Consider the following 71,751-nt stretch of genomic DNA (forward strand, 5'->3'; position numbering starts at 1 on the left):
AACGATAAACGCTAAATAAGAATGGATTCTGATGATAATCCATCTGAGAGATTTTTATCTAGTTACTTTCCTACCTAAACACATGTCTTTTACAAAAGACTGGGGATATTCATGAAATAGAAAACCATGACATTTCTGTAAATTTACAGATAAAGGAGACTAGTGTCCTTGTCTATAATCCAGGGATGAAGGAGAATGTGACTGAAAAACAACATTTTAGAAAAAATATTCTTGGTCTCTTTTTTTTCGGAGGAGGAGCTAGACTAAATGAGTACACAAAAGTTGGCTTTCAGTTTGTAGGATTTCAAGTTAATGAGAATGGAGACGTGTTTTTGAAAGACAGGGCCTTAATGGAAGTGCAGGGTTTCAGAAGAGGAAAAATCATGAAGATATCTGTCAACAAAAACAGTCTGTCACACCATACTTAAGGGAAAAGCAGGAGGAGGGTACAGTTGATTATAATGACAAATGCAGAAGTTCCAGAGGAATTATTAGTCATTCTTTGGCTAAACCAAAATGGAGGATGGATGGTATTTTTTTAGTGGGGGGAGAAGTGTTCAGAATGATAAAGAGGTAAGGGACCATGGAAGACGCTGTATGATAGAGGGGGCTAAGATTAAAATGACAGAAAAGGCATGAGCTGACGAGGAGTTTGACAGCCTCAAGGCGTATGATATACGAGTTTCAAAAACAAATTGTTGAAAATGTAGTTATATTGAAGACTTAATAGGACATAAAGGGAAATGAGGAAAATCTATTATAAAAAAATATAAAAGAGAAAAAGGGGAAAATATGACCACAAGACTTGGAGAAAGGGGTTGTTTTAGACGCAAGGTAATGCAAAGAAAAATGTTTAAAGCAGGTGGATCATAGGATCAAAGTTATTTTTAAGAATTTCAAACACCCCTGGTTTATGTTCTGTCTTGGCTCCTTCCAGGTAAAAATGAATCATTCCCAGAAGTCCATTCACCTTCTCCTTTTCCTAACCTCTTTGTTTCAGCATTTTGGATGTGAAGAGCTTATATCCATCCCTAGGGTCGTTTCAACACAACACAATCCTTTCCTCAAATAGCAAAGGTTCTTCATGATTATTCGGCTTCTAATTTAACCGATGGAATAGGCCCCAATTAAGCATACAGCAAAGGAAATAAAGATCACATAATTACTAGGGAAAAGTTTAGCTAATTACAGCTAGATTAGAGACAATCTTTACATAACTCCCGCCCAGTTCCTCGTCGATTGCGAAGAGTCCAATGATTATCGACAGGGGCATATAAAAAAAAAATTTTAAGGCTTCATTCGTTGCCCTAAAGATTCAATGAACGAGGCTAAATACATCATGCAAATGCAGTGATTTGAGAAAAGTTACCGTTCATAATTACACATTTCGCAGGGTCTGCCAAGATATAAAGGAATATCTCTTGGAAGCAGATGATAGAAGTGCATTCAGTCTACAATATCCGCCGTCTGAAGCCTTTCAGAACGGGCTTGAATTTCAAAACATAGGTACGAGAAATTTAGAAAACCTCTTAATCTGATATCAGTGAGCCAGAACATCTCTCTCTCTCTCTCTCTCTCTCTCTTTCCAAAGTTACTACGGTATACGCCACGATTGAAAAGTGAGATGAAAAATAAAATAATTTAGTACTAGAGGATGATTCCAATTGTACTTGCCATGGACAGATGCACAAAATCATGAAGAAATTAACTAAACTAATACAACCAATAATCCTATGTCCTTTGGAAATTAGGTTTAATATCATGACGCCCAAATTCCTTTCCATGGACACTCCTTCTGAGAACCACGTCCATGAATATTGACACTCAAGACGTGACACAACAATCCTTCCCTGGATCTGTTGTAAAAGAGAACTCTTGGTGTAAATAACTTATAATTTGGAAGTGTGTATTTATGTGAGTTTTTATTAAAATCCTTCTTTTTTCACAGGTAAGATTGTCCCTTACGTTGAAATGAGCGTGGTTCACGCATCGTCGCTATCACTGGTTGTGATTAGTTTGGAGAGATATCACGTGATCTGCCGCCCTCTACAAGCAGGCTACCGTTGCACGAAAGCCAAAGCGATAACAGCTATATTCATTATATGGATCCTAGCCTTCATTTCGGCTGGGTAAGTTGTTTAGTAGTGGCTAATATCAACAAATTGATGAACTAAAGCAGAATAAGACTGGGACTCTAACTTCACAATGCTCTCTGTTAATGAACCTTAAATACTAGTCTCAGATGTATACTGACTTGAATATTTTTTCCAAACCACTTGCACTTTTTAGCTTTCATGCTTTCCTACTTCCTGGTATCAAATCTTTAACAGATTCCAGAGTATTTTTTGTTTCATTTCCATGCACGCCAGTGCCAAATGCTAAGAGTTTAACCATGGTCATTAATACTAATTTCTAAACATTGCTATCATGAAACATCAGTCATTAAGGTACTGTAGCCTCAAGAGTGGCGTTATTTAAAACAGCTTATGAAACGATAGTGGTTATATTTGCTACTGGAATCTTGGTTGTAGTTGTTTTTTCTTACTATAGTAGTAGTGGTAGCGATTATTGTTTTTTTTTCAAGAGGCTCCTGTTCCTTGTGCTTTGCTAAATCCTTAGGCCTTTTTCCACACACACCTACACTCATTAGTTATTATATATATATATATATATATATATATATATATATATATATATATATATATATATATATATATATATATATATATATACATACATCATAATATATATAATCCATTAATCTAAATTTTCTTTTCAGACCAACGGTCTTGCAGGTTGAGTTCCGGTACACAACGTTCCACGATGGAACAGTGAATCCAAGCTGCATCAACACCATAGAGACCCTCTGGAGCAAGTGCTACATCGTTGCCACCAGCATACTCTTCTTCTTCGTCCCGTTGCTGGTTCTTGTTGGGATCTACACGGTCATCGCGAGACAGTTGCTAGTCGACACCTACGACCTGACCCACAACGAGGAGAACCCACAAATGCGAGCGAGACGCCAAGTGGTCATCATGCTGGCCACTGTCGTCCTGTTTTTCTTCCTCTGCCTGATGCCCATGAGAGTGTTCCTGCTGTGGATCCTGGCCGTCTCGACGGAGACCGTCGGCTCGTTAGGCCTGGAGGGCTTCTACAACCTGCTCTACTTCTGCCGAGTGATGCATTACATCAACTCTTCGATCAATCCCATCCTCTACAACATGACTTCAACGAAGTTCCGCACGGCCTTCCTCCGGGTGTTCAGCAAGAGACAAGGACGGCTGTACAGACAAGACACATGCAGCAATACTTCCTACAACAACCACACCATTACAAACAATCTGCGGCTGCACTATGGCACCAACTGCTCTATGGTGTACAAGACAGTTTATTCCAAGAGCGTTGTCAGCCATCAGTACAGTTACACTTCAACAGGGTCAGCGTCATCGCAGTTCACTAGGCAGAGTCTAGTGACCAGCTGCGGACGCAATTCAACCAAAGATTCGTATGTTTAAGTGGCGTTATCAAGAACATATACTGGAAAATGGAAATCTATATGTCAAGTTGTGTTTACGTGTTCATGTAACTAATAAATGTTATTCAAGGAAATATATCTTTCTCGGACTGTATGTGAATACAATGTATTTTCTTCAATATTAATCAGAGATTTCAAAATCTAATTGTGGTATGTAAGCCTCAGAATGAAAAACTGAGATGAAAATGGCACTGTGTATATACATGTATGTATGAAAATGGCACTGTGTATATACATATATGTATAAGTGCGTTTTTGTTATGGTCCTTTGGTAAAGATTACCCTTTTGCGGAGTGATCAGTCTGTTAAAAAACATCACCAAATTTCGTTCTTGTTCTTCTCAAGAACTCAAAAACCAAGGTCGTTTTGCAAAACGAGCAAAACGAGTCTTTGGTTATGACTAACTAGCCTATTTGCAAAATAAGAAATATAGATGCTAATTTACTGTTAACATCTGGCCATTTTTGTAAAAGACCAGTATGATTACCTTTATATTGAATATTCGAGTCTAATGCCTTTTAATGGAAAGGTAATGAAAATAAAAACATTGCTGTCAAGGACATGGAAGAAACAATAGATGAAAAGTAGCTGGATTATTTGCAACATCTAAACACAAGTCTTATTCACACTTTGAAATATGAGAATGTTAATAGCACAAACTGTGTTACAAATCTTTCCATCTAAGCCTTGTCAAAAGTTTTTGATCTAAGGTGCTACTTCTAGAGCTGCTGTTTGCTGTTACTTATCGCGTTTTTTTCAAAAAGACCAAGGTTTCAGTTTTTCCTCCGTCATTGCTTACTGAACATATCTGGAATCCTTAGGGTCCACTTCTACAAGTAACAGAAATATTTTTTATATGTGATTTGAACTGTTTGAGCGACACTGACCAACGCTACCATGGCAATTGCCACGCATCACTACATTGCTCTCTTGTAGCTGATGAAGTGGAATGTTGTCAGTTTCTATAAAAGGTGACGATCTGCCTCCATGCCCACGTGCACTGAAAGGAAAACTTTTCGCATCAAATTTTTTTCAGCAAATACCATTCTAAACTTGGTATTCTTCTGTAATTTACCCCGTAGGAGGTTAGTGCAGTCAGTGCATTTCACGTGTTGCAGTGTGGGCATTACTGAAGGGTGCTTGCTGCGTCCCTTCGGCTCCTATCTGCACCCACTTCAATCTCTCTTTTCATCCTCTAAAACTATTACTTCTTAGTGCAACTGTGGGAAGTTTATAAAAGTTCCACCTTTAGAAACTTCTCCTTTACTTTGTGGATCTCTATCTTGCTGTCCAGCCACTCCAATTTCCTATTTTCTCTGCCTTAAGTGCTGAATGGTCGGAAGCGCCCCAGTGCTTGACTTGATAGCCTAAATTTCATAAAACCAATTCTTCTGTAATTTCTGCACTGAGGTGAAATCACCTGTTGTTCTCGTGATTTTGTTGATCTTCAACCAACTTTATTCTTGTCTTCTCACACATGTTTCATTGCACTCTAGTTATTCTGATCACTTTTCTTATTTTTTTCTTTAGAATAAAACATGAAAGCTTGAAATTTTGACATGTAATTTGTACAAAGAACCTCTTTCACTTTGCTCTCTGAGTTCCTTCCATGTCTTGAGCAGTAATTCATTCTGGTTTTATTTTCATTTTGATTTCCTTTTTGGGGGAAATAGGCCAGTGGACTCAAGTATTTTCTGAAAAGGCCAATGTACTGACTGCTGTAAAATGACTTGATGATTAACATTACGTGTAAGTGTCAATGTTTTTCTTTTATTTTGCAAAGATGCTAGTATTTTACGAAAAGACTGCAGTTCCGTGCATTGTACAGGGAGACTGATCAATTTACAAAACGATAATTCTTATAGAAAAGACCATAACACATTCGCACACATATAGAGAAATAATCTGTTCATATACAATAACTGTTACATATATGTGTATTAACCCTTACATACCAGACAGGTTACAACGGAGACATATTTCCAGACGGGTGAAAGTGATTTTATCTATTTATATTATTATTTCCTTATGTAAGAAAAGGTAAGAACAAGAGAATGAAATCCTATAATTAAAAAGATATTTATTTTATGGCGCTGTTTTCTATCTCCAAAAATTTCCTGGAAACTTCTTTCACGTTTTTATCAGCAACATCGACCAAATAGTTAAAATATACATGCTGCTAATATCAACACATTTCTTTAGCTGGAAGCACTGTGAAAAGACGTAGTATGTCCATTACTTTCAGAACAAGGAATATTACTCTGTTGTCTAAAGAGCTACTGATATCTTCACTATATTATCTGGTGAGACAGAAAGTAACAATTGTATCAAGGACCCCTACAAACACTATAAAAAACATGTCAAACTAAATATGGAATGTGAATCTTAACTGTAAGTGGCAATAAGAGAAAAGATTCGTCTATTCTATATGAATTTCATATTTTTATCAAGCTCTTTTCTTATTATATGCTACGGCTTCAACCTCACAGCTTTAGTAACATCACTACATCAGTACAGCATGGAACTGTACCTCCTATTGGTGATATCTACAGTAGATGTGAGGAAAGTCCTCTCGATCTAAAGTTGGAGTTATTTCATTGAATTTCTAGTGACTAGAGATATTCATTTTTTCGCACCTAAGTTATCTATATATATATATATATATATATATATATATATATATATATATATATATATATATATATATATATATATATATATATATATATATATATATATATATATAACAGCAATTTGTATCCACGCATTTTTAAGCGTAACTTGGTGTACAATATCGATAAAACCACTGGCCTCTGTACAGTTATGAAAAATGGAGCTTAGGACGATGCCTGGGACTTGCTCTTTCGAATGTGTAAGCAGTAATGCTAAAACGATCAAATAACAGTGTTAGATAATTAGAGAATGATAAAACTGAATTGTCTGAAAACGATGTAGCGGCAAAACACAAGAAATGATCACGTAGAGGAATACAAACGAATAAATAAGAAATCTAGGACAAAGCGAAAACAAAAAAAAAATGGGGTAAAATGAAAATTCAGGGATACGCCTGGGAAAATCCTTCAGGAAGAAAAGGAAGTTGTACTTCATGAAAGCAACTGCAGAGAAAAAGGTGAATAAGCAAATGGATCTTGTTTTTCTCTGAAGCCACCTCTGTCAGGGGATATGTGGCTCATTATTTGAAAATAAATAAATGCACACAAATACAATTATACTTCATCCAGAATCAATTATGTATCATTTTTAATATGCAGAAGTTTCAGTGCAATGAGCATACATTCAAAAGGAAATTTCCATAATTGCTGGCATTAGCAAAATCTAAAGTTGCTCCTGGCTCTAAAAGCAATTTTGAACATGTTTAGAATAAATTACCATTTCGTAAAAATCGTTTGCTTGCTTAGGAAGTCTAATTAAACTTGGGAATCTTTTTCCTCTCTCGTCGTTGAAGTATCTATCTGTTTTTATACGTACACAACACACACATACATATATATATATACCATATACATACATACGTGCATATATATATACATATACTGTATATATACATATATACACAAATATATATGTGTGTGTGCCTTCATTACATACGGAATCAAATGTCTGCGTATAGGATCAACGTTCACGACAGTGCCCCAGTTGATCTATTTATTTTCCATTTGGGACTGCGAAAAGAAACAAATCTACGACTGCTATAACCTAACATTCCGAATTTTCTGTTCAGGACTGAGCGTATATTCATAATGCAATTATCGGCAAACTGGTACAATTAATTTCATTCTTTTACACTGACGTCTCGTAATTAAATAAATGAAAGAGCACAGAGGCACCGCTACAGGAGAGGTCAGTGACACGAGCCGGGACTCCCAGGTCCCTGCGAGGGATAGAAGGAGGCTGTTATAATTGGAAATCCGAGATGCATAATCGTCGTGTAGGAAAGCTGGTTAAGAAGCCCTCTGTATATGTATGTGTACAGGGGTCAGGTACAGTTTTTCGTCATGTGGGTGGCATTTTAATTGCCACGGGGTGTGATAGGTCTGTTTTTCACAACCCGACTTCAATTGTTTTTTTTTTTTTCTTTTTAGAAAAATCATTTGGGGATTGTTCTCATTGTCCAAAGCAGCCAACTTTTTCCTTTTTCAAATTTCTACCTCCCAGTTTTATATGTTGCGAATCATTTATCCATGACACGTTTCCTTCAGTGCTTTCATTCTGTCTTAATTTGTCTTCATCTCCAGCTTTCAGAGGGTTCACTGATATTCGACTCAGCAAGAAGGGTAACATTTAACACCTGTCTGAGTAAAGAATTCTTTCCTTTTTTGCCTTTCGTCTTTTGTACCGTAAAATTAATTCAGACTGGCGGATTTGAGCGATGCGACGAAAAACAGACCCTCATAGCATTTCATTTCCACTGAAAGAGTACAGTCTTACCTCTGTTCCTTAGTAAAGGAAATTAATTTTTCTTTTTTGGAATCAGATGTTAATCAACACTGAGAAAATGTAGATAGGTCCATATAGTCTGACCACCGGTTATGCACCCACGCCTATGAACACTTGAAAGAGAGTCAAAAAAAGTATATTTTAGTTTAACCAGACCACTGAGCTGATTAACAGCTCTCCTAGGGCTGGCCCGAAGGATTAGATTTATTTTACGTGGCTAAGAACCAACTAGTTACCTAGCAACGGGACCTACAGCTTATTGTGGAATCCGAACCACATTATGACGAGAATTGAATAATCTATACCAGAAATAAATTCCTCTAATTCTTCATTGGCCAGTCGGAGAGTCGAACACTGGGCCAACAGCGTGCTAGCCGAGAGCTCTACCCACCCCTCCAATGAAGAACTACACTGACCTAGGGGGTAGCATCTTACTTAACCGAAGAAGGGGGTCAATTTTCCCTGCAAACACCCTACATGCCAGTAGTCACTTTTTTTATACATTACCAGGCAGACATATTGCTGGGATTTTGGATATTACCGTGAAAATGAGGGACTACAGTAATGGCTTTATACTTAGTAGATACTGAAATAACAGTTTAACAAAGTTCTTTCATATGAAACAAAGTGATGACCAGTGCTCTTAGTTAAGGATAAAAAAGTTTGCTGAGAAAAGAAGGCCACTGGTTCGATACTAATGCTTAACCAGATGGAAAAATGAGACGAAGAACTCTAAACAATATGAATGATTTGGACAGTGAAGATTTGGTCATGCGTCTCTGTCATTAAACTTCGCTACCCTATCAAGCTTTCTGACTGTAGAAATAAAAATTCTAACTTCCATATCTTAATAACAAAATAAAATGCCAAAATTTTCCCGTAAACTTATGTCTTTTGAAATATCAAACTCTACAAGTTTGTATCTAACGTACGCGAAGACAAGAGAATCGCAGGGCAAAAAACCTTGGAAAATATGAGAGCTGTGTATGGCAGCAGCCGAAGTTGAAATGTACGGAGCGACTGCTGAGTCAACTGTTATGCCAGGTAAGTGTGTAGACGAGCGTGAATGAAAGAAAATGGAACCAAACTGGTGAAACGGATTATTTGTTAGGTATATAGAAAGTAAAGTTAAACTGAAAGGGTGAGAAATGTAGAACTAGGAAAAAGTTGTAATATATAGTTATATATATGTATATATATATATATGTATATGTGTGTATACCTATATATGTTAAAAAAATTGATGGATGGACGGAACGTTGATCAATCTTATCGCAGTAAACTTATCTGGAGTTCCCGGAAAAGGAATCTCAGCTTTAGACAACCCCTGTGACAATGAAGGATGATATTTTATATCCAAAGTTTTTAGGCACATTTTTCGCGTGAAATGGAGCATAAAATTGCCTTTATACCTCCCAAGAATAAGATTTTCTATTCTCCAGCCCACTGACATTGTCTTCATTGGCGCTGTCAGTCTTTTTCAAAGGCCATTTTTTTTTTATTTACACTAATTTAGTCATTTTACTATTTGTCTATTGTTTCTTGGAGAAATGACAAATAACACATCCCCTGAGCACGCACTGAATTCATTTATTTTGCAACCGACTCGAAAGTCCCCTCGCGGAAGCAAAGTCATTTCGCCTACCTTGCAGAGCTGAGGAAGAATTGCAATCAGGAAGTTCTCAAAAATCCCACCCAAAATAGAACCCGTGGGACAGGTAAATATTGGAGACCCTCAAATAGAGAAGCGTGGCAGATGGAAGCAATCACTGACTGGCGAGACGAAAAGCAAACATTTTTATTCTTCTTCTTCTTCTTCCAAGAGAAGTTACAAAATGAGGCCTTGCTCGAAGCGGGATCGCTAATCAGTGCAGTGATTAGAAACATCGTTTTTGAAAATAGGAAATTGTTTAAATTATCATTATAAAGTATTTTAACGAGTTCACGAAGTCAAATATCTGACTAGGATGGGACTCATCCGTGTGATTAATGGCTCTTAGATGAGAAGTGACAATTGGAGGAAGGTAAAGTTGCTGGACACTTAATTGTAAGAATACCAGAGGGAATTGGTGAGAAGTAAAATCAAGAAAGCATCGCAGCAGCTAGGAGAAAAAAGGAAGCCGCAAAAATCCTTTAGTATTTTCTAGGGGAGATCGTTTAAATACATAAGTGGAAATGAAATTATAAATCAGCACAAGCATATATGCATATTTATGCTATTATCTATATATTTATAGATCTATGTCTACTTTTTCTTATTTTCTTTGTTGCATCCTCAGTCCTAACACTTCTGAATTATACACTATTTTCACCACCCATCCAATCTCCCACCATTTTCTCCACATGACCAAACCATTTGTCATTCTTTTACTATAGTAACCCTTTCATCTTATGCTTTGTTCTACGTAGCTCCATCATCTTATAATCAGTACACGATGTAGTATACGGACGATAAGAATTTAAAGGAAATTTAGATCATTATTAACACAAGGCGGCCGAAGAGACAGAAAATCGCGTTTTCCTTAACTAATTCAACGGTTAGGTCAGTTCTCGGAAGGGTGTCCGCCAATGCATTTCGTATGCAACATATTCGCTACAATACCGCCCTCTAAACAGAGTTTGGTCAGTACTAGGATGGTGACCACGAAAGACAGCCCAACCATCTGCATAGTGAGTGAACGCACTAAATTATATCGTAGTGAATTATGATGAAATTGTGATCGTCATTGTTCCCATCATCATATGAACGCAACTCTGCTTATTACAATATAATGGTAAGTATCCAAAGTCGTTATCACTGAAAACTAATCGTGATTGGCGGAAGCGTATGATGATTATAAACGGTAACGGTTATACTGAACTATAATGTTTCCATCTGAACCTGGTTTTTGCCACCTTTTAGTACGACTTTCACATTACAGTTGAACCTGGATTAATCACCTATGTGATTAATCCAGGATGAGGGTAGGGAAAAAGGGGGCTGGGGTAGGAAGGCTAATAATCGAGATGGGAGGTTAATAAAAATGACTCTAGGCTCTGCGGTCAATGAACTCAATGGCTGTCACCGTAAGTACAAGGTATCGACGTATCGTATAGGCTATTATAGATATGAAATGTAATTTTAATAAAGTGAACAAATATGCATGAAGAGCAAAATAAAAAATCGGTAAATGTTTGGATTTATATAATTAAATAGACTACACCAAGAGTGTCAACACTGGCGCCTAAAAAAAGGTTTAGAAGCCCAAGGCTAATATCGTTTATACACGCAGCCTATGACATTAATATTCTCGCAGAATTTGCAAGGGTAGCCTATGATATAAATATTCCTGCAAAATTCATGAAAGGAATTTCATAAAAAGTATGACAAAGTCGATAAGAATTAACATCAACTTTTGCTACGGAGACTGAACCTGGAAAACGGCCACGTTCATCCAAGATTTCCTATAATCTTGTCTATTATCGGAATCATTATCTATATCCTGTGACCTGTCTTAAGGAATTATTGCTGGCTTTACTTGTGACAACTACGAAACGATCAAATGGTATAACTCAATAACAAATGTCAATAAGAGAGAATGGCGTTTGCAGCCTGGAGTCCTGGGCCTATGTCAGGAAGTTGCGAGTACAGTTATGGTGATATAATAATAAACACTTTTAAAAAAGCATGCTGCAAACGTAGTAAAAAAAAGCACTCCACTGTTCAGTTACATTATTTCCTCAACTACTCACCGAGATAATCGGAATGACAGTAGATAAGATAGATAAGTCAGCTGCACCACCACTAAACACTGTTGAAAGGAACACGTTATCCCGCCAACTGCGCTTCTGAGACTCGTCCGAAAGTAATTCCATACGTTGGCTTTCAAATTAATTTTCATATTTGGTGTATTTAAAGCTTTTGATTTAATAATTTAGTTTTAAAACTGTATTATTAAAGCTGCATAACCTGATATTCACCTATTCTGAGTAATTTTAAGTATTTTTTAAAACACGGTTGTGTGACTCATGGAATCGAACACCAGTATCTCCAGATTTCACTGGCTATAATAAGAAAGGCGACTTCAATTGAGCCATGAATACATGACTGCAGCCTTTTTAATTTGTCATTTTTTATTCACTGGAATGTGCTGGTGAACCGAACATCCTAAACTATACTGCACTGCGCATAATAATATAAAACTTAATGTTAATTATTATATTAATTAAATTGACTTACATGACTATTTAGAACATTTAGATAAAAAAAAAAAAATATCTCACGCTATATTAAAGTATATAACAGACATTTTAGGCGTTCAGACAGTTAAATAAATCAAATTATCTACAGAAAAAAAAGTTAATTGTTCTGCCGTCTCTGAATTTTACTCAAAACGAAAATTTTAGTAATTGTGTAGGATGCCAGTCATGCCCACATACATACAATAGAGAATTGGTGTATAAAACTACCGGTAGTTGGCAGCACAAGTCAGTACCAGTTAGGTCGACTAAACTTTTAAGAGAACTTTCGGAAATGAATTGCATGAATGTGTAGACAGACGATGAGCAACAGCTGATGATTGTTGTTGTTTTTCCGTACACTGGTTCTTCCGTTTTTGAGCCGGAAATTTTGTTCTAAAGACATTGGTAGATGAAGGGTTAATGGGAAATGAGATGATTTCATATAATATACTCTCTCTCTCTCTCTCTCTCTCTCTCTCTCTCTCTCTCTCTAAATATAATATATATATATATATATATATATATATATATATATATATATATATATATATATATATATATATATATATATATATATATATATATATATATATATAATCAAGCATAATAAGCGGTTTCCTTTAAGAAGTATAGGTTCAAAAATTAAAAGCTGAATCGCTGTTGAATCTGTTGTTGAACCTGTTGAGAATATATATATATATAATATATATATATATATATATATATATATATATATATATATATATATATATATATATATATATATATATATATATATATATATATATATCAAAATTCTAGTCTTCTCGTTCACATTCGATAAGAACTAGATTCCCCCACGTTATCAAGTGCACATTAACTTAGCAACGACCTACTATTGACAAACAAACAAAAACACTTACAACACTTACACCCAAGTGCAGAATGACGTCGCAGATTTCATGGAAAGAATTGATGATCAAAAACATCCGGTCTGCTGCCATCACGATATACTCGTACCGGACTGCCAATGGCATATGACTGTTAGTCATAGGAGAACAACTCATTCAGTGGAGAAAGTCACGTTGATGAGGGTAAGTTGTTGCTGCCATTACTAATGTTAAGGTTATTTCATTGTGTATGGGCCTATTTAATGTGATTTTTTTTAATTGTAGACCTATTTGATATTGTGAATTTTCTTTGTGTATAGGCGTATGTATTATTGTGACGTTTCATTGTATATGTCAATAATTGTGATTGTAGGGTTTTTCATTGTATATAGGCATTTTTAATGTGATTTTTCTACAATAAATAGGCTTATTTCGAGCCCAGTGTGACGCCAGCCGGGCTTTCATCATCTCAACTAGGCCTATAAGTTTCCAATAGGCCTAATTGTAGTCTGAGGAAGTTCAAAGTTCGGCAATTTGGGAATCATATGGTTAGAATTACGTAACTGACTAACCGTGTTATAAGCTATGTTACATAGGGTTACCTATCAGGGTTAGCCAAAGGTAACCGAGGCAATATAATCACATTTTTCCTTAGTTAAGCAACCTAGCCTAAATCAGGACTACCTACTTAACCCTTTGGAATGGTTTTAGGGCCTAGCTTGGCAACCAACCTATTTAGGATATTGTTAGTAGCCTAAGAGTTTTGGCAATGTATTCCTAATGATGTTATTTTGTTTTAGACGATATATTAGTCAGTAATGTAATACAGTTGGCTACTATGCAGAATACATAAACCATATGTCCAGATTGTTGTCTTATTTTATGCATTTCCGATCATTTTTGTAGTTGAAAGCAGCTAGGCCTAGTGTAAGTGTATTGTTAGGTATGGGCCAGGGCCACATTGGGGAAACTGGGGTTTTTAGGATGAGGAACCTAAATTTGAGTGAATTACCTCAGCAGAAATGGTCTAAAAAGCATATACTATGAAATAAACAGTTTGAAAATTATTTGATTCATGTCTTTAATCAGTATCAATAGCAAAATACAGAGAACAAATATATCCAAAGGCTATTTACAGGGGATGCATCCTAACCTCTCCTTTCCCAGTCGATCCTAACCTAGGGTACTAGGTTCTACCATGTAGGGGGACTCTTCCCCCCATCCTTGCCTTTCCTAGAGCACCGCAAATCATCAAAGTGAAATGCAAAGTGGTATTTGTAAAGGAGACGGCTGCACAGAGATATTTTTATTAATATTTTTAGGCTAAACAATATAGAAAATGGTGTATACTGTATAATGCAGTACAGGTGAGATAATTTGAGAAATCTGTTGAAGTAATGTTTTTACATTCATCTCCAAGGGCCTGTTACAAAACATGGCGGAAGTTCCACAGGGCACTGTTTATAGACAGAAGATAGTAAATTTCTCATTATCTCAGTAAATTTCTCATTATCTCAGTAAATTTCACAAAATATCGGGCCCGTACTGCCTTATATATACCCTTTTCTATAGTCTTCAGTCAAAAAATTGTATTACAGTACTGTAATAAACAGTGTCCACGTGTGGTCGTCCCCTTTACATATACCTGCAGAACTTCATCCCAAACTAACATTGCACATCAAGTCCTAACAATTCCTGCCAACATCTGGTTTCTTGAACCCGGAACTTATTTTACTTGTCAACTAGCTTAATGTATCATGCACATTATCCTTCTAACTGTAAACACTACAGATAAGGTAGTTGTTATTGTTTCAATTTCCCATTATATTTTCTTGCAGTACCTTTTACCATGTCGTGTATCCCTGTTGCTGCATCCTCAGCCACTTAATTAATTAACAATGCCATTACTGTAGAGGTAGACCTTGTATCAGCATTTGGAATATTCTTAGGTTTATTGTTGATGTTACATGTCTTCTTAGTGATTTTCCGTGAAGCGTATGTTGATTTTATTACCAATAATTTTCCTTAATCTTGAATACGTACATTTCTTTTTTATACATTATATATTAGGAGTATCATTTCCTCATGGCATCTTACAGTAATCCAATATTATCATGTAGATCAAATTTCAGCTAACCCTTACAATCACCTCTGTCATCTTTAACCTTATAAATGGAAAGTATCATCCCTCTCATCCTTTGTAACATTAATCTAGATAGACATACAGTATTTTAAAAACCATGGCCGGCCACTCAGTCACACATATTACTGTACCACACCGTCTCTTGTAATTATATCAACTCCTAACACCTTTCAGTCTCCCTCGTAATTGTTTGGCTTGCATCCTCGGTATTCTTAAATTTACACATACCCTTTTCATTCAGTTTCATTCTTCTATATCTCACTTCAGTCCTCCATGGGTAACAAATCTTCAGAATACTTATTCCATTGACAGACTAGTGGATTATCTTCAGATGGCATATCTCCATTTGCATATTTTATTCTAAGATCCATTTACCAATTGCATTTGCTTTCCTGATGAACAATTTTATCATCCTAAATTATTGTACGTTTAGATTTACCCTGAACATTTAGTGTAACCCATCCGTTTCTCTCTTTCACTTTTTCCTTGATTACTTCATGCTCTTTTATACCATTACTTGATCTCCTCAATGTCACTTCAAACAATATTTCTGTTTCTTGTGATTGATTTTCACATATTTTTGCAGGGATTGTGAGCATGGATTGGTTCCTACCTTTATTTGCACTTATAGTGGCAGGTGTGTCAGCTGCCCCCGCAGAAGATGAAATTACTGCCTTACCAGGACTGAATCACAACATATCCTTCCGTCATTTCAGTGGTTATTTAACGGGAACTGAGGGAAAGCATCTACATTATTGGTAGGTTATGCATTTTAAAACTGTGAAGGTAAAAAGTATGGTATATATAAGTCTGCTTTTTTTTTTTACAGAATTATACCCTTTCTTAGGCTAAGTCCTTGCTTACTGTGTAAATTACAGTATAGTATATACTTCATACCAAGCTGTAAATTTCGTGTAGTATTCCCACAGTAGTATGATGAAGGATATGTCCAAGCCACCTCCCTTTGATCATTATCCTACTTATATGCATATAGATTTTCTGTAATTTCCTTACTTTATCATATCCCAGTCCTTTCTGCCATCTGACCCTTAATATTCTTTTGAAAACTAGACTCAAATTGACAAAACCTTTTAGATATAGTTTTCATTGTCATCCTATGATCCATGATATTGCCATACAGTATAGATCATAGTAGACTTAAGTATAATATACTATTGTTTGCAGTCCCAGTCTGTATGATTTCAAAATCTTATTTAGCCTACTAAATGTTTTATCTGCCATTTTTGGTCTTTTACTAAATTCCAGCCCAAAGAACCTGTACTGGATGTCATTGTTCCTAGATATTTGAAAAATTCAGACTTATTAATCTTTTCTCCATTCAGTGCTGTTTCGTTCCATTGTACATACTCAGTCCTCATTACTTCTGTTTTTCCTGGATTTTTGTTGAATCCCATCTCTCTAGATCCAGATGTATTGAACTAAGCAAGCCTTTTAAGTCTTGTGATGATTTGCTGATCAAACCAACATCTAAACGTCCTCGTCTGTCTGCAGCAGAGTTGAAATAACTTTCTCTTGAAACACCACACTATTTACTGCAAATTCACTTGACAAGACCCATCAACATTAATTTTTTATCTATTTTGCAAGTTATCATGTTTTATAATTGTGATTCATGCTTCCTTTAGTTTATCATCTGAACATTATAAAGGAAATGGAAAGATGTTTTTTAGTGATATTACAGCGTGTTATGCACAGTGAGCATTTGTTGTATGTACATTACCTACACCCTATAGAAGGCACCATGTATAGTGTGCCTGACATGGCACATTGTAGACACTACTAGAGGTATTTTTAAGTAATTTTTTTGACCCCTATGTCTGTTGCTTTTTGCCATTACTGTACTTATCGTCTGTTCTTTTTGTCTTTCTCAAGCAGCAGTTCAGTTTCCACAAGTTGACCTTATTCCAGTTTCAGCTTACACAAAAGAACAGTCCCCCAAAAGAACTTTATGAGACTCAGTGTGACTCATTGGCTTCATTAAACTACTGTGCAATAGAAAGAAGTATTTACATTACCAAATTTGTTAAATGATAAGGACAACATTTGCAACACTTGTCAGAGAAACATCATCAGAGACCCCCTGAACGACATTCTTGATGTGGAAATCTTGGCCGTAGGAAGATGTAGTATCTCACTTTAATATTTTGTGAGATTGGCTTACTTAGTGAGTTTATCTTCATTAACAGTTAACCTTTCAGTTGCTGTTACCATTGTCTTCACAGGTTTGTTGAGTCTTCTAATAACCCTGCAAATGATCCAGTTGTCTTGTGGATGAATGGAGGACCTGGTTGTTCATCAATGGAGGGTCTCCTTGCTGAACTTGGACCTTACCTTGTCAATCCAGATGGGAAGACTCTAAGGGAAAATATTTATGCATGGAATACAGTAAGTTTTATTCAAGTAAAATAGATTAGCTTTTTCATTTGTCCATTCTTTGTTGATATGATTATTGTACTAATGTTTTGTTATTTAGCTATTGAGATGTATAATTCATGTTGCATTTGCTGAATATTTTGTGACGAGTCTTGGTTATGATTAGGCTAGAAAAAGATTCTAGTGTTTAGGGTATTCCAAGACCATTAATGTGGCCAAATATATGAATGGTAGGTATCTTTGAAAAATTATAACCAAATAATTTTTCAAAGAGAAGCTGGTTGGGTGTAAAAATTTTTAGAATGTCTCCACTTTTATTATATGTATGCAAGTTCAGGATCACTCGAGAGTGAGTGGCTTGATAGGAATGGTGGGTAAAAATGTATTCATTTACGACTGCTGTTATTTGTTTGATGGACTGAAGAGTTTGGACTTTTTAAGGATACTGTATTTTGTTGTTTCTGTAGGTTGCAAATGTACTCTTCCTTGAAGCTCCAGCGTGTGTTGGTTATTCCTACAGTGACGATGGGGACTGTTCTACTGGTGATGATGAAACATCTCTGTCAAATTACAATGCCTTAAAGGATTTCTTCGCAAACAAAGTAAGTATTACTTACATAGTACAGTACTTGCTTTACCATTAGAAAGTTGTACTCCATATAACCTGTGCATATTCTTTTGGGATGAGTTACCGAATATGACAAAAGCAGAACTCACTCAACTTGGTTTGGAGATTCCTGTATCCTATGCTTCCATAGCAATAAAGAAAGGCCTTGATAGCCAGCCCACACATTTCATGAAAGCTAAGCTACACATGGTGTTTTTACTTCTCATTTTCAAAATGCCCAGGGGAAAACCCTTTTATTATCCTAGCCACTTACAACACAGTATAACTTTTGATTTTAGTCTGTTCACATGACCTGGTCAGTTTGCTTTTATGTTTTCCATTATCAAAAGTTCTTAAATGGTGATTATCCATTTAGCACATAATCTTTTTAGTATTTTTTATTTTTGTAGTGAATTTTTATGTGCTGTTTAGGAACATGACAGACTTTTCTGTAAGAGGGAGTGGAATTACAGCACCAAAAGTGTTAGGGGGCTTAGCAGACAAATGATTCAGTAATCAGAGTTAGCAGAAAATACTGGTTTATTTAAGAGTCTCTAGCCAGTCTGATGATGGGTTAGAGTAGGCACAGGAGGAACTAGTATGGGCAAACAGTGGGCAGATGCCCGACAAGAGAAGACTGTCACTCCTTCACTTTGACCAAGTAAAAAGTAAGATACAGAGACCAACCTGTCACAAAAACGAGACACGGAAGTAGAAACACTTGCTGCAGATCTCCTATCCTTTGACTTGTAAGACCTCCTCTCTCCTCATTGGATTGCTACTTGCCATGCGAATCATCTAGTCACATTACGCACAGGTGAATGCATGTGATCAATGCTTGCTGCAACAGATGCTCTGTAATGGGTGCAGGTGTGCCTTCAGCAAGGATGTGGAGGTGCAGTAGGCCACCCTTTGAATACCTAAGCAAGTTTGCTTAGGGTATATAGTAGACATGACTAAACATATGTAAATGCACAGAACAAATTAGCACAATGTTACCAATAAACACACAGTTTAATGATTAGATTGATTACTTGCTCTTTTAATATGTTTATAGATGCCAATCATGGACAGCAATACAAATGTATATCATGGAAAATATACTGTTAATGATACTGTTTATGCAACCAACACTGGAAAATAAGTAAAATAAAAAACCCAGAAACAGTATCTCACACACACAACAAATTAGAGATAGCCTAACAGACCTACCTCTACACCTACTACAGAATGAATGGCTTGGTAGTTAGCTTACCAGAATTTCTCTGTACAAAATTACTAAAGAAGTTATACAAGAAACATTTGTATTACCTGAAATACTCACAGGTATTAGACAAGGGTGAAACTCACAGTAGCAGTGATACAGGAAGTCGGCAGACGATAGCCTTAGATAAAGTTGCACTTACACTATTTAGGAAAAAACATAGAAATCAAAGTTGAAAAGGTGGGGATTACCTGCAGTCATGAGAAGCCAAATAAGAGAGAGTATTTATGATCAGTGATTATTGCCAAGCGAAAAAACCTAAGGAAATTCTGATAGAGCTGTTATTGACAATGCTCCAGACACATAAACTAGGAGGGAGAGTAGTTTGAAACAAATGTTGCTGTCACTTTCATTATATGTTATACATAATATGTACATTTTTTCTTTTCAGTTCCCAGAATATCGTAAGAATGAATTTTATGTAACTGGAGAATCATACGCTGGAGTTTATGTTCCTACACTGTCGGTCAGAATCCTTCAGGGTCAAGATGACTTTGAAATAAATTTCAAAGGATATGCCATTGGAAATGGACTCTCTAGCTATGAACTTAATGATGATTCCATTATTTTCTTTGGGTATTACCATGGACTGTATGGAGAAGAGTAAGTATATAATTGGAGTAAGTAAATTCTCTGTTTAGATGGTAAAGTATTTTGGGATAAGCTAGTTCATTTGGATTGTAATTTAAGTACTGTAAGCATAAAAATGTGAAAAGAGTTGTGAAAGTTCTCAATATTGAGAACATATCCATTTTTGGATATGTTTTTGTACGGACAATCTGGCATGCTTTTAAAAAATCTCAGCAACTGATAGTTCATTAGTAATTTCCCCAACTGCTGAACATTTTGAAAATTATTGATAATGTAATTAATAACTTATTCAGGTCCTTTAAATAAGATTTCTGTCACCTTTTATATTGCTAGCCAACACTTTATCGTAAGGCATAATTTGGCAACCTCTGAAGCCAGTAGAAGTCTTCCCTTTCTTAGGGGTACTCTATTGTGAGGATAGAAGGTTTAGGTTTTGAGTATTTAATAATACCTTCTTAGTCCAGATGAAGGTTGAAAGTGCTGTGACAAACACTATGGTTAATGGCAATTATTACCTTTATATAAATATGAATTAATCAATCGCCCATGCAACTTTAATCATACTCTCATTGTGAGATTGAAATTTTTGAGTGTTTAGAATTACAGGTTTCCCTTATTTGCAGCCAAAATCAGAAATAACTTAAAATTTTTTTGCAGTTGGTGACATTTCATAAAAATGCAAAAAATGGCCAAGGTTTCATTGTGGATATACGCCACCAAAACCATTTTTCATGAACTTCAGTTTAGAAAGCCTCACGGTTTTGGAAAGCAGTCAACATTGTACTAAATTGTATTAGTTTTAACTGAAAGTAAAATTAATAAAACTTAAATATGTTTGCTAATTGTCTTGTAATGCACATGCTAACTCTGAAGTCAAAATAAAATTGGTATTTAGGGGAAATTATAAGAGAACTTATCAAGTGCACTGGAAATGTGTCTTCTAATGGTTAAAAAGATAGCAACATGACTCAATAGAGGACAGATAATTTCTGAGGAGCTGTTAATAATTATGGTTTGTTTGTCATTGGAAACCTTTAACCGTTTCTTTTCTTTTTTTAACTACTTTTAAGCCTGTGGAATAGATTGGTTGCCCATTGCTGTAAGAGTGGACATGCTGCCAGGGACACTTGCAACTTTTACAATTCTTACTGGCCTCTGTGTACTAAAGCTGTAAGCATTTGTATCATATGTTAGTGAAGTAATGGTAGTTTTGAAAATATTTTCTGATTTGTTAGAATTATAAAAGTATTTTAATTTTTTTATGTGTTTTGACTACAATTTGAGATTCAAATTTTAAAATATGGTATATTTCAAAACTTGATATTAAAGTTTGAGATCTTTTTTCTATAGGTCGGTCAGGCATCAGACATCATTTACAATGAAGGTCTGAACATGTATAACTTGTATGATAACTGCCCAACGGGCACAGGAGGAAACTTCTCACGTTACGAAGCAGACTTGTCGAACGTCTTCAGAGAACATGAATCTCATTCAGCTATGTTAGGAAAGGTCAGGAACAGGTAAATATTAGCCTTCTTATTTGAAGTAAATTTTGTAAGCCTCGGTGAGTTTTAACAATTTATGATGTACATCGAAAGTTTTCTGTATATCCAGCATAAAGTTTTCTTAGCCTAGCATTTTGTGCCCAGTTACTGATTTTCTACTCCATTGGTAGTTTCCTCTTTCTCCTCGTGATAGATACTGAGCACATCTTTGAAACATCTCCTGCCTAACCATCTTTTATAGGCCTTATTTTTAAAGGAAAAAAGGAAAATTCTGCTTTCATCTTTAGTTATTGTGCCCCTTTAGTAAACCACAGAAATCTAGTTTTTACAATGGCTTCATTCCGTTTCTGTTATGGGACTGCATTTTTACACTACCCAGTCATCAGGAAGTTAATTGATGACCAACACTGAACATATTTGAAACTTAATCATTTTCCTAGTTCTATTCAGCTTATATAAAATGTGAAGTTGAATTTTTTACAAAATTGTGAACTTTGATATTCATGAATTTTTTCTCATTTGTGTGATTACTGGTTGCATATACTTACATGCTGTTTGATGCCTGATATAGGGAGCAATCATCATAGTATAAAGAAGCTAATTTCAACTTACTGTATATATCAGGAGTTTGGATTATGTAAAAGTTTCATTTACTGTAAGGTAAAAGGTGTTTTACAGCATTTATTTTATCATATGTTAAAACTTAGGAGTTGGTATTATGTATTTTCAGTGTTGCTGTAAAAAGCTGAGAAAAATATTCTCATTTAAATATAAAACTTTTGTTAATTACTATATATGACTATATTAACTCTCTCTTGGAGTGTGACAGTTGAATATAGGACTTCATTCCATTTTTTTTTAAACTTTGCTGGCATAACATAGAGAAATAATTTGAATGATTCATTTTGGGTGGGCTAAAAAAACATTGCTCTTGTGTACCTAACTGCCATGTGTAATAGAGCAAGATTTCCAGAACAAGGCCACTTAACCAAGAGCATACCTCACCCTATTAGTGGGACTATGTAGTTTCATTATCAACTAATTAAATCTTACCTGTTTCTTCAATATGTTGATCATTTGAAGGAGGTCATCTGACAGATGAAATCTGATCTATTCTTGAGATGTTTTAACACATTAACACTTTTTCAAATAATAGTGAAGTAGTCCATAGACAATTTGTAATTTTATTTTAGGTTGTACCATAGTTTGAATATTAGAGAAAATCAGACTTGCTCTCTCTCTACTGTATATTTATGAAACAAAATCTACATATCCATAAGCGAGCCGGTGATGTTTATGCACAGTAACCAAGAACTTTTACGAAAAAGGACTAATCCGTCAACTCATTTTCAGGATTAAGAATTTGAAAGGAAACCCACCTTGCACAAATGGAACAGATCTTCTGGATTACATGAACAGTCCTGAAGTGCGAACTGCTGTCCATATTCCCGAAGAACTTCCTAAATTTGAACTTTGCAAGTAAGTTATGAAATTTTCCTATTTTTCTCCTATTTCTAAAATTACTTCAGAATGAATTCATGGTGTATACTTTAAAATTTTCCACCAGAGGGTTCACTGTTTGGACCAGTTTTGAAACTGTGTAGTGTATACCAGATGCCCTAGTGTGCATTTGAGAATATGCAGTATGATAAATGTGCTTAAGATCTAAAAGGACAGCCAGAACTTTAATCAGGAGTTCTCAAATAAGAGCTCAGTGAGGCCCTTGGAAAATTAAATGAATGACAGGGTGCATACCCCATGAACTACAGTTCTACTCTTCAACGTAGCCTCAATTAATGATAATGTTGGTACTGTAATGATTCAGGGTGGTATTTGTACTCCCATAGAAGCTGCTTAATTTTGCCCTCTGCTTACTGTCTTTAAAGCAGGGTTTAGAGCCTTAAAAAGTATAGTTTCCCCTTTATGCCTGTATGAAGATAAGAGTTTAATGTACTGTAGATCCTCTTTGTTGTTATAATTCAAAGCTCTGATGTTTAGCTTATTTTCTTCTGTCATTCTGTAGTGCTTTTGTTCCTTTTAATGCTTTTACTTCATCTTGTAATGAGTTCTCTAAATTCAAGCAATGCAAAACTATCGAGCAAGTGAAAAACAGGAAATCGCTAAAATAGATTGTCACGAAAACTTTACAGTACAGTAGTGGCAAATGCCGTTACCTCCCAATTCCAAGGAGTTAATGTGGCATATGTTTGATTGGCATTGTAGTTTTGAAAGGCTGTTATTTCCTAAAATTATTGTTTGCATGCATACAATACCTTTGTGTGAGATGTGAAGAATTTTCAACTAATGGTCTTCAAAATTATTACCTTAAGCCATTACCTATGACTTAGTTATAATCGTAGCTAACAGCTTGAAATGTAGCCTTTTTGGAATAGGGATATTTGTTTGTATGTTGAAGGTTTTTAGATTTTTGTTTTGCACATTCCAGTGACGAAGTGAACTACAACTACAAGCGAGAGTACAAGACAATGAAGAAGCAGTATGAGTATCTTATCCCAAGAGTAAGAGGCTTGGTGTATAATGGTGACATTGACATGGCATGCAACTTTCTGGGTGATGAATGGTTTGTCGAGGGCCTTGGACTGAAGGTTAGTATTGTGTGTGCATGCGTACAGTAGTTATTGTTACAGTAAAGTTTATGTTGCAGTCTCTTGGAATTTTCCTTTTGTTATGTCAGTACAGTATTTGTGTAGTTTATTTCTAGATTTATTTTTGTAACATGTCTTGTATCATAATCATAATCGATTTTACCTTGGCTTTTCTCTCTTGTGGGCTGAATAAAGATTTTCCTGGTTTTCTGTAGTTGTGTGATAATTTTAGTATGTAGATAGTGCAAAGTATCTCCAATTTTAGATTTTCAAGTTGCGGCAGTTACATTTAATTTTGGAGTGACATAGTGTATATATGGTAATATAAAATTGATAGTAATAGCAAATAGTATTTTTAAGTTCAGAGGTGTAAAACTGCTACCATCCTTTTCTCTTGTTAAATACCCAAAAAGTTCAGTAAAAGCCAAGTAATATTTATTTGCTTGATACATGGTATAACTTTGCATAATTGTTTTGTTAAATATAGTGAGATAAGAGGAACATCAGTGTCTCTGTTTCGTAGAATTACCTTATAGGTTGGTTAGAAGCTTATCACCTCGTGAACTGATGAACTTTAAAATGTAAAATAAGAAATTTCATTGTGAGTAATACAATATTTTTCCTAATCTGTATTTTTAGGTTTTGGAGGGTCGTAGGATGTGGCACGAAGGTGGCCAGGTGGCAGGATTTTTGAAACGTTTCCAGAACATTGACTTAGTAACTATTCGTGGTGCTGGACACATGGTTCCTGAGGATAAACCAGGTCCCGCTTTGAAAATGATTGCTTCTTTCCTTTACAAAAAACCTTATTAGCCTGTAGTACAGTATTTACTGGTACATGGTATGATAACCAATGTTCTGGATAACTGACTTTTATTGTGAATTTGGTTTGTATAGATTCTGTCATACATGTGGTTGTTCACATTTGTAGATATTGGTGATGTAGTAAAATCTGATAGTTTTCAGCAATTAATTTTTCTGATATTTTATGCATATTTAGTTTGTATTAACTTACATACTTCATTTTTATCACCTTTTATGCACACTTAATTTTATAGAGCATGTAACTAGAGCATCCATTGGTGTTTTAATGGTAGTTGTAATTATCCTTTTAAAGCTTGATACTACGGATATTGTTATATTTTAGACATTGCTGAATCTCTCAAATTTAAATTCTTGAGTTTAGAGGCTGGCCCTTTGGATATCATTTTAACTTCATAGGCCAGGTTTTGGTTATTCACAGTGTTCAAGAACAGTAGTTTTTGTTTTTAAATGTTTGTTATTTGTTAGTATATTAAGTGAGTAATGTAGATAACTTTCATAAGTGTTCAGTTAATGAACAAAAGTCCCAGATCTGAAGATGAGATTTTGTAGGTTTTAGTGTGTCCAAAACATAGATACTTAATACTTATTATTGCATTCGTATGTCGGTTGATTTGCAAGAACACAATGTTTGATACTTGATTTTTAACACTTCCTGATAAATAGTGTAAGATTTAGGTGATGTATTGTCTTTCCTGTTTACTTATCTCAGTATTGTTAATGAAACCGGTGAAAACTACATATTTTAAAGCACTTAATTTTTTGTGGTGTTTATTTTCTTCACCTATTAACCCATGTTTTGTGTCAATTTTTTCGCTGTTGTATGTCTCCCATAAAATTTCATATTCGCTGGACACTTGCAACAGAACTAATTCCTTACACCACTGGTTGTCTTTTATGTGAAAGTATTTGTATATTGTCTTCAAATACTGAAAGTATTTGTGAATTGTCTTCAGATACCCCAAACTGGATAGATTCAGATTTTGAGTACATATTTGTATTCTGTTTTTCATGATAATGGGAGGACACTAAAACAAATTACAGTATTGAATAAATCATGCAATAGTTGCGTCATATTCGCTAGATAGGGAACAGTAGTAAACTAAAAAAAGAGAGAGAAATAAACTCAGAGTTTGTAATATTTATGCTTTTATTTTCCAATTAAGGTTTAAAGAACACTGAGTGAAACTATATAGGATTTATGAAAAATCATTTCAAGTGAAATGCGTAAACTTATAACTTGAAAGTCAATAGAAAGTAGAGCTATTGTTGGCAAACCTAATCCAGTTCCTCAGGGAGCAGGTGGGGCAGGAGGTTAGAGTATTGAAAACAGTTGTCATAGAAGTTAAGACGTAAAGTCTTTTTAGAGGATTCAATCTCCAGCTCTTCAAGAAGAGGATCCTCTTAAGATTTAAACAAAGAGAAAACCCCATTGAAGTTACAGAAACAACACCCAGGCAATACCAGGGTGTGTTTCATGCTGGTCAGGTCTTCTGAGACTAACAGAACCTGTTTCATATGTCTTGTTCAGGAGTTGCTACAATTCTCCATGGCTCAAGAAGTGATTGAGAAGGTTCCTTCATATTTGAGAAGTGTCTGAGATCAGAACCTAACACCATGATACTCTGCCCTCAGAGAAATGAGAGAGAGAAGGAAGACTTCCCTCCAGAATGTTTCCTAATGCAAATTTGAAGGTAAGAGCATTTATTCCTCAAGTACGAGGGTCCTTGCTTGGAAGACTGGGTCTGGGTCCTTGCTTGGGAGACTGGGTCCAAGCCCAACAGCAGGACAGAATGGTGAGGGGCTACATTGAAAGCCACACCTTCACTAGTAAATTGTGTCTCCCAGACGATGTTGCCGGATTGGACAGCAGCACCTTCAGCCATGAAAGGCTATTTGACGCTGGGCACCTTTGCATCAGACACCTGCTACATCAGGCACCAACTAAAGCTGGTACCTGCAGCATCCAGTAAAAACTGAGTGTGACATCATCACAATCAGTATGTTACAGGTGCTGGCATATACAGCACCTGTCCCTTATTCAGAAGGATTGCTGATATGTGTACAGTCCAAAAAATTGTTCATTTGAAAATCACCCATGAAATCTATAGCATGACAAAAGCTTTTGCTGGCCAGACGAACAGAGTAGAACACTGATCCATTCCAGACAAGCAGATCCCTGTTGGAAATGATACTAGCTCAGGGGAGTGATGAGCAAAAAGAGTTGTACATACAATGTACCAATTGTGTTGAGAGCATCTCTTGCAGGACCAGATATGAGTGGCCTGCAGATTTTACAGATATATTTGCATATACATAGTATGTCCAAGACCACGATTCCTCTGGTTTGCATACTTATGGCCAATAAACATCTGAGGACACAGGAACGTACCCAAGATGACCTTACTCTGGAATGAGACCATTCATTGCACTAGCATGTCCTAAGATAAACAGAGCTGCTGCTGCTTACATGCTTGCATGCGATCGGAAATTGACCGTAGGCTGGTTCTGTGACCGAGGATCGTAAGAGGACGACCTGTTATGAGAGATGATAGTTAATCATCCAACTTGCTTTCATAGATTAAAACAGTAAGTGATCCCTAGGTCCCAACTGACACCTACACAAGAAGATCCTCCTCTGTGGAAAGGAAGCTGACACACCCCATGGACTGCTGTCGTGAACAGGAACTCTACTACTTGAATGTACAGTATTGGTGTCAAGCATAGGGCCAGAAACCAAGACATTGGAGCAAATTATAATATGCATATAGCAGTGACCAGGCTGGTAATCCAGTCCCATTGCTCTATGACTGGGGTTACCGAATAGACATGAACACATACCATAAAAACACACAGGTAGTTCAGAGGCAGGGAAAGGCAACTGAGGTTATGATAAGAATGGTGACCATTCTTTACTATATACTTGACCCATGACTGACCATAACCAACATGATTTTAAAGAATCCTAAGGCATGGTCATGAGGACTGACCCACTCATTCCTGTAATACCTGGGATATGATAGGGAAAAAAAGCAACAACTGATAGCATGTGATCATTGTAGGAATGGGGTCTAGCCCTGTGGTCTCAAGTATGGCCATCCCATCAGAAGTGAAGAGTGAAACGACAGGAGGAAGGGAGAAAGCAAAAACCATGTTTCCTTCTCCTACTATACTGCCTTCCAACTAGCCTCTAAAGCACACTGTATTGGAATTCTTAGACAAAACCCATCATGGGAAGAATTTCCTGAAGGGAGTGGGTGAACATGCATGAGGGATTATGACTAGGCTTATCATTCCTCCAGGAGCTTAGTCCCAGAGGGGAGCAAGACCTGCGTTCCTTATACAGAGGGAACATTCCAGGGGGTCCTTGATGATCATCCAGTGGAGAAACTACCAGACACCATTGTCGTAGCAGTTGTAGGTCGAGCCAGGAGATGATGGAAAGAACACAGAGGAAGGGGTCAGGAGGGATCAAGTATACATTCACGAATAGTCATCACGGTGTTGTAAGAATAGTGACACCCACCCCTGTATTCCAAACATCTGCTCAGTGACAGCTGGTACACCGAAGAGTTGGGATTAGAGGGGACATGACCGTAAGCACACTTGTGTCTTGAAGGAAGAAAACGAGATGGAAGGGTAGAGTAGCACATGAGCACGCTTGACCCTTCATCAAGATCCATACCTAACTTCTCAAATGCCTCTGAGAAGAATAGGATACACAAGCACGCATAGCATTAAGACAGGTGACGACACACAAAGGAAACGCCTCTGTAGAGACTGGCCAACAAGGAGGGAATAGATCTGCATTTTACTAGGAAGTCTTGCTCAAAGTCAGTCGTCAACTTCATAGCTAACCAGTAGCTCCTCCCAGTAATCTGTTCCAGTGAGGGGAATGAAGACCTGCATCTCTCCTACAGAAGAAGAGTTTGTTCACAGAAATGAAAGAGCAGAAAGGGCACAAATGGAACATCACCCACTCGTCTAGAGAACAGCCACCATTACTACTTTCTCTTTCTACTATCAAACCCAAGTCTTACCATAAAGGCAGTGTTAATGAACTGTATGAACACTTTATAACATGATGAACCTGAAGTTTGCTGATAATGGTTGCTACTGTAGAAACAAAAACATCTTTTCTCCATGTCGCTATATATCATCCATTTCCATCTATTTTCCTACTTTTATCTTTCATTTCTGTCCTTCCTCCCTCCCCCACACCATAGTCAATCCTCATCCTTGACTCTAGGCACCAGGTGCCTCATTAGTAGTAGTTAATTCATGGCTTGGCAAATCGTGGAGATAGAATAATGAGTCATATTAGTGACAAAGAACATATGTATATGACTCAAAGGTGATTGAGTGCAATGTTAATTCAGTTCAAATGTGTTGAACTGGCTTGAGGGCAATAGAGAACTTTGCAACACGTTTCAGCCAATCAGGAGGCAACAGAGAACTTTGCAATATGTTTCAGCCAATCAGGTGGGACTAGAGAACTTTGCAACATATTTTAGCCTATCAGGTGGCAATAGAGAACTTGGCAACATGTTTCAGCCAATCAGGTGGCAATAAAAAAAAACTCGGCAACATGATTTAGCCAATCAGGTGGTAAGTGGTAACAAAGAACTTGGCAAAATGTCAGTCAGGTGGCAATAGTGAACTTGGCAACACGTTTCTGCCAATCAGGTGTCAATAGAGAACTTTGCAACACTTCCAGCCAATCAGGTGGCAATAGAGAACTTGCAACACATTTCAGCCAATCAGGTGGCGATAGAGAACTTTGCCATGCATTTCAGCCAATCAGGTGGCAATAGAGAACTTTGCAACACATTTCAGCCAATCAGGTGACGATAGAGAACTTTGCAACACGTTTCTGCCAGTCAGGTTTCAATAGAGAACTTTGCAATGCATTCAGCCAATCAGGTGGTGATAGAGAACTCTGCAACACATTTCAACCAATCAGGTGGCAATAGAGAACTTTGCAACACATTTCAGCCAATCAGGTGGCAATAGAGAACTTTGCAACTCATTTCAGCCAATCAGGCGGCGATAGAGAACTTGGCAACAAATTTCAGCCTACCAGAAATCATGAACTGAAGGGAAATGAAAGAAAAACACTGAGTCAATCATAATGTGAAATATTATGTCCCAAAAACTGCCACACAGGGATCTCAGTCACAAACCAGTGGAAGGTGAAACACTTCCAAAGACTGGCGAAGGATGATATGCTAGGATTGAGAGCAATCCTTTGATGTATAGCCCAGCGATGCTTAGTTTTCAGAATACCAGATGGAAAGCTAAACCAATGAGATGTGACTACAAAATACAACAAACTATTACCAAACATATTTTGACCAACCACATTACTTTCCTTCATATGCAACCCAAGGGGGGCTAATGCTATCAGTGTACTCCACGTGGGGCACTGTAGGCATTTACTAAAGGGTGTTTGCAGCGTCTTTACGGCCCCTAGCTCCTCCGCTCTTGGTCAGACAACCTAAATTTCATAAAATCAAATCATAAATAATCGATTTTTAATAATCAGGATTAATTTTTTCCGTGACACCTGAAACTGTTAGTCAGTCATATGGATATTGTTGTATTTCTCATTCACCTCTTTCCAGACGATGTTTTCATATTTTCCAACCGTAAGGACTTCAGTGAAAATGCTTTTAATGAAAAGTGTGATAAATTAGTTATGTAATGTCATTTAAAAATCAATTATGCACAAGCATGCAGAATAAAGATTATAAATTGAGTAGCGGCATTTAGGAAATGATGATATTAATGTTATTTAATGAAAGGTAAGGACGCTGGAAACTCAACGGGAAGGAAAAAATAAATCTTGAAAGTTTCTTTCCCTCACAATCTTCCCGTTTGGTTTGTAAATTTCTCTCGAAATTACGTAAGCAGTAGTACAGTATGTGAATCAACGTTCAACAGGTATAAAAAATAGTTTTTTTTTTTTTCTTTTTTTTTTAATTAGGAGAGCGTGAATAACACTGTCCAAATTTTGAATACAGCGCCAATCTGGCCGTCTCCCATCTCTAAGCGAGATTGCCAGAGATTTCTTAAGCTTAACATACTGTATAGTGTATGCATCCCATAACTGATTTTGGTAAATAGTGTGGTTGTGGTACGTAATTCCCAATTTATTTCATGTGCTTTGGACATTTTTATTGCATCGAAACTAAATAACTTTCAGATTGGCCCCAAGATACAGCGTGTTCCCGCTCAAGGTCTAGACCTTGTTCCCGCTAAAATCATGCGTCTTCGCGTCAGTTTCATGTGCTACTTGTCTGCCCAACCACGTTGCAACTATCGTACCCTGCGGGTATGACAGCAGGTGGAAATTGGAATCACCAGTCACTACCTCGATCTCTTCCCTCCATGGACCATCAGATAATTTGTTTTGTTACTCACTAATATTTCATTGTCCACGGGATAGGGCCGTGTCATCATGCTTTTATTAAGACTGGTTTTTTGTGAATAATTGCATTGTTATTTAATATTTTGCTGTTATAAATGCAAAATCATATCAGTCTTTCATAAGTGCCTTCAGTGAAGCCTTTTGAAATAATATGTTCTCATAACTATACAACTAAGAAGGTATTTTGAACCAGCTATCCTTTAATACTAGGCAATTTAAGATATACTATACATATCTATATATATAAACTCTTAAACTGGGTTCCCATGGGAACAATCATACATGTGCTAACGAACATCATTTATGACTGTGAGACTCGTTAACCTAAAAAGGCCTGTCCACACTAGGAAACATTGTTTGGAACAAAACAAACTGTTTGCAAACAAACAGTTTGGAAATTGTTTGGAAACAAAGTTTGCAAACAGTTTGGAAACTGTTTGGAAACAGTTTAGAAACACTTTTTACTGTATATTTGTTTCCCATCCAGAATGGAAAACATTTAGTGTTTCTGTGTGTGTATATGTGTATATACACATGTATAATGTACACACACACATATATATATATTACTAAAAGGTCCTCATTCAAACTGGATGGTATCTAATGGAGTTTTTATTCAAAAAGTTACAAGCTTTCTTGGACAAACAGTCCACATTATCAAGTATGTATACGTGTATATATGTATGTGTATATATAATTACATATACACTTAAACATTCATACTTATACATATATATATATGTATGTGTACATATACATACACGCCAGAAGCTAGTCAGCATGACACGCTCCTTTCCCTAAAAACTTCCTCACCCGTCTCTTTTTCTCTCTCTTATCCCTCCTTGAGTGCATTAAAACTGCCAAGTGAAATACAGAGGCTACTGCACCAGCAGGCATCCTCACGACAACTGAGGTCTGGACAGGAAACATTGTTTGCAAACAGTTTCCAAGCTGTTTGGAAACGGTTTCCAAACTGTTTACAAACAGTTTCCAAGAAACTGTTTTCAAACAGTTTGCAAATTTTGTTTCCAAACAATGTTTCCTAGTGTGGACAGGCCTTAAGGAGCCTAGCCATACAGGAGCTCGAGAAATCTCCACAGATACTACGATATCAAATTGCTGGATATTTACTAAGTTTTTCCTGGTAGTAGCACCACCAGCTAAAAGTGCTATAGCTATGGATATGCTACGTCACCAGTTCACGCTTGAGTAAGATTCCACTAACCATCGAAGAGCTGCATCGCCTTCACATCACGGCGGGCATGATCGGTCGTGATGAGTGACTCAAAGTCCAAAGACTTTGCCGTTGTCACATTTTCCGAGAAGTCGGTTACAAGTTGAGTGCATCTGGCTCGAATTTCAAGGTAGGTTGCCACCACGGTCTAGAAAGTTTGCCACTTAGGCTTAAGTACAGTTCTTGTGTATTTGCCTCTAATAATAGTCTAAACAGTTTATAGTTGATTGCCATCTCAGGTGTTAGTTTGCCTGAGTCTGGACGTTTATACTAGATCTCTTAGTCTCTTATTTCTTACCAAACTTACCATCCTCTTGACAAGGGCCAGCGTTGGCTAAAGGTACATTTGGGTGTACTATTTATGCCAATATTGATGGCATCCAAATCATAGGCCTAGGTGTTTTTCAAAACATTTTCGCTGTTTTTAATAAAACAAGGCGTGTTAATCTATTTTGATATTTTTGCAATAAACACCCTGCTACAAATATCTTGGGAATAGTGGCTGGGATGTTCTCCATACTGAACCTTTGTCACTTTGTGTTTTATCAATAAATTTTACATCAAAATTATCAATGATAAAATATATTTTACATATAATTTTACCAATTTTTATCATGAGCAGGTATGATTTATTTTTTGAAAGTAAGAATTGTTTTAGTTTTGTGTGAATATTAACGTGAATATCACTGTGAGTTGGTTAAGAAACAAAGGATTGTGAATCATAAAAGTTTAAGACCAGAGGCGAAAGTTGTTTTCGATAAATATGGAAAAAGTACAGGCAATCAAAAGCTGCGGTTTGTTTACCATTTAATGAGAAATAGGTATGATTTACGAATATGTAAATGTATGTATGTGTGTACTTGCCCTTTCCAGATGCAACGGGTAATTCCCAAAATAGTGAAGTGCTATTTGGTGCTGATGTACATCACCTCGTCATTTTTACTTATGTACTACTTAACCCTCGAGAAATCTTTATTTGCACGGGACAAGAACTTTATACGCCGGTTACTGGAAAGATCAGCTTCCTATGTACCAGAGGCCTATGACACTAGCAGTTTGTGCAACGTCACTTTTGACTTAGGAATGTGCCCGTGCAAGAGAACTGTCCTAGTGCCTCTGCCCCAAGGATCCCCAGGAAGGTTCGCCTCGTCTGACGAAGTCTTTAGAAGGATGAAAGATGTTTTCGGAGAGTCGACGTGCGGTGACTGGGCTACCTTTAGAGGACCGGGTCAAAGGGTTTATTCCGAGTGACCGGGTCAAATCTTTGTGAATGTGGAATTTTACAGAAAAAGAATCTAATTAACAAATTTTGCCTTTTTAGCCATCACATCGCTGACAAACAACTTTCTTTATTATGACATACTGTGCATAATTGTTATACATATTTTAAAGATGATTACAGAGCTTCCAGCCGTTTACGAAAATGTGTGTAAGAAAGGAAATCAATTGCAGGTACTGAGTTATTCAGTTTACGGTGACTTTCCAAGTGAATACTACACAGGTATGGATTTCATAGTGCCTCGGGCATCTGAGGTATACCCGGGGTGGAACGTAAGATTTTATCATCGTCTAGACGTGTCCAACGCCACCGTCAAGGACTGGATATGTAAGCTAGCTTGCAAGTATCCTCATTTTGACAGCTGTCACGCAGAGAGACTACCAGGTTAGTTTCTCATGAAAATTGTGGACTGTATATTAGCTTTAAGCATGTTTCACAGAAAATTGTATTTACTTTTACTTAGATTTTCATAAAATGACTTGTTCCCCCAAAACGTTGAAGAACATATCGTAAAATGAACGGGCTAACTAAAGCATCTAGTACTGTTGAATGTTCATATATTTTTGTTTGTAGCATTCATTATAAAGGGTTCTCATTATTGTTACTGTTTCGTGATTTTATTTGCTTCTTTATGGAAAACTATGCGTAGGATTTTTTTTTTACCCATAAAACAAATGTCATTTACTTTTTCAAGTCAGTTGTTCCTCTCTCTCTCTCTCTCTCTCTCTCTCTCTTGTCTACTTTCATAATTTATGTTGTCTACCAGACCAGAAAGCGTTCTAAAACTCTCCACATTTCATTTAGTCTTCCCCAAATGGTGTGTTTAATATTCAAATACCTCCTTAAAATTTTATTTGATAAACATTAAGAAATGTTCAATTCCAAAAGCTTCGCCTAGGTTTGAGTTCGGGTTATGCAGATCCCTATATTAATTAGTATCATCCAGTTATGATTTCCACGCTCTATTCAAAGGGGTCTGGTGAGAGGGTGACACAGAGAATGGCAGTTAAAAGACTCAAGTTATCTTTGTTTGGCAGCATTATCTACTGGGATATTTTTCGTACATCCTATATGCTAAAGGCTTTTTCTCATAGACTTATAGGCGTATGGCCTTCTCTAAACCAGGCTGAGAACCCTCTCCATACATTATATATTTGCTAGGGAAATGTCAAATTAGTGTGGCCACTTGTATGAGGGTTTTTGTTCATCTTATATACAAGTCCAAAGGGGTTTGTCTTTAAAAACACAAAATCAAGTCTGGACGTAGCACTCCTTGAACAACAATAAAATGTTCCGCTGAAAAAATAAATGCTGGTTTTTATCGTAGTCATAAATTCCGTTTTCAGTTTTAGGCAACGTCACCAAATTCATAGGTCGAATGTGGAGGTTCGCCACCGTGGGCGACCCATTAGTCGACCGATACGTCCTCCGGGACAGTGACTCTCCTATTTTGCAACGAGAGGTGGATGCCGTTAACGAGTGGCTGCAGAGCGGAAAAGTGAGTTCGCAGTGCTGGCAATAATTGTGTAACTTTGCCCGTAATAATAATTCAATAACTTGCAGTCATTTGATATAATCTTTCTCGGACATCCGATTGGCTGTCCCTTTCAATTTTTGGTTGATGTGTCGTACTATAAGTCAAATCAATCGGTGCATGGTGGCCGCTGAGAGGTTCTTTCACCCAGGACAAGGTCTAGAGGGTATTCTGTAGACCTTATGCATATACAGTATATACACTGTATACACGAGTTTATATTTAGGCGAGACTGTACTGTGGACAACTTGAGGATATAAAGCGATAGGCCCATCAGAGAAACAAAATTTGAAATATAACTCAATTCCGCTCGGTTTCTCTTTTCAAGTATACAAATGTAGAGACTTACTTTTATTGTTGCTAGATTAAGCTGGATTATGCTAGAGAGTTATAAAGTTTACCGGTATATATAAGTTACAAATCAAGATAGTCAACAACGCATATAATGAGAACTTGTCCTAAGCTTGTTCTCTTTGCTTCACTAAGGGAATATTGAGAAAAGTTTACAGATATTTCACTAAAGAAAAACAATGGCAATTTAATCTCTGCATCTAATGTTATTTCGCAAATATCCTCTCTCTCTCTCTCTCTCTCTCTCTCAAAGAAGCGTCTTCCATTATCTGAGAAGGCATTCCCATTTATATATAGATTTTTCCCTCTTTTATCATTATATAATCTCTCATTATCTACCACCTTTTATTATTTTTTTATTTTCTTTCCACAGTCAGATTTAGGTATTTTGCTCGTCTAAGTCTCTCCATTATAAAAAAGAAGTAAGCTGGCCTTGTGCCAGAACGGGCTCTTATTTCTTACCAGCCCGAATTGAGAGAGAGAAATAGAGCCAGTAAGTGATGTTAATCTCTGAAAGTAGCAGAAAAGGGAGACGCTGTACTGTATTATGCTCGGGGGAGCAAGGCAGAAATATTTAGACCGACACGACACATTCTGGGAAGCAACACCTTTCAGCGGCCATCACCAAACTGGGTTGACTTCATATTCCTCTAAAAAATCTTCGCATCCTCATACAAAAAAGAAAGAACTTGTCGTTTTTATTCTGTCCCTCCCCGTCACTACATGTGCACTTGTATTCGCCTTTTACGACAGTGTTTCCACGTCATGAGAGACCACCCTTTCCATGGAACTTTCATGCTGGCAGGGTTGTGGGGAGGTTGTGGCGACTGGCAACGAGAGACGATCAGGGAAATAAGAGATCTGATCATGCTGACAGGGGATCGTTACGACGCCGACCAAGAGGGATTGGCGGTTAGTTTTGCACGAGTTATAGAACTCCCGATTAGTTACATACTCAAGTCCTGATTACTCTTATATATTCTCTTTACATTATGTTAGCTTAATTCATTATAATTATTAATATATTTTGGATGAAATGAAAAACTAACCATTTCAACACGTTTTAATTTTTTCTCCCCAGAATATACTGTGGCCAGTAGCTCAGAGTAACGTCACCATACACGACTCGTATTTCTGCAAGTCTTATTCTGGCTCACATCCTTTTCCTTCTCAGAGGGTCAACTCTGATTTCGTAGGCCAGAGGTCATACCTGAAGGAATTTCGAGGAGAAAAGATTTCTACAGAATGCCCTGTCGAGTGCCGTCCTCGGCAGCATTTAGACTGGTTGTACTGCTAAAGAGAGTAGTAATATCAGCTAGGAAACCAGTATTAATGCTGGCCCAGTAACTCAGTAGACGCAAGTAACTGAACAGTCAAAAAAACTAAAGCGGCTTCCATTATAATCATCACCTTACTGCCTGGCGGTGGCATCTTTAGGTTATGAAAAGACCTGCTCCCAGCATACCACCTAAGGGTCTAAATCCTGTAAAATACTTCTCTGCTTGCCAGAGCTGTGATGTGCTCTAACTTTTCATTGGCACTACATGGTCGAAACGGGAACTTAAACAAAATCAAAATCGTTTATCGATTGTTACTGACGGTGATATGGGTCAAGAACCTCTAGATACAAACAAATCTGTAACAGACCTTGTTCTTCTGATTTCCTCCAAGGTTATAGTAAAGGCCTTCTTGAGTTAAAGTTTTCAAAAAGAAAAGAATGGTCATTTGGTATACCTTAGTCGGTAAATGCACACTGAAGAATAACTTTTAGGAAAACATAAATTATTTTAAAAAATATATATCAGTTGTGTTATAAATTTCTAGGTTAGTAATCGATCACATATTCATATCTTTATTTCCGGTGTATTATAGGCATATAAATATATGCAGAAACACATGGACTCATTTAATCCGCTAGTCTGGTTGGAGAAGTAGGCCTAACAATTGAAATACATCATTATGATTCGACACTCACGGTTTAATGAGCCCTCACTAAACATCGTAATATTTATTTCATTACACCCATTTCACTAAATGTAAATGAAACAAAGTTGCTTTTCATTATGTACGTTTAAACGTAATCTTTTTATTATTGAGGCATAATTACAAGTACTTCTCGATAAACCGTACAGTCCATGAATTAATACCAAAATCTTTTTGCGTGAATTGATATTGGGTTAGGTAAGAGAATTTATGAAATCAGTGAGCTTGAGGAATTTCTAGTAAGGGTCCCCGTTGATGAAAGAAGTTATAAGCTTGAGTACAGCCTCAGGTTTGTTTTCAGGGGCCATATGTCCTGCACCAAGGACGGTTACTACGTCCAGATTCTTGAATTCTTTGACAAAACCTCCCACCAAGTTCTTGTCAGAGTAGAACCACATCCTACGGCTGGCAACAACCTGTTGCATGGCGAAGCATCGTGGATTAGAGAAGAATGCATTATCACTGCAGAAGATTAAGATGGTACCATTTTTTATATAAAATAAAAGGGATACCCCGAAAGCAGAGCATGCAGGAAAACTTGACTAAGATAAGTACGTAATTTACTTTCCACCCTTTTCTAACAGTTGTAGTTCAATTAGTTTTTCCTCATGTTACACCTTTGCGACCTTTTACACTCAAATTTTCCTTTCAGCGCTGAATGACCTCATAGGTCCCAGTGCTTGGCCTTTGGCCTAAATTATTTAGTATTTTGTACATTTAGGAGGACAGTGGTTATTTAAAAGGTACAGATTGCTATTTTTTTAATTACGTGGACTTGTAGAATGCTTCTCATCTTAATGAACAAGTTGCACAAAGCTTTAAGCTGTTCGAGTCTGGAGGATAATGGCTCCCTTTTGCTCTTAGCATAAGTTAGTTCTTGTAGTTGCGGATAAGTAGGACTGTGTGTATTAATGGCTGTGTATTACCTTAGCAATTATGCAATGTATTTCTCGTCCAGCAAGCTACCATACTGTATAAGTATGTAGAATTAAGGTATCTCGGTCTGAGCTTTTTAGGACGGTACATAAAGTCTCTGGGATTGGGCCTTGCCCTCCCAACCCTCTCTTATGTTAGCACACTTTTGACGTATTGATGCAATAAATTGGTCAAAATTCAGAGGAAAGGTTTATCTACTTCTTTCTCAAATGTGGTGCAAAAGTAATGAATCCTTCATTTTCATCTGAAAATCATGTTCTAAAAGAAATCAAGAAGTATAACATTGAGGGCCGTCATAAGTCTACTGTGATTTTCACTGTGCAGAGCACTGAGATAAGTGGGTCGTAATTACGATAATCTTTGTTATTTGTAAGTCTACTACGCTATATATATATATATATATATATATATATATATATATATATATATATATATATATATATATATATATATATACCTCTAGATTCAGCTTTTCGAAGAACCATTGCGCTCCAAGGAAGTTGCAAGCCATGTCGACGTCACCAGTGAAGAATAGACCGTGAACTCTAGGGGTCAAGTACTTGTATTGCTCCTCCATAGTATCGTAATTTCCGTAGTATTCTAGGATATCACTAGAAAAAACAAAAGCGTAAAAGATCACGGTGTATTTAAAAGTTTTCTGGGGATGGAGTGTTAATTTTGTGTAGGTTGGAGATCAGTCCTCAGAGGATAAAAAGAATGCTTTCTCACTCAACAGATTTGTTGTTATAATAGTCTCATCATTCATTAAATAATCATCAGTCACTTTTTTTCATATCTTACATACATATATAGTAATCATCATATCAATATATATATATATATATATATATATATATATATATAGAGAGAGAGAGAGAGAGAGAGAGAGAGAGAGAGAGAGAGAGAGAGAGAGAGAGAGAGAGAGAGAAATAGTATAATTTCTCTAGACCTATAACATACATAATAATATGTTTGGCCTGTATCCTCTGAAATGAATGTGAAGAAAAGAACACATACATAATCAATCATTTTATTAGTTAATAGTTTTGGAAATGATGGATTAATATACTTTGATATTCTTTGAAACCAGTTTTTGAAAAGCATAAATATTTTTACTCATATCCGTCAATAGATGGAGCCATCATCACGCTGTTTGTGTAAGGTTCTGCCCACTACTGTATAAATATTGTTTACTTGTGGTGTTGGTTAAGAGAGCCACGTCTGGACCGTACAATATACTAACAATCCTAGATCCGTCTGCCACACTAACGATTTAAGTCATTGCTATCCACTGTATCTGTGTTTTAGAGCAGATCTAAAACGGACTGTGTCACGGAAGGGAGGCTTAATCATGTGAAAAGTTTGTATGTAGCTTAGGCTACCCACTGAAGCTTGTCATCTCCATAGGCTATCGCAGGGTGTTATTTGGACTGTCAGGCTCGTCCACATAAGCCTCCAACTACAAAAGGATTATTTAAATTGTTATTATCTGCGTTGGTCTTGGACTTTTCCCGATCTCCACTTGAATATCGTATCACGAAGAGCTTTACAGAAAACTGGAGTCTGGACTGCATTAGGCTTAGTAGGGCTATTATTACTACATTGACTGATGGTAAGTAGCCATTGGATTTTTCCTCCTTTATTGTATTTCATTGGCAGACGGTTATGAATTACTGTTACTTTGTTTGAATTAGTGTTCTAAGTTGTCCATCTCGTGATATAATCGTAATTCTTGGTACTGTATGTTACCTGTACATGTAGGTTAGGCTAGGTGCCGAATTTAAGTGGAATTTTAGTTATAAGAGAACAAGGATTTGGCAAGTGTCATAGTTTGCAAATACTATGCACGGTAGTATTATGGTAATTTTTCGGAAAACTCCAGCCAACCATTTCGGAAGGTTCCAGCTAGCCATTTTTGCATGAAAAATCATTTTGGGTTTTTCATACAAAAATAGCTAGGGCACTAAAAGAACCCCCAATACCAACCTGACGTAAACTAGGGGTGTTTACTGGTTACAATTTTGCCGTATTAGCTATGGAGGGGGTGGGAGGCTGGTATTGTCTTACCTCATAAGTCGTAATTTTGTTAATTATTTTTCTATGTTATTAGGTATTTGCGAAGGTCATGTACTGAGATGAATTTTTTTGTTATGATGTGTTTTACCCAAGAAAAATATAAACTACAATGTGGGAGGTGGCTGGAGTCTTCCGAAAAATAACCAGTGTTTTTACATTTCAATGAATTTAATACTGGAATGAACGGGTTATGGGCCTAAACAAGCTTCATTTATTAATCCATAAGTATTCCAGTGTTTTATTCAACAAACCGTTTTAACAGAGAAGCAACAGTATGAAGAATATACAAGTGCGAGAAGCAATTTACTTTGCTCTAAGGAACTGAATAAGTGAGGATATGACTGAAGATCATGGGTTGTGGGGCCGGTGGGTGGGAAGAACTAGGGGAAATAAAAAAAAGTTTTGTCGAGAGTTAGGCAATAAATGAAAACTGCCTTAACCGTCGTATCCACATATCAGGACAGTGACAGTCGAGACAGATTAGTAATGTATATGAGAAAATTAGGGAGTGATATGGCAAGTAAGTGTTGGTTAAGTACGAGAGAAGGCGTCTAAGGAATCAATTCTTATGAGAAATAGAGACTTGTATGTCAGTGGTAAGAATCAGGTTAGCTTTTGAGATTAAAATGAGTAATAGGGCGAAGAAAATATATCACGTTGGGTTCTAGACAATAGTTATTAAGCAGTCACGATAAAATGTCCATTTCGACAGCAAGATGCCCGCAACCAGGCCTAACCAGTTTCTAATCGCTTTTTATTTCAGCTACTGGTTTTACGGGTTTGTAACTAGCCAGACACTTAACAAATTACCAGTATATCCCTACAGAATTAGATAGATTTGATTATTAATCATCAAAAAGCTGAATTTTAGCTGCCAGCTCCTTTACCAGTACAACTAGAAGATAAAATGAAGACTTTTACATATAAAAGATTCGCTACCTGCAGACATCCCATGCTGGAAGACCATCATGAATATGGGCGGCCTTCAGGAATTCAGCTGAGTTGAGGTAGTTGATGACGTGGGTGTAGTCGAGGCATGGTGGTGTTTCTCTAGGTATGTTCGGTCTGGAAAAGAATGCTGTAACAATATTATAGTCCCCCATAAAATGGCAGGAAAACCTGATTTTCTTCCAAATGAAACTAATTTTCTATCGAGTTTTGTCTTGATCGTTTACCAATCATATAAAGCAATGAGAGTCCAATGATGAGGAATAATTGTTTGTTATTCAAACCTGTTCAAGTCGAAGTGGCGACTCATTCTTAAGCCCCGCAAGTCAGCCATGTAGCGAGTAAGGAATGATTGTGAAGGTGTCTGGCATTCACCGTATAAGTTGTAGGTGTTAAGTTTTCCACCGTAGATGATGCCGTTTGCCTCATTTGTCTGTGCCAAGTATAAAAGAATTATCGCTCATGATGAGGAGAAAAATAATTTTTAAGAATGTGAGGAGATTCTCCATGGCAATTCAATCTGCCGTTAGGATTTGACAAATTTGGAAATGTAAGTGAAGTCAGAGTAATTTACCTAAAAGTCACGTAAAACTAACTTTTACCAAAGACTCATTTGAGTAATAAGTTTTCTTTTTACATTAACATCGAAAATTACTGGTACAAACAATTTACAGATGAATATTGTCTAATTGACATTAATAATATAAGTTACTGAAAAAAATCTTTGCTAGGAAGCGTACCTTTGTCATTTATTGCATTTTTAAAACGGTTTTTGTATTGTATAGTTAATAAAGAAAAATAAAAATCTTCGAAACAGTTCTTACAGCATCGAGACAAGCGATATCTGTTGGATCATAAAAATTGCAGGTCTCTCTGCTTTCAACACCACCCTCACAGCAGTTCTGAACTAAGCTGTCCCATAGTCTGTGGGAAAGGTGAAAAGGGCATAATAAATCAACTTGTATTTCCCAGTAACTTGTTTTGTAAACTGTCGTTTTAGTTTCATTCGTTACGCGAACATTTCACAAGCCCCTCTTATTGAATTGATAAACAATAAAACACTAGGTTTGATATTCTGTCATTATAATTTTCGAGAAAATTAGGAACAAGGACCTTTGTATCTACTTGTACCTAGGCCATGGCTTTGGTATAAAGTTACATCAAAGAGAAGAAATAACTAAGATTAATTTTTTTTGAGCGAATTACAAATTTCATTCAAAATAATGACTGCACCAGCAGAGTTGATTTCTCTTGTCTCCTATGATTTACTAACACAGAGGTACAAGAAGTAAGGTTACAGCGCAAGATTTACAAGGGTATGATCGCTTTGACGCATTGAATCAAGTGGATTACTGCCCTTTTGCCTTAGATTAAGTTGTCCCTATGCAGGCCTGTTGATGCGAGAGGCCTGCGGCCAATCAGCAGTGAGAATCAAGATAATATCACAGTTTCCATTTTTAGTTTTCTGTAAAAGAAAACTATTGTGCCGGCTTTGTCAGTCCGTCCGCACTTTTTTCTGTCCGCCCTCAGATCTTAAAAACTAAGGCTGGAGGGTTGCAAATGGACATGTTGATCATCCACTCTCCAATAATCAAACATACCAAATTGCAGCCCTCTAGCCTCAGTAATTTTTATTTTATTTAAGGTTAAAGTTAGCCATAATCGTGCTTCTGGCAACGATATAGGATAGGCCACCAACGGGCCGTGTTTAAAGTTTCATGGGTCTCGGCTCATACAACATTGTACCGAGACCACCGGAAGATAGATGTATTTTCGGTGGCCTTGATTATACGCTGTAGCGGCTGTACAGGAAACTCGATGGCGCTGAAGAAACTTTGTCGCATTTTTTACTTGTTCCGTTGGCAGCGCCTTATAAATACTCCCTTAAGCTATCAGTAATAGAATACTTTCTTGTTAGTTGGCAAGTTCAGAGGTCCATCCCTAACACCTTTTACAACACTTACACTTTTAGACAAGGCTTAGCTGCTTAATTCAAACCAACCATTACTCAGTGATCGACGTCCATCTGCCTAAGAATGAAATGTTACACCCTTTGTAAGCTCTTGTTGTAAACCTTACTTCTTGAACGATTTAGGCACCACAGAACAATGAGTAAGACAGACAACAATTAAGCGAAACGTGAAATCATCTTTGCCGATGCAGCCTTTTTTTTCAAATGAAACTAACTGAAAGAGGGTTTCCCTCCCAGATTATAGGGCATCATACTCACGTGACTCCGTAAAGCCCGTGGTAATACCCGAAGAAAATGTTGCCATTGTTGTTATCCATCCAGCTGGTGATACCATTGGCAATGACGTATCCTTGAAAATTGAGCGGGAAATCCTCCAGCCCCTCCACCACTTGAACGGTCAGCGTTGGCACGTAGATTCCTCCGTAGGATTCCCCTGCGATGAAAAACGTGTTGTTGCGATACTCTGGAAACTGAAATGAAAATGCGGGTAATGAAATAAAAAGTTTCGGATCATGTCAAGATTAGCGAACCCACTCGCAACAGGGTTCGCTATTCTTTACAAGAAGATTATTGGGCTCGTTGTTCGTTACGTGGGAACAACCGGGTTCGCTGTTCTAGACATGAATACTTCGGCACCAGACATTTGATTCCCCAGGGGATAGTACTAAACAAGGCGAAATGCATTTGACCCCCCCGGGGCTAGTACTAAACACGGCGAAACAGTGTTGATGAATCACAGTTTCGCCGTGTTTAGTACTAGCCCGCATACGGAATTGAGTTCGGACCGGAAAGGGTTTGCCATTAACATGGGGACCATTCGGTTTGCTGTTCTTGACATGGAGATGCTGGGTTCGCTGATCTTTAAAAGTTCCAAGTTTCTACATTTTTTATTTTCTCGGTATATTAAAATGTTTCCCAAGAACATTTTTCCACTGTACGTGGTTTTTTCAGTTTTATTTTACGGTTTATGATGTCAGTAATGTCAGTGATAATAGTGATGTCACGGCGGAATAGTCAGGCCAAGGGAAAGTACACAAACAAGTAGGCTAATCCTTCTTTTGAATGCAATAAGCACTGAAGCGATGTGCTCTTTTTTTTTTTTTTACTTCCATTAAAAGTATCGTTTACTTCATAGTCGCTTCTCGGAACTCAGCTCTTAATTAAAGTCATGGGCAGCCTGCTATCTTAAAGTGGTAGCGGGTTGGTATACAGAACAAGTATATATATATATATATATATATATATATATATATATATATATATATATATATATATGTTTGTATGTGTAAGTTTCTTCGTGATGGTACTTTGTTATTATTAAAGTTATATATATATATATATAATTTTTATTAACTGATAATAATTTCATCACGGAGACATACACGCACATTTACTACGTATATATAATATATGTATATATATGTTTGTATATATGTATGTATGTATGTGTGTGAGAGAGAGAGAGAGAGAGAGAGAGAGAGAGAGAGAGAGAGAGAGAGAGAGAGAGAGAGAGAGAGCACGTTTTGTAGGCGCACATACAAACATGAATCAGTGAAATTTCTCGAACTGCATCTTCTTTCATAACTGGCCTTAAAAAAAAATTAAATTTTATAAACGAAACCAGCAAGAAGCACGTCGCCACCAACCTTATTAGTGAAGAAGTCTTTGAGCGCATTGTAGTTGGAGATGGCTGTATCGTCGTCATTTGCCGTGCAGTTGCCATTGACGTCATAGGAGAAACCCACACAAGCCGGGGCCTCCAAGAACAGCATATTAGCCACCTGTGAAGAACGAGGATGAATTGAATTACCGCGAATTTGTTGAGAGAAGAAGAAAGTCTTAATTTCGCCTCCTGAATTCTCTGTAGACCCCGATAACTTACTGTGTTCCACGAGTTAACGTTCTCCAGCAAAGTTTTGCCGTCTAGATCAATTCGGTACGGGCCGAGTTCCGTGAATAGACCTAACAGGGAAGAGCAACCTGGTCCTCCATTCATCCATAGCATCACTGGGTCATCTTTTGGGCTGTTGGAGGATTCTGTGAACCTGCAGGGAAAATTGTAAATAGAAAAATAATAGGCTAAAATACAACGTAATGTTTTACTATTTCGTGTCTATTTCATAACATGAAGTTTGGCGTGGTAATGTTCGCTTAAATTTTTCTCTCACCAGTAATGTAGTTGCTTGCCCTCAGAACCTGTCAGGTAGCCACTGTAGTGTTTGAAGGGCACAGTATATCCGAGACCTGGTAAGTCTGTGATCTCATCCTCTGCAGGAGCACTTGAAGCAGAGTGTACGATAGCAACGGCTATCAAAGCAAGTCTTCCCCACATCTTCGTCCTGAGATAGATTCACAGTGTTTGAGAAAACCAGCAATAACAGTGGGTCAAGTGGCTGTTGTGAAATAAAGGCCCATCCAGAATCAAGGCACATTCCTTACAAAAATCTGTTAATATAAAACAGTATTGTCTTTTTACATTTAACAAATATTCTTACCACAAACAAAGACGTTATTAACTTTGCTCAGAGGTTAATAATGAGCAGAAGCAAACGCATGTTTTCCCTTTTGCTTTTGCGAACCTGCTGTTTTGTAAACATCCACAGGTGCTCCAAAAATTTATTCCTCGAGAAGCACTGATGAAAACGTGGGAAAATCACACAGTTCTCCATTCCCGAACTGCCATTTCTCATTTGTTTTACAAGGTTATCTTGGAAAATACGTTCGCACGCACATTAAACCTTCCTTATAGCGCAAAAAAATTTATTTATGGTAAGCTCTGAACGAGAATTCTGTTTACTTTCCGTGTTCAAGAGAACCATTACACCTTTTAAAGTTATTTAAATATCATTATATTCAGTACATCACCGTCAAAACGACTTATTACATTTAGTGTTGTTTTACCACAAATCGTAATATGGGGAAAATATGGTCAGTTAACTGTTCGTCTTTGGATAATTTCCGAGGTTTTTGTTTAAAACCTTACAGACTCTGTATAGATATACTGATATTATGTTATTCAATTCAAGAGTAGGGTATCAATACACTTCTCATTGCAGAAGTTTGATATATTTAATACCTGATCTTATAAAAGCCTATTAACTGACCTGCCTCGGGAGTCTTGCAACAGAGAAGCAGGAAACAATTGTCGTGAATTGACTATATATGCGTTTGCAAGCGATTGAAATCGCTTTACAGATAAGCATCAAATTCCCAATTTTGGTGAAGTGAATAGCAGGTTTGGGTTCTAATCAGAAAGGTCATGGGTTTGTAACCTTCTGGTTCAGTTACTATCGAGTGTCTTTATCGCTGTCATGTGATAGCTTGCCAAAGCTATCAAATCGTTAGTAATGCCTGATTTAGCATGCTGTAGGATTTTTTTTATTACAGTACTGAAGAGAGTTTCTCCATCTTAAAGAGACTCTCACTGAAATAAAGGAATTATAAATAAAACGGGTGTTTAGCTTTGGCGTTCTGCATTAAATTTCCAATTTACAATTCGAAATTTTACTTAAAAACACACGCAAGCTTACATCACTCTGACAGATTCACCCATTGACAAGAATCTTATTGACATGGTTTCTTGAAAATAAAAAAAGGAAGAAGTGCCGTCGCCGGCATTGTTTACGATTCTCGACATTGCGCACTGACGTCATTCATTACGATTCTTTGCGTATTGACGTCATTCAGTTGTGTTGGATTTCGATTGTGAGATATATTAGAAAATAAGGATAAACGTGTGAGGCTAATTCAATAATTACACACGCACACACATATATATGTATACACTATATATATATATATATATATATATATATATATATATATATATATATATATGTATACACTATATATATATATACATTAATTATATATATAATGAATGATACTAAATCAGTTATATATATAATATATATATATAATTGATTTAGTATCCTTCATTGCTTTATAATAAAATGCTCACCAATTGAACTTTGAACTACGCTGATAAGAGTCCCCTGGCATACGGTCCCAGAGATTAGAAAAAAAAAAAGCAAGAGTTTTTTAGAACTCTGGGTCAATGTATTTTCTAAGTACACCAGCAAGTCTTCATACCTCTAGAAATGTACCAATAAGTTTGATTTTCTAATGCACACCTTAAGAAAAGTAACAACTCATTATAACAAGTTCCACCTTTACTTACTTTTATATATTTCACTCGTTCCTAATTTAATGTGAGTGACTCATTTTTTCAGGGTCCTTGCTTGCCTGGTCGGAAATGGCCTCTCACGCACCTGCGCTTCAAGTAGGTAAGTCCTCAATTTTAGAAGTATTTATTTGTCAGGGATTTTTGATAGCTTATTCTTTTGCTTGCCAGAAAACAATACATTCTATAAATGGACTAAATATTGGTGATTGAAATTGCGGAAAACAATTGAAAATAAATACAACGTAAAGAAAAAACTTCGAGGAAGTATCAGCATTGGGCAATAAAATGAAAATGAGAACTTATTCGTCATGAAATTCTATAAAAATTAGGAAGTACGCCACCGTTTGTAACGTGTTGCATTTGATTTTTGCTGTGTTCGAGTTAACCAGGTTATGATTCGGCTAATTTGCGTAAATTTGTCAGCTAGTTTTTGATCCTGGAATCCGTTTATATATATGAGTCTATAAGGCATCGTGCTTACCCCATATAAAAATGGGAAAAAGCTCGTTAAAACGAAGAAGAAGAAAGATGAAAAGTTCGCTCGTCCTGTCACGCTTGGAACTACTGGCAGTAGTTACAGAGCATCGAGTGCTATTACATAGCACTAGGAGATTGCATTGCTCTGCTACCTTGCTTTGCTTGCCTAATTGAAACTCGATGAGGGAAGTGAAAGATCTCAAGTTCGAAATCCTTTCGGGACTCGGTAATAGTTTCCCGCAGGGTGGTAATGCCGTCAGTGAACCTCGTGCGGTGCACTTTAGGCATTAATCAAGGTTCTTTACAGCGTCCCTTCGGCCCCTAGATGCAACTCTTCATTCCTTTTACTGTACCTCCATTCATATTCTCTTTCTTCCATCTTACTTTCCACCTTCTCCCAATAATTGATTAATGGTGCAACTGCGAGGCTTTCCACCTGTTACACTTTTCAAACCTTTCTACTGTCAGTTTTTTATATAAAGCTGGATGACCTCATAGGTCCCAGCGCTTGGCTTGTGGCATAAATTCTATATTCTGTTCTGTTCTCGGTAAAAGTCTTGATTATAAACAAAACTTCAGTCGCTCGAGTCAAGTGGTTTAGCTTTACCATGCTTTGCAAACATGTCACTCAGGCAATGCGTAACATACGTACATATTTCTTGGCTTTATTTGCAATTTTTTTTTTATATTAACTAATTGTTTAAGAAAGCGAGTCTGTACTGATGCCAAAAAGATGACCATTGTTACCAATGGCTCACCTCTTTAACTTTACCATTTGGTGTTTTCCGTCCAATTCTTACCCCAGAAAATAAGAGAAATACGAAACTGGAAAAGTCTTGCCTCAGAGTGGTAGACGCCACGTTGTGTTGCATTGGCTCTCAATGAAAATTGCCCAAGAGAAAGACTGTATCCAAAGGTGTAATCAGTATATGTATATGTATATATATATATATATATATATATATATATATATATATATATATATATATATATATATATATATATATATATATATATATATATATATATTGGTTACACCTTTTTTTTTGTGTTCGTTTTGTAACTGGAGAAAGAGACCCCATTTGGTAAACTTTGTGTACTAAACCACACATTTTTACAGATAAATTTGCACAAATGTGCACACAAGAAGAAGAAAACAGATGCATAAATTTCACCAAGTGGGTCTTTTTCTCCCGCTATCTACTGGAGCACGAAAAGTTCGTTTTATCACTGATAATGGCAACGTGACACGCCAGTCTTATCTTTTAAATGTTTTGAAAAAACTCATTACGAAGATAGCAACGTGGTGTAAGGTGCCTGTTCGGAAAATTGAAGTTCCATTTTGGAGCTCACGAAAGTTAAACCAATGATTATGCTTTTGTGCAATGCATACCTATTAGTGGTAATGTGATGGGGAGCACATTGCAAGAACTTTGACAATGCAGATTGTATTTTTTCAGTATTCATTAGGATATTAGAAGAATGGGTCTAATCTCACTACATTTGCTAACATCTGCCAACATTCTCACACAGGCATTGCTTGTCCTGTGGGAAATGCCTGATGTGATATGTAATTCATGTGTAAATTGCATGATTAGATTAAGTAGGTCCAAATAAGAACTTCATTAAGTAAAGATTTAAAAGTATCACTTATATTCACAGAAGACCTATAAGCACACTTACTACTTTCAATGTATTTTAAAGCGAGTAATAAGGGAACATGACTTGATTATCAAAACATGAATTTAAACGTTGGTCTCGTATGAATTGTTTGCTAAAGTAATAGTTTTTGCTTATTTGCATTGCTCAGTTTTTCGGACCCTTGGAGATTACCCTGGTACGGCATGTTAGCTAGTCGGTTGGAAGCATTCTCACGATATGTTGAGAAAAAGAAGGGAGGAAAATTCCAAGTTCCAAAGATATACCAGACCTTGGAGACAACAATATGCAGTAGCTTGTGCTAAGCTTTCTGTGCTCATCTTGTTTTAGATGGTTAATCTAACAAATTTATGCCTCTATGTTCAGACTGTTTGTTTAATGAGACCACTGACTTTCATTTCTCGTTTAATGAGACCACTGACTTTCATTTCTCGTCTCTCATGAGGCTCCCCCAAATGATTTGGTCTTTAAACAAAGGTGGCAATTAGAACACAGTCAAGTTGGAGAAGTTGGACAGCTAGGTGGGAAGAGACCAAAGGGATACTGCAGAGACCCTATAGTACTCTCTTGTGCTCTTCATATGTAATACAATATGCTTTAAGGAGAGCCTGCTACTGAGGATGTAGGCTATGATAGGGTAATGAATTTGTTTGGAAACAAAGGAAGAGTTAAAAATGTAATGTTTCAATATCAATTGACTTTGGATAAGAAAGCTTACTAAATATGGACCGTATAATTGTAAAGGTTTATAAATTCATAACTTGGTAGAAAAGTCGTGAAAACACACAAAAGAAAATTATTTTTTATTTACAACACAATTGACTGTAATCAATAACTGGAGTGGCATATTAGAAATTGTTTGGCCTGAAACTCCACAAATGAAGATAAAAACAACACAAATCTAAATAATAATCGTAATTTAAGGAATGACAGAAGAGTATCAAATCTTATGAATTCACCCAAGTATAGTTCTACAAATGATGAGAGAAAATACATGAAACTTGACAATTAATCTGCCTCATCTTTATCCTTCTTCACTTCCTTATTTTCTTTCTTGAACCATTTGTCCAGAGTATTCTCCTTCTTTGGAGGAGGGCCCTGTGGCTTATCCTTTATTTTTTTTGGAGATGACCCTTTACTAAGCCACTGACTCATGAACTTGCTGCTTCCAGTTTCTGGCTTCCTGAAAAACCAAAGATATTATTCAGAAGACATACTTTCAAAACTTGTAACCAGCACATGTTATTGGTTATAATTCCAAGATTCTTTACTTTCAAGTAATTCTGTACTCGCTGGAAAAAGTTTGTACAAAGTCCTTGAATTTGTGACTGTCTTCGCAGGTTTTTATGTCAGTTTATCCAACATTGATATCAGTCACAAAAAAAAGTTTAGTTGTAGAAGAATGCACATTAAGTCTACATTTACTAACTTATTTGTGTCAACAGGGTGATTTAAATTCATATCTTGGTTTCTGCTGTAGTTGACATCGCTTGAGACAGGGTGCCATGCCAAAGATGGATTGTTGTTTAATTTCTGCAAGGCTTCCTTGTATCCAAATGTGCCTGAATCAAGCCATTCCTGAAATATACAAGGTGTACAGTATTTATATTAAAAATATATACAGTAACTACAGGCTCAGAAACAATTATACACAGAAACAAAATTTACTGTATAATTATACAATAAAGATTTATGTAAGGCTGAATGTGCAAGAAAACTATTACCAACTTTAAAACAATGTCCCATTTAACCACTTGCCATGATCCAATAGCATTCGCCATTAGAGGCTCTCGTGTGAATTTTTCATTCCCTCCAAAAAAGAATAATTTTTTCTTCAGGGTACAGTAAAGTTTTTCAGTTTCTATTAAAATTTTTCAACTTCTTACTATCCAATTTAGCCAGACATTGAACTCTGCTGTCCTTAACATTCTTGTCAGAGGATGCTTGAGGTTTAAAATTGCATCATACTTACAACAGACTGGCAACAAAACCACTATAATTAGCATTTAAACAAATTCTGGCACAAAAGAATAAAGCCACAAGTTGTATTTCAGTTTTCAGTGTATCTCCACATATCAATAAAAGCTATTTTAGCGGTTATTGTTGGCAATGCAAGCTTGTCATTGTACGTTCTGTTGTTTTTAATCAAACAGTTGGCTTCATCGTTCTAACATGAAATGAAAACTGCCATTGCACTTTGATGCCAGAATGGACTCGACTTCATTGCAGAAATAAGCCTGTTTAATAATCTAATCTTTAACCAAAATTTCTACATTCAAGCTTTCATATAAATTTTCTACATTGGAAAGTGCAAAAGCATGATACACAACAGGACCTACTTCCACTTGTTCATCTGTTTCCAGGATGGCAGGGATCCTGTGATGAAGCTTGGAGAATTCCTTCCCTGACTCCATAGTAATGATGGAAAAACTTCTGGTTCTTATTCCCTGTTTTAATGAAATTATAAAAAAAAATTAATGCTTTCACAAATTAATATAAACAATTCAATATTTATTGTATCAAATTTTAAGACAACTAAAGTGTAATGATGTGTTGTAGTATATGTCCATAAAATACAGAGATGACTTAATCAACGTACCCCTAGAATAGTGAAAATGACAGAATGACAAAAAATGTAGAAATTGCATTGCATCAAAAATAGTTCAAAACTAAACATTTAATTTGAACCAATAAATGAAAATAAAAATAAATTTTAAATAAATTTTACCCCTAACGTAAAGACAAAAGAAAAAATACTAAAAAACATTGTAAATTAAATATTAAATCTCCAAGCATAAAACCAACGCCAATAGTTCCCTAATATGGGTAACAAGTTTGATGCTTCACTGCCTCTCAAAAGGCAAGCACTATTCTGGTACACAAGGACAACTACACTTACAGTTAATCTGACAGAGAATATTTCATAACCAACTTACTTCCGTTGAAGTCCACTCAGAATATAGACCTGCCATCTTCAGAGGTTTAGGTCCTTTCCAGCCCTCCTCTTCAGTCCATAAGTCATCACTTTCCCATGACTTTCGATTCCATATCTCTACCTGTAATACACAGTATTGTCTTTCAAAGTGAAGAATAGAAACAATGTGACAGTAAGTACAAATACATGACAAATACAAAATAAAATTAGAGTAGGTATTACAAAATTCACAAGTTGATGAAACCACTTAGTGAACAAATGGAAAAAGAATGACACAGTACTGAAACTAGGTACATCAGCAATACACAAGGCTCAACATAATTTCAGGGCTTTGAAAGGCTTCAGAAAGGAATGAACACCACGACAGTTCATTAAACCCGTTTCAATTTATAATCAGATTCATTATTCCACTATGCATGCTAATTACTAAAGATGATGGGTTTTAGAGGTAACAAGTCACCACCCGAAACAAATATATTTGATACAGTCATTTTGATAGCAGTTTTGGCTGCTTTATCAGCATCTTCATACTGTATGCTAGAACTACCATGATCCCCTCCTCAGTTTCTTCTATAATACAAAATGGAAATACTATACTAACTCCTTCCTCTTGGGGAACATAGATGAAAAATGGCTGTTTTGTTTTTGACTGTTTTGTAGTTTCCCATTCATAAAAACCATCCGAGAGTACTACACACCTGAAATATTCAGAAAAATTAAGAATACATTCTCATGAGATGAAGTGACAAACAGTTAAACTAATAATTATTCCTAAGATTCTGCACTACATAATTGAAACCATAAAGCTGAAGAGCATAATAAAAGCTGCCAGTAAAGGAAAATTATTCAAGACTCGCAATTCCATGAAAGACTGCACAAGTACATCTATTCTGAAAGTAAGAAGTTTATTTCAAATCCATGATCATATCTCAAATTTTTAAAAATTACCAAAGATCCATAGAATATCCTCAACTGTATTTTAACACTGCAATAAGTTATTTAGATTGAATATCGATTAAATCCAGTTTTTCATGTGAACCTTTCTTATGACCTTGCATGGACATAGAGTACCAACAAATTTCTGAACTGCCATAACCTACCGCTGGCCTTTGTGAAGTGAGGGTTTGTAGGTGTTCTTAGTATCAATTCCTTCTATTCTGCAATTGTTAGTCTTGAAGCCATGTCCAGCTGGATTGGATCCCTTAAAAGATAGAGTGAATACACTGTCAAGTAACCATTTAAGATCGAATACAACTAATAGTCATACAAGGCATACACTGCTGGTTACAGTGTGGAACAGTTAATATTTAGCACAAGGTCTTCTGTCACCTTAAAAATTAAGAAAAAAATTCCTAAAAAGATTTTAACAAGACTGCAACTTTATGATAGTTACTTTCAGCAGCTGAGGGGTCAGTAGCACCAGTATTGGGTGAGAGATGTAAGCGTGCTTTTGACAACAAACATGAGACAAAGAAGCAAGAGCATTATGAGCACTGCTGTGCATAAAAACATTTGGGACTAGGGGAATAATTCCCAAAACAGTGTTGCAAAGGTTGTCGAGACAAATGCAGTCACACATATACTTCATACTTGGTGCTCATTGAGAAGAACGACAGACCTCCCATAAAAGGTCGTTTACTATGACAGTTAAGCTGAGGAGAATAATCTATATGCTCAAAAAGAAGAGTCAAACCATCAGACAGATTCTCCATCTGCCTATTTAATTATAAAAAGAAATCTCTTCAACCTTCCAATCCTGGAGCTTTAAGAGGCCACAAGAACTGAAGCAGGAGTTCGAGACAGATCTGAAGCTGAGTACAATAGGCTCTTGCCTGAGCTTGCATTTTCAGCTAGTCTATTGTTGCCAATGGGAAACAATTGTTTCCTTATGCAACTCACAAATCACATCTGGGCTACAAACTAGACCCCTACAGGTATTACACAAGAAGAGGGACTCTCTCCAAGCTAGACATAAAAATAATGGCACTGTTTATAAGCTATGCTGGACCACTGATTATACTGTAATAACAAGTAAGTTTTGCAATACTGTAATTAAGATTGGAAGCATGAACACAGACCATAACTAAGAACTCTTCCTAGTGATGAGAAAAAAACATGAATACTACATTAGTAAGCAAAGCAGATTATGCAATTTGCAGTTAAACTGAGACAAGAATAAAATGAAAATAAATGCAATCTACTAAGCAAAGTCATGCTTTGTGACAATTTGCAAAGCACAGTATTCAGTGAGCTGCTAACTTAGCCTTGCTAACTTTATATACCAACCAGAAAATGGTACAGACATGTAGCATTTGTTACACTTTAAAGCCCAACAATCCAAGAGTTTTTATAACTAGGACACTGTTTAAAGCCCGAAGACCCAAGATTGTAGATAGCTAACACCATCACCAAAATAAGGAAATGAAGTGTAAATTTTGTTCTGAAAAATACAAAACGGTAAATTATTTCAGGGAAACTGAACTGTTCAAGTTCTGGGGATCAAAATCTGCTCAGTTTGCCACATAATTAAAATTATTAATTTCTGCCATTTGAGGGACTTGGAAACTAGGATGTACAGATGGAAATGCCAGAAGGCATTTGTAAGGAAATATTTTTTCATGAGGAATATAAATTGTCTCAAGTAAAAAAAAAGTACAAAAGCTGAAACATTAGCTATTACCTTTAGTTGATAACAATAGAACATGAATTGGTTTGATAAGTGAGTGATATACCTTTTTATCTGGATTACTATCAAGAACCTATACTTTAGGTTGAGATATCTACTTACTCTCATCAAGGATAGTAAATATAATTAGGTAAAATAGTAGTGTTCCCACCTTGACAGTATATTTAATCTACCATTAAATATCACAGGTTTAGGTACAACAAAAGCTCAAATAAAACTAAAAGAAAATAAGTAAAACAAAAATATCACAATGAATAATTACAACTAATGGCAGGCATCAAAATTAAAGGTATCTATTTACATATATAAACTATAAAGAATCAGTGGATGTTAATTACTTGATAAAAAGGTGGTATTAGTCCCCAGATCATAGGCTCAATGGAAAATGGTGAGGATGGCTTCTCCTCACCTTCTGTGGTACGTTTCACACCACTCTTGTTCCTGTAGAGTAAATTAAAAATAAATATTCACTCTTATCATGACCACAGTGATGCAGAGTTGTTTACCCAAACCATAGTTATTACTATTCAGAAGATACACCCTATTCCTATGGAACAAGCCCACAAGGGCCACTGGCTTGAAATTCAAACTCCCAGAGAATATGGTGTTAATTTTAAAGAAATTACAGAAGGTAATAGGAAATATAAAAAGTGGAGATCTGTAATTGGAAAAAACGACAAATATTGTAAGTCATAAATGATCAAAGTACAAGGTGAAATGTTCGCTTTCTTGAACTTTTAGTTTTAAAAATTAAGGATTCTCTACGTTATTTAAAGTATATTTAAATTCCTTTCTTCTTCTTTGCTGTATATTCCCTTCTTTACATTTCAGCATTCTATTCTGTAGTTGTCTACTATGCATATTCAAGGCCCTTGGATTGTTCAATAAGAATATATGTGCAGTATAAAATGACTCATAATAATTATTTTGCAATAAAAATATATGCTGACATTACAAAGAAAATAATGACTAAATGAGACTGACACTGGTGATGGGGCACGGTAAGAGATATTGACAAGAATTAAGTTTTGTACAAATTTACCTAATACAGTGACAACCCCCATTTTTTATTACATATATTGTGTGAAGATCTTAAAGAATATTGTAATGAAATAGAGAGAAGAGCAGTTAATTAGTAGCTGAAATGGAAGTAGTAAGGTGAATACCTATAAGGGGTCCAGAAAATCCTAGAGAAAGGGCACAGATGTAACTCTAAGCCAGATGAGACTTCGGATAGAAAGTGAAGGCAAAAGGGCATTGCTAACTAATTTCACATTTAACTGTACAAGGAAAATCAGATGCCAACACATTAATAATGAGAATAACCAGGCAAAACTGGTGCTAGACACTTTCTTTGGGCAATAGCCAGTTCATCAAAATCAAATTATAATTTTAATGAGAAAAATTGATTATACTGTACCTGAGAAGAACAGGGACATAAGATGATGGAGCTACATTTGCAGACTGTCTATAACCAGAACCATCAGAAGGATCAGCCCAATTTGCTGGAGTGTAATGACCCTTTCCATCCTTGAATGTTAACTTGCTACAGGCTTGGCACCATTCATCTCTTGATAGAGTACTGTTGATTCATAAAGCAATGCAAGAAAACCTTATATATATGTGAAAAACTTATCACATGCTACAGTTCTAACTTGCTATTTACCATGGAGACTTTTTAACCACACATCCCAGCTCTAGGAGCCAGCATTCATCAGCCTTTATACTGTATAAAACTAAAAATATATAGCTAGTTTAATACTACATGAGTGACAGGGATAAGATATACATTAATCTGATATGGTAAATGGGAGGACTAAGGATTATGTAAATAAGCAGTAAAAAAAAATGTCATTGTCAGAGTACACAGATTTTTTAAAAGGGTTATTCATGTAAACCAATAACAAGATGGCAACAATGAAGTCTGCGTGAATTTTTAATCAGAGGTTCCGAAGAGAAGCCTAGTCCATTTTTTCCAATGTTTAGTTAAGGGTAGTTCCGGAACTACGTGACTACCTCTGAATGGAAGTTTAGTCCATTGTCTCCGATGATTAGCTTACTTGGGGGAGGGGGGGGGCACAGTGCCCTAAGTGAGTTTAGGAAGGTAAGGTCTCGTTAGGTCAGGACATGACATTCTAGGAAATGTATTTTTCTCTAGTTTCTTGCTTGGACTACAATATCCAACACTATAAATTTTTGGATGATTATTTCTGTTGACACAAATGAACACGCTCATTTTTTCTTTTTTGCTAGGCTATTTTTTCATTAAAATTTTCCTTTCTTACTAGTTTTTGGTTTATCAGTTTTTTCCACTAGTCTTTGGATAACCCCCCTAAAAACCCAGGGCCCCGATAACAGTTGGGCATAGGCCTAGGGGAAGGAAAAAAGGTGGTTTGTACTTATAAAATTTGAAGCGCATAAAATACAGGATAACCTGGCAGAAAAATACAGGCGATCACAGTAGGCCTACTGACTTTGTAATAATAACGTAACACGATTAGCCCATTACTAAATTTGTAATAAAAACCTAACACAATTATAACTATAGTCTAGCTACAAAGGTTGAGACTCGAAGGTGATTAGGGCACTGCTGCCATATTTTCTTAAACCTGTTCAAACTTTTCAGGTGACAATTTGGTAGAGTTGTCGGATTTTTTGAGTGGCGCTGTCATTTTCTCGAATATGGATGATTAAGGGAAGTGACTGCAGGTAACAGTAATGAGAGGATTGTCTGTTATCTTCCTCCACTCGTCAGTACAAAAGCAAAAAACGGAGATCAGAACATTATACTTGGACCTTGGTGTACATTTTTAAATTGCTCAATACAAAATTTAATTAAAGATATATATATATATATATATATATATATTATATAATATATACATTTTATTATATTGTACATATATTTATATATATATATATATATATATATATATATATATATATATATATATATATATATATATATATATATATATTATATATATGATGTATTAACATATATGCATGCATACATTACTTTAAAACGAAATAATTTGTAAATAAAAGCAAACAGCAGGACAGTATGCTCGAATATGTCCACTCAGGATTAACCTTAACCTCGAGGTTAATCCCGAAAATGTACCTTTTTGGATTAGGATTAAATACCTCCTTCGGCAAGATGGGAAACGTGTCAACGCCGCTAATTATAGAAAAAAAAAACTTTTCGTAGCTAGAGTATAAAGTTGTAATAGGACATAACATAACTTAAATAACACGATTAACCTGTGGGCTAAGCAAGTTGCCGTATACTCGTAGCCTTCTCTAACATTGTTGAGTATGACCTATTAGGCTGTGTTAGCTACAGTCAATTGGGGTAGACAGCACTTAAACTACTTACCAGCACTTAACCTACTTACCAGCACCTAACCTACTTACCAGCTAGTCCGTCCGCACATCTTATTGAAGTGTTGACCCGATGTCTTATCAGCCTGGTCAACTTGAATGGTGGGTGTTCGGCCTCGTTACGTCACTTTTGTTTTGTTTATTTTTACTGGTTGTTCTTCTTCTTTCACACCGTGGAGTAGGATTGTAACCTTTCCGTTGTGGACTTGATCTTTCCCTTTGCCTTCGCTGTCGATGTACCTCCTGAACTTGGTGATTTGTTATATTGTCGATACGTATTTAAGAATTAGTACGTTAACGTTACGAAACGCGTACAGTCGACGTTCTCCAGGTTCGTTGAGTCGCATTTGTATCTAACGTGTAGCATCTTGCTAGAGTAGGAGCTCTGATTTTATTTTTTTATTTGTTCCTGTCCATCAAACGCATTCTAAAATCCAAACTCATATTTTAATAAACGATGGCTTAGAAAATGGTTTGTCCAAGGCCATTATAGACTAGGTCAGTGCACTGGTATTGTAAACAGTGAATTATGCAACAGAGATTAAGTTGCTTACACCCCTTTAAACGAATGCGATGTTAGAAAAGTGGGCCGCTCAGTATATAGGTCAGAGTCGTTTCAGTCTTCCTTAAGGTATTGATGAATGGTACGAGTGATAAACTTGAAACTTCGTGGTTAGAAACCAAAAAGCAACTAAAAATTTCAATGAGAAAATTCAATTTCAGTGGTACGCCGTCCAAAGCCAGCTCCCAAAGAGTTAACATTTTCTGAGTTTTTCCCAGCAAAAAAAAAAAAAAAAAAAAAAAAACAGTGGCTTAACGCTGTCACCAGGGAATATTTACCGCGACGAAAACAGACCAGCGACTTAGAATTCTGATTATACACACACACACACACACACACACACACACACACACACAATAGTTTTGGGGCAAAGTCTTTCGTATAACCAATCCTACAGAATGTCAGTGCCCTTGCGACATCTACAGTACTATAGTATGTTAACACAAAGCTTCTCTGAATTTTCTGATTTTCATCTTATCCTCAAAGTTAAAACTCCAAAGGAAAAGGAAGATGCTACATAGTTCTATTTATTCCCTTCTTCTGACATACATCGTTACATAAATTAAATTATGACTGTCATCAGGGCTACACTCGCACAGGGCACCTCTGGTGTCACTCTGTTGGTGATGATCCCGTGAAGGGCATCTGCTTCCGCATGTAAGCTGTCACGTAGTCAGTTTTGCGGTAAACTGCTAGAGTTTTCCCACTCTCTCCTCGCTTCATCTGTTCCTTTGGTTTTGGTGAAGATGTCAGTCCCATACTTAAAGTAGAATAGATCCCTGGTCTTTGATGAATGCTGAAATTCCTGTCATCTTTGGCAGCCGTATACATGTTAGCAAAATGAAGTGCATTACCACGCCGTCCACTAAAGAGTCCGTTGAAAATCTAGTCATCCCCTCCTACCCAGCGTGATAACCAGCCTTGTACTGAGAAACAGAGCAGCTCTGAGGGGACCTAGTGAATTGAGAACCGCTGTAGCATAAAAATTTAAGTTACGGAGAGAAAGCTTCTCAGTAATATAAATAAGCCACGTTGCTCTCACGACGCCAGCCCTAAGGGCACGACTTTAAACCCATCGTAACAATGTGATCATTCACCAGCGTTATGTGGATTTGCATGACATGAAACCACTTCTAAGTAATCATATTAGGTATATGATGTCTACTGTCAGATTATGGTCGCTGAAGCGATGAGCATCATACTTATGCACCTAAATTGAATTTATAGGTTCTTCAGAATATATTCTTCCATCCAGCCGAGTAAAACCTGGTAGTTTTTGTTTTTGTTTAATATTAAGCTGGACTTATGATAGCTCGAGCTCTTTCTACGAAATCAGCCCGTAAGTGAATCACAGTCTGAGGTTACAAAGGCATCTGCTTTTGAAAATAGCTCTTTATTGATAATGTGAAATATATTCCTTACAATAAAGATTATCACACAGAACAGTACAAAAGAGGCAAATCTCTTCGGGGGCACAGACGCTCAGAAAACTGTGATCATATATCTTCACACTTTTCCAGTATTACACTGGAATCTACAAATAAAATTCACGTGTATATATAATACTGGGTCATTATACAAGGGCTTACAGATTATGTAGACTATATAACAAAAGCCTGAGTACAGTGTTACAATTCATTACTCAAGTCTTATTCACATTATAATAATAATAATAATAATAATAATAATAATAATAATAATCCACCTTAACCGTACGAAGTATTGACCAGGATCCATTCTCCTCTGGATCCTGGTATTGCAATAATGAGTTTGATCGATAGATTTTTATGCTTTATTATTATTATTATTATTATTATTTTACAAAAATGTCACGTTACTTATATTTAAGCTATATCGCTGATTTGATAGATAAGGTATAAACTCAAACTTGATAACAAGAGGACGGAAGAATGATCTATCAATCAGCATTTCACATCACCCATCGCAACAGTAACGTCTGTAGTCATGTTCCTACAAAGTACAAAAATATATTGAATATCGTTCTTTTCACGAAAGTTCACAGCATATTGTTAAAAGTAATTCTTTCTAAAACAACCCCCCACCATAACCTCCGTAGTCTGTGAACTCAACGTCTTCCATGTTTTGTTTCGTTGAGAGGCCAAAATTGCAAGACTCGAAGGAAGTTTGACTGTAGCTTCCCAAACCCGCGAAATCTGAGAGGGACCCGCCGTTTAGTTCATACCCGCTGCTTCTGCTCGCGTCTTGCTGATTCCTTAATGATTCAGCACGATTAGAATCCCCAGAATAACCAGGTTCTAGAGACGACCCCAGATACTTTCCGTAATTCTCGAGACTACTGTCTACGTTAAAGTAAGACCCGGAATCTAACTGATTGTACGAGTTATTAGAGCCTGTTGTAAAGTGTGAACTCCCCATGGCAGTTGGGAAATGACTGTGACTGCTGGGTTCTCCAGATGAGCCTACGAGCCTCCCGTAACCCTCTAAGCCAGAATGGTGCTCGTCAGTTAGTACTAGTTCAGAGCCTCTAGCTGTACTGTTGGTCCTCCCGGTGCTTTGAAGTGCTCTGGACGGATTACTGGAACGCCCTCTTTGTCTGAAATTCCCATGCCAGTCGTCGTAAACTCTGGAATGGCTTCCTCCAGGATATTCACTGGTGGCATTTCTGTCCTGGGCCCCCTGGAGAGACCTCTCTCTCGTCTCTTCAGGGCCATATTGGAAAATCACCATGATGCAAACGTCTGTAGTAGTTATATAGTCGCAAATCTGCAGAGAGAGAAAAAAAAACACGATCAGTAATTACCTTTTGGAAATTATTTTTTAAATCTAGCAGAATTTTTCACGCAGGGTGTTTTGAGTATTATTGAATGAATTAAGTTTTACAAATATAATTCGCGGTTATTCAAGCTAACATTAACATGACATTGTAACTGTAAGTTAGATGTATTTCCATACATCTTGTGTGCTCCTGCATAACAATTTCAGCCAAAGATGCACATGTACCGTATATTCACTTACACAGGCACATACATATGTAGCGCCTGGAGTAATGATACTGGAAAAAGCCTAGTGCAAATGTGTTCTGAGGGGATGTGATGAAAATGAAAACGTGGCTTCTAGAAAAAGAATATTCGTAAGAAAACTAGACCACGATGAAAGGAAAGGAAGAAAGTAAGTAATTATACCTTAGTTTTACCAGACCACTGAGCTGATTAACAGCTCTCCTAGGGCTGGCCCGAAGGATTAGACTTATTTTACGTGGCTAAGAACCATTTGGTTACTTAGCAACGGGACCTACAGCTTATTGTGGAATCCGAACCACATTATAGCAAGTTAGGTTCGAACTTGAATTATATATAATAGACGGAGGATAAATTTGAAGGCATTTTTAGTTGTAGAGGAATGATTCAAAACGTTACTACAAATGTGGTTAAGACAAGTGAGTTTGAAAAGAAAATGTTGACTGGCATTTGAGAAGATGGCAGACGTGACTATAGTCGCGTAGAAAAAATGAATGAAAGTAGTAAGTGGTAGGATGAATAACTGAGAGGTTCTGCAAGGGAAAGTGAAGAGGGTTTCAGGTGCATTTCCACGACAGGAGAGTAAATATATCCGAAAAATGAGTAAATATGAACAAGAAGTTTAGATGAAGACAAAAGCTACATTGTATGGATGTGAATATTACGATGAAGTTTAATGATAAACAGGAACTTTTCTTCCTCTTGAGTCTAGAGTCTCTAGACCTTGGTCACATCCGTATCTAATCACAGTCTCACCACAATACTACAGCAACACACTTGTAACTCACTTCTGCGTCTTTCTATTCGTCGACTTCTCAAAACGCCTCCTTAGTCCTTACGAGTCACATTCACAAGTATTCTCAACATTACTCATACCCTATCGACTTCAGCATCATTCAGAAGATAGTGAGAGTGTGTGTGAGTATGTATGTTCATGTGCGCGTGAGTGTAGATATGAATCTGATACTAATCAGAGAGTGAGAGTTAATGTACATCCACGTGTGCGCAGTCTTATTTTTCGTACTTATACAGCCAGTGAAATTTAAATATTTACTGACAAAAATATAAACAATGCAAGATGGCCTAATTATTCGGCAAGACTCACCAGTCATATTTTCGTGAAGAGCAAAACGTGAAGTAAAAATGTCGAATTTAGTTTTGATATCTTTGTTTCGTCTGCATCCCTTTGATGTTTTGTTTCATGTCGGTGACCAAAATGAATTTAATACGGCCAGTCAGATTCATAACGTGAGACTGGACGATGTTTGTACTGAAAGACTGGGTGTATACTCCTAACACAGTTCAAAGCTGGGGCTTTTTTTTTTTTTTTTTAAATAATCATTGCTTAAATGAAATTACACATTTATTTCGTCAAATATTTTACGCAATCTTTTTAATAAGGGGATTACAATAGCTGTGTTGCTGACGTATTTGGACGTTAGTTTTCAAGCACAACTGCATGCGATATTCGACATCAGGATTTGTAGCCTGACATAGGGGTAGGTATTTGTAGTTATCTCATGAGGAAGCAGGAAGAAGGACAATATAGCAAAGAGGATGACTTCAGTCTCTCTTTCTCTCACATGGTGTGAACTGATAATATATATATATATATATATATATATATATATATATATATATATATATATATATATATATATATGTGTGTGTGTGTGTGTGTGTGTGTGTGTGTGTGTTTATTCTGTGCATTAGTAGAATTACTAAAAGGACCCAGTTACAAGCTTTCTTGGACAAACAGTCCACCGTTTGTCCAAGAAAGTTTGTAACTTTTTCTGAATAAATATTCCATTAGATACCATCCAGTTTGAATGAGGTCCTTTTAGTAATATATATATATATATATATATATATATATATATATATATATATATATATATATATATATATATATATATATATATATATATATATATATATATATATATATATATACACACACACGCTAACAAACGCGTGTATGTTATGATGAAGAGTATACTCACACGTGTGCAAGACGACTGAGAGCGAAAGAAACCGCTGTAACAGATTCACAGTGCAACCCTGAGTCTAACAATTACACTAGTGGAGGACGACGATCTAGACGCGTCTGTCTGAGCGGGTCGAGGGACCGACTTCTTCGACGGCCAACGTGTTGTGTGCCCGAATACTTCCTCAGCATTTGTTTATAAAGAGGTCGTGCCGGGAATCCTAAGAACCTTGCGCTTATTCGGGGAATGATGATGTTATCAAAGTCAGTGGGTTTTTCTTGGTTCCTGGTTCCTGGTTCCTAAGCGCTCACTCCGCAAACACAGTTGCGGGCACACTACACGATTCTCATGAGGTGCGAAGCTTTATTCCCTTGAATACATTTTTACACTTTTATTTTTACTTTACATTATATCAATACAATTTTTCTCAGTTTTATTTTTCTTTACATTATATATATTATTTAACAGTTTTTCATTTAATTTAGCACCCTACCCTTAACCTCCCAAATGATCCTTAATATTTCAGAATTTATTTACTTTTATGACTCCTCCTTTTTACGTTACTGTTACTTTTTAACTGGTGCCGTTGTTTTCTGGGTTGGTGACGTCCTTTATTTTCATGGCTATTCTTATGTATTCCACTAGTTTTCTGTTCAGGGCTTTCAGAGTCTCTAATGTTAAGTTTTCTATTTTTTTGTACGGTTTTACACCTGAACAAATGTTCTGTGCTGTCCTCCTCTATTCTGCAGTTATCACAGACCTCATCCTTATATCTTCCCCGGTAGTTAGCTTTCAGGTCCAACATATTCAGCCTGGTTTTCATTATTAAGCATGCATCCTTTGTCTCTAGTTCCCTTAGATACTTATTTTCTTCAAAGTTATCTATGAATCTCAGCTTCTTCATTTCTTTCTTTTTTTTCCAATGTCTTTTCGATATCTTGCGTTATTCTTCTCTTAATTTCCTGTTTCAGTTCTTTTTTGCATATTTTCCCATTCCATTTATATCTATATTGTACTTTTTACCTATCTTTTCTATGCCTTTTGTCCAGCACAGCCCGTAGGGGGCTCTTAACTGGTCTTCTACTATTTCTTTGATTAGCCTTTTCTTGTCTGAATTTATAATATTGTGGAATAGCATTATTTTCTTGTATTCAATTCTATAGGCAACTGGCCATATGCCGGACTCCGCTAAAATTCCCCAGTAAGGCGTGCCCTTTGGCTGTTCATACATTCCTCGGAGGATCCTGTATTGCATTTGCTCTAGAGCGTTTGACTCGTTTTCTGTTAAGTTGCTCCAGGTCTCTATGTTGGCAAATAATGTTGGGACCACCACTGTTTCATAGATCTTTTTCCTCACTTCTAATGCCATATTTCCAACTTTCTTTACGTCTCCATATTTTCTTATTTCTCTTAGTAGGTACTCTACTTTTTGTTTTCTCGATTTAATACTTGTTTCTTGTGAACCATTTTGGGTGTACCACTCTCCTAGGTATTTATATTCGCTTACACTACTAATTGGGCCGTTTTTAATTCTGTTCTTATGTGGACTGTCTGGCCCTTTGTTCTTTTATCTATTATCAGCACTGCTGACTTGCTTGGCTTAGTGTTAAATTTGAACTTTTCAGTTGCTCCAGGCTGCGGCAGTTGCCAATTGCCATTTCTATACCTTCTTTCCTGCTGGTGGGAACATTATATCATCAACAAATATTAGGGACTCTATTTCTATATTCCTTATGATTGTTATGTTCTTCCTGCTTATTTCATTCACTTTGTCTGTTGCTATGCTGCATAGTTTTGGGCCGTAAATTGTACCCTGCCTTACATTTTCTGTAATTTCGATAGCGCCTGTTTTTCTCCGCAGGGCATCTTATGACTGCTTTGCCGTTCTCATTCATCTTTCTTATCAACAGTGCATCTTTCCATCCTATCATTTTCCCAATCTCTTTAATGCAGTCCTTCAGGTCTAGTTTGTCAAAACATTTATACGCATCTCCAAACCATATGTACGTCAGGGCTCCAAGCACTGTGTTGTAGTCAATCACTGCGTTCAGGGTTAGCAGGTGATCAACTGTGGATCTTCCTTCTATGCCACCACATTGGAATCGGCTTATCTTTTGGTTTATTTTTTCGTTTGTTAATTCCAACCTCACTTTTTCAAATACCTTGCTTATGTTACTCGTGATAAATATTCCTCTCTTGTTTTCTAATTCTAATTTGCTTCCTTTTTTGTGAAGTGATAGTATTTTCATTTTCTCCCATTCGTCGGGAGTGTTTAACTCCTCTTCTATTTGCCCAATTAAGAGTGCCAGGCTTTCGGTCATTTCTGTCCCCATACTTTTTATCATTATGTTATTTATTCCTTGGCTGTCCGGGGTATATTTATTCTTCAGCTTGCTTACTGCTCTTTCTACTTCTTGAATGCTTCTTGACCTCTGGATTTTTTCCGTTTTTCTCGTCCCGCATAGGGACATCCATTTCTGGTATTGTATATTAATTTCTTCTGCCAGTTTCCCTACTTTATCTTCAGGTTTGTCTAATATGAACAAATCTTTGTAATATTGCTCGTATTCTCTTCTAATTTCTTTCACGTTTTCTATTATTTTCCCTTCCTTAGTTTTTATTGCCACCATGTTGTTTGACTTTGTGCCGTCAAGTTTTTTCTTGAAGTCCCAGAAGGCTGCTCCATTTACTCCCCCTTTCGATTTTATTTCGGCTGCTGTTTCCTTTATCCTGATTCCATCTTCCTTCCTTTTTTCTCTAATAATATATTCTTATTAATCTCTCCTGTACTTGCCTTAGCCTCTTCTCTTCTGTACTTCTAGACTTTTGTTCTCTCTTTTGATCCTCCTTCTGGCCCTCATTAGGTCTCTTAATACTTTTGTTTTTCTTTCCTTTTCTCTTTGCATCTTTTCATGCACTTGCTTAATATTTTGTCTAGTTCTGTTTGCCATTTGGTGTACTTCTTTTTATGTCACCTTTTTCTCTTGCTATGTCTACCAAGGCTTGTCTGTCTCTGCACTCTTTTAGCTTTTTATGTCTACTCTGTTTTTTTCTTCCTGCTTCTCTCCCACACTAATCTCCAGTTCATGACCACTCTCACAGCACAGTGGTCAGAGTGTACCAGTTCAGATGTTATTCTGTAGGGAGTTATTTCTTTTGTTTCGTCTATTTCCATTATCTGTATTCCTTCTTCATCGTCTTCTTTTATCATTACATAATCTATAATAGACTTCTGTGTGTTTTGTATTCTTGTCCATGTTCCTTTGCACTTTCTGTGATTATTTATCACCATAAGTTTATTTTGTCTAATAAGTTTCAGCAATTCTTTTCCTCCTTTTGTTACTTCTTCCTTATTGTTAGAGATGATTTTTCCTATTTTGCAGTTAAAGTCCCCAAGGATCATGACTTTTCACTGTTTTCTTTCTGCTTTATTTATTTCTTCTTCTATTGAGGAGTACATACTTTTCAGCTGGTCATTTTTGCACTTCCCTTCCTGAGGGGCATATATGACACCTAGTCTTATCTTGTTTGTGCCATTGTTAATGCTGACCCAGATGGATTCGTGAGATATGTTTTCTCCTTTGGTTTGGACTGTGACACTTGCCAGCTCATTTTAATGCCTATTATGACTCCTCCTCCATCTTTCTTTCTATTGTTATGAAATACTTTGTAGCCAGTTATTTCCACATACTCATTTTCATGTAAGTGAGTTTCTGTTACACACAATTACTGGGTCCACCTTTTTCGATTATTTCTTTTAGGGATTCTAATTTTGACTTTATGCCCCTAATATTTACATAGTATATTCTACAGTTCGTATATAGTCTTTTTTTTTTTTATACTTCTTCTTGTCTTCTTACATTTGTTTTTTGTCTTGTCCTCTATTCTCTCTACTGTCTTCTCTCTAGGTATTGCCCTCTCGTGTTGTCTATTATGGGGTTTCTTAGTACTTCTGCCCATGAAGCTGGGTTTGGCTTCTCTACTTGCATATTCCTCATTTCTAAAAAATGGATCTTGTGCGCCACTTCCTCCATTCTCTCTCTTAGCCTTTCCATTTCTTGTTTTGTAGTGTCTTCTTGAGTTGTTTTCCTTATCTGGCTACTCCTTTCAGGGTTTTGTGTGTTGTAACACCTGAAACGGCACCCTCTCTCGTCCCATGGGCATGGTTCCCTATTTATGTAGTACTGGCACATGTCCTCATCCTCATCCCATCTCATTCTTTTGTTTTGGCTCTTGGTTCTTTCTGAGTAATTTCCCCTTTCATTTATTATCTCCTTATTTTGACTTCTTATTCTGTGATTGTACCTACAGTTTCTGCCATATTTGCAATACCCCTCTTTAAAATACTTACATTCTACCCTTAGGCCAGCTTCATTTATTCTTCCCATATCCCTATTTTGGCTACTGATCCTGCTGTGCCTATATTTGCAATTCGTGCCATATTTGCAGTGCCCCCTTTTGAAGAGCCTACATGCTATCCTTTGGCCCAATTCTTTTCTGTCCTGACTGTACTGGGTTCTTTTATAGGTTTTGCTCTTCCAATTATGCAGGTACTCACAGGAATCTCCTTTCATGCATTTACCAGCTCTGAAGAACCTGCACATTGCTCTTGTTGGCCTATCCTTGTCAGTAGGCTCATTTTGGGTTCCTTGGATTCCTTCACTTCCTCTCGTTGTACTTGTCTCCTGTTAGGGTCTTCACTGTTTAAATTTTGCTCCTCTTCAGGGTTAGGAGAGTTTCTGTCTGATTCGGGCATTGTTTTGTGGGATTTTCTATGGTTGTTTCTTCTTCGTTTTCCATGTCCTTTACTAAGTTTTCGTTTAGGGTTTTCAGGTCTTCTATGAACGTCCATTGATTACTGACTGTCCTCCTGTTTTTCAGCAATTTCTCCAATTGCTTTTTTCTAGTTTTTCTTTGTATGCTCTGCATTCTTCTTTCATTAACAGTAGCTCTTCTTCTACTAATTTCTTCTCCTTTTTACTTTCTCTGTGGTTTTTATCCATTCGTGCACCATACTTTCCAGGTTCTTTATGATCTGGGTTTTTTCCCCTAATGCCTTTTTCATTGCCCTTTCCTCATCTGGACTTGTTTCACCTTTTATCCTATATCCTCTCTTACAGTCTACACACTTACTAGTGTTTTCTTCCTCACAACATCTTATGCAATACCAATATAGGCCCTTGACTTTTTCTGTCATTTTTATTGATCTCAGGAAGTTCTTCATTTGAGACTTGGTTAGGGCTGTGTTTGCATTTAGGCACTGAATACAGAACCACTTTTGCATTTATCACATTCTGCACTTTCGTCCTCTGGGCCAAGCTGGACATTGCATAACCCACATGGGCACGATGACTCCTCTTCCTTCTCCTCCGTTGTGTCCTTTTGGGTGGACGTGGCCAAGCAATCTTCCTCGTGGTCAGGTCTAGTAACCTGCTGTTGTCGTCCGTGTACCCAGCTTTTGAGATTTCTTTAATGTCTAGCAATGACACGTCGCTTCTCTCTAGAGTTTTTTCGATTGCTTCTTTATCTCTGGACTTATCTGATAGTTTTTCCTGCTTACCCTTGGTCTTCGTTCTGATTTCGATTTTCATGACTTGCTTGCCGCCTTCCGCCATGTTTGTTACCCTGACCACGCTGGATGTCTCAACCAACAAAACAACGGTACCTTACCTTTTAATCCAGATCTGATTCCACCCTTTACTTCTTAGTTCCTTTACTTTTCACCTCACACTAGCTGCTTTCCACCCCAAACTGATACCCTCTTTTAAATTACTACCACTATCTGTGTATTATGCGGAGCTTGAACCTTTAACCTTGAACCTTGACTCAACTTCAGTTGTTTACTTTTACTGGTTGTTCTTCTTCTTTCACACCGTGGAGTAGGATTGTAACCTTTCCGTTGTGAACTTGATCTTTCCCCTTGCCTTCGCTGTCGATGTACCTCCTGAACTTGGTGATTTGTTGTATTGTCGATACGTATATAAGAATTAGTACGTTAACGTTACGAAACGCGTACCTTCGACGTTCTCCAGGTTCGTTGAGTCGCATTTGTATCTAACGTGTAGCATCTTGCTAGAGTAGGAGCTCTGATTTTATTTTTTTATTTGTTCCTGTCCATCAAACGCATTCTAAAATCCAAACTCATACTTTAATAAACGATGGCTTAGAAAATGGTTTGTCCAAGGCCATTGTAGACTAGGTCAGTGCACTGGTATTGTAAACAGTGAATTATGCAACAGAGATTAAGTTGCTTACACCCCTTTAATCGAATGCGATGTTAGAAAAGTAGGCCGCTCAGTATATAGGTCAGAGTCGTTTCAGTCTTCCTTAAGGTATTGATGAATGGTACGAGTGATAAACTTGAAACTTCGTGGTTAGAAACCAAAAAGCAACTAAAAATTTCAATGAGAAAATTCAATTTCAGTGGTACGCCGTCCAAAGCCAGCTCCCAAAGAGTTAACATTTTCTGAGTTTCCCAGCAAGCAAAAAAAAAAAAAAAAAAAAATAGTGGCTTAACGCTGTCACCAGGGAATATTTACCTCGACGAAAACAGACCAGCGACTTAGAATTCTGATTATACACACACACACACACACACACAATAGTTTTGGGGCAAAGTCTTTCGTATAACCAATCCTACAGAATGTCAGTGCCCTTGCGACATCTACAGTACTATAGTATGTTAACACAAAGCTTCTCTGAATTTTCTGATTTTCATCTTATCCTCAAAGTTAAAACTCCAAAGGAAAAGGAAGATGCTACATAGTTCTATTTATTCCCTTCTTCTGACATACATCAGTTACAGAAATTAAATTATGACTGTCATCAGGGCTACACTCGCACAGGGCACCTCTGGTGTCACTCTGTTGGTGATGATCCCGTGAAGGGCATCTGCTTCCGCATGTAAGCTGTCACGTAGTCAGTTTTGCGGTAAACTGCTAGAGTTTTCCCACTCTCTCCCTCGCTTCATCTGTTCCTTTGGTTTTGGTGAAGATGTCAGTCCCATACTTAAAGTAGAATAGATCCCTGGTCTTTGATGAATGCTGAAATTCCTGTCATCTTTGGCAGCCGTATACATGTTAGCAAAATGAAGTGCATTACCACGCCGTCCACTAAA

The 71,751-nt window shown here is 36.6% G+C and overlaps 6 protein-coding genes across 8 annotated transcripts in view; 3 read left to right on the top strand and 3 right to left on the bottom strand.

Moving 5' to 3' along the window:
* LOC136832511 (growth hormone secretagogue receptor type 1-like) overlaps window positions 1-5,623 on the top strand; it is a 134,719-nt gene extending 129,096 nt beyond the window's left edge. The window contains exons 3-4 of the mRNA XM_067093425.1: window positions 1,949-2,129; window positions 2,780-5,623. Of these exons, the coding sequence (XP_066949526.1) occupies window positions 1,949-2,129; window positions 2,780-3,515 (917 nt within the window). The 3' untranslated portion in view covers window positions 3,516-5,623. The remainder of the gene's footprint in view (window positions 1-1,948; window positions 2,130-2,779) is intronic.
* A 7,381-nt stretch (window positions 5,624-13,004) lies between these two features.
* On the top strand, window positions 13,005-26,156 carry LOC136832512 (lysosomal protective protein-like). The gene is made up of 10 exons (XM_067093426.1): window positions 13,005-13,287; window positions 15,813-15,984; window positions 17,470-17,632; window positions 18,088-18,222; window positions 19,883-20,094; window positions 21,153-21,252; window positions 21,433-21,602; window positions 22,941-23,066; window positions 24,034-24,193; window positions 24,833-26,156. Exons 2-10 carry the CDS (start codon window positions 15,824-15,826, stop codon window positions 25,004-25,006), a joined length of 1,401 nt encoding a protein of 466 aa, XP_066949527.1. The 5' UTR covers window positions 13,005-13,287; window positions 15,813-15,823; the 3' UTR covers window positions 25,007-26,156.
* Window positions 26,157-33,565: 7,409 nt separating this feature from the next.
* LOC136832905 (uncharacterized) lies at window positions 33,566-37,140 on the top strand. Its single transcript, XM_067094562.1, has 5 exons — window positions 33,566-33,915; window positions 34,132-34,342; window positions 35,305-35,456; window positions 36,597-36,770; window positions 36,925-37,140. The coding sequence occupies exons 1-5, from the start codon at window positions 33,598-33,600 to the stop codon at window positions 37,138-37,140; spliced, it is 1,071 nt and encodes a 356-aa protein (XP_066950663.1). The 5' UTR covers window positions 33,566-33,597.
* A 754-nt stretch (window positions 37,141-37,894) lies between these two features.
* Window positions 37,895-47,060, bottom strand: LOC136832517 (lysosomal protective protein-like). Of its 2 annotated transcripts, XM_067093431.1 has the most exons (10): window positions 46,863-47,060; window positions 45,927-46,097; window positions 45,641-45,803; window positions 45,405-45,539; window positions 44,017-44,228; window positions 42,611-42,710; window positions 42,071-42,219; window positions 41,778-41,903; window positions 39,220-39,373; window positions 37,895-38,242 (listed from the first exon to the last, which is right to left on the bottom strand). In XM_067093431.1, exons 2-10 carry the CDS (start codon window positions 46,088-46,090, stop codon window positions 38,063-38,065), a joined length of 1,383 nt encoding a protein of 460 aa, XP_066949532.1. In that variant the 5' UTR covers window positions 46,091-46,097; window positions 46,863-47,060; the 3' UTR covers window positions 37,895-38,062. The 2 variants fall into 2 exon arrangements, with proteins under 2 accessions (XP_066949532.1, XP_066949533.1); XM_067093432.1 differs by lacking the exon at window positions 46,863-47,060 and having other exon boundaries at window positions 45,927-46,111.
* Window positions 47,061-50,870: 3,810 nt separating this feature from the next.
* Window positions 50,871-59,932, bottom strand: LOC136832513 (abasic site processing protein HMCES). Its single transcript, XM_067093428.1, has 9 exons — window positions 59,119-59,932; window positions 57,122-57,283; window positions 56,040-56,142; window positions 54,116-54,216; window positions 53,617-53,713; window positions 53,017-53,136; window positions 52,420-52,527; window positions 51,510-51,658; window positions 50,871-51,263 (listed from the first exon to the last, which is right to left on the bottom strand). Exons 1-9 carry the CDS (start codon window positions 59,136-59,138, stop codon window positions 51,089-51,091), a joined length of 1,035 nt encoding a protein of 344 aa, XP_066949529.1. The 5' UTR covers window positions 59,139-59,932; the 3' UTR covers window positions 50,871-51,088.
* Window positions 59,933-61,024: 1,092 nt separating this feature from the next.
* Window positions 61,025-64,810, bottom strand: LOC136832514 (protein rtoA-like). 2 transcript variants are annotated; one of them, XM_067093429.1, is made up of 2 exons: window positions 64,650-64,810; window positions 61,025-62,392 (listed from the first exon to the last, which is right to left on the bottom strand). In XM_067093429.1, the coding sequence occupies exon 2, from the start codon at window positions 62,354-62,356 to the stop codon at window positions 61,694-61,696; it is 663 nt and encodes a 220-aa protein (XP_066949530.1). In that variant the 5' UTR covers window positions 62,357-62,392; window positions 64,650-64,810; the 3' UTR covers window positions 61,025-61,693. The 2 variants fall into 2 exon arrangements, with proteins under 2 accessions (XP_066949530.1, XP_066949531.1); XM_067093430.1 differs by lacking the exon at window positions 64,650-64,810 and adding an exon at window positions 63,435-63,589.
* Window positions 64,811-71,751: the final 6,941 nt, after the last annotated feature.

This window comes from Macrobrachium rosenbergii, chromosome 50 (genome assembly GCF_040412425.1).
Source record: "Macrobrachium rosenbergii isolate ZJJX-2024 chromosome 50, ASM4041242v1, whole genome shotgun sequence".
Taxonomy (NCBI): domain Eukaryota; kingdom Metazoa; phylum Arthropoda; class Malacostraca; order Decapoda; family Palaemonidae; genus Macrobrachium; species Macrobrachium rosenbergii.

Coding starts and splice junctions, on each gene's coding strand:
- LOC136832512 (XM_067093426.1), top strand. CDS start 15,824: ATGGATTGGTTCCTACCTTTATTTGCACTTATAGTGGCAGGTGTGTCA. Junction 15,985..17,469: donor GGAAAGCATCTACATTATTG/GTAGGTTATGCA, acceptor TTGTCTTCACAG/GTTTGTTGAGTCTTCTAATA. Junction 21,603..22,940: donor TTAGGAAAGGTCAGGAACAG/GTAAATATTAGC, acceptor ACTCATTTTCAG/GATTAAGAATTTGAAAGGAA.
- LOC136832905 (XM_067094562.1), top strand. CDS start 33,598: ATGTACATCACCTCGTCATTTTTACTTATGTACTACTTAACCCTCGAG. Junction 33,916..34,131: donor TTAGAGGACCGGGTCAAAGG/GTTTATTCCGAG, acceptor AATCAATTGCAG/GTACTGAGTTATTCAGTTTA. Junction 35,457..36,596: donor AGTGGCTGCAGAGCGGAAAA/GTGAGTTCGCAG, acceptor CTTTTACGACAG/TGTTTCCACGTCATGAGAGA.
- LOC136832517 (XM_067093431.1), bottom strand. CDS start 46,090: ATGTGGGGAAGACTTGCTTTGATAGCCGTTGCTATCGTACACTCTGCT. Junction 45,540..45,640: donor ACGTTAACTCGTGGAACACA/GTAAGTTATCGG, acceptor CGTTCTTCACAG/GTGGCTAATATGCTGTTCTT. Junction 44,229..45,404: donor AAGACTTCTTCACTAATAAG/GTTGGTGGCGAC, acceptor TTTTCATTTCAG/TTTCCAGAGTATCGCAACAA.
- LOC136832513 (XM_067093428.1), bottom strand. CDS start 59,138: ATGTGCGGACGGACTAGCTG. Junction 53,714..54,115: donor TCACTTCACAAAGGCCAGCG/GTAGGTTATGGC, acceptor TGAATATTTCAG/GTGTGTAGTACTCTCGGATG. Junction 51,264..51,509: donor CACCCTGTTGACACAAATAA/GTTAGTAAATGT, acceptor TTGGTTTTTCAG/GAAGCCAGAAACTGGAAGCA.
- LOC136832514 (XM_067093429.1), bottom strand. CDS start 62,356: ATGGTGATTTTCCAATATGGCCCTGAAGAGACGAGAGAGAGGTCTCTC.